The following is a 60948-nucleotide window of genomic DNA, read 5'->3' on the forward strand; positions in this document are numbered from 1 at the left end:
AACAACAACCATTCAAGAAATAGAAAGAATTCTCAGGAACAAAGCCGGTAAATCAAATTTTTTTTATAGTATTTTAGTTTAGTATTACTCTGCAAATTTTTTTTAATTGAATAGTAAAATTAATAAAAGCAATAGAAAATAAGTACTTTTTTTTAATAAATTTTTCTATTTGAGCTTTTGTGCATTGCATTAGAAAATTTTTTAAGGCTTTTTGAAAAGACTTCTGCTGAGTTTGATTGAAAATAGTTTTACATGTTTTAACAAAGTAATAATGTATTGTAAGCAGATATTTCTAGAATAAGTTTTAACTTTTAATATAGTGAATTAATCTCGTGATAGAAACTGTTCAAATGTTAATTAATTTTTTCACATACTTATTGAATAATATATTTGATTATTTTTAATTTATTTAAATACTGAAAGTTTTTTACAAAGTATACTATTTTAAATTGTAATTATAAAAATGTTAGTCATTTAAGTAACAGTTTTTTTTTTGCAGCTTTGAATTCAAGTAAAGAAATTATTATAAAGAAACAGACGAAAAGTTTTACTAAAAAGACTGCAACCTTAGGTTCCTTGAATATATCTGATGGGAATAAACTGAAAGCCGTATATGACTGATAAATATATTAGTGACCTTTAGTTCGACTAAATAAAATCTAATAGTTAAGAACGTGTGTTTCTTATTATTATAAAAATATAGATATTTGAAATTTTAGTTAATGTAAGGGGTGTGCCTAGACTTTTTAAGTGGGAGAGCTCATTTTTACTTTTTTAAATCTGACACCTAAGTACGCATTTAAATACCGGAATAAATGTCTACCATTGGATAAAACGCAGTTTGCTAGTTTTTCATTATTCATAAAAAGATAAGCAGCTACAACATTGTACACTAAATTATAGAAACTTAATTTTTCTCTGTTAAAAAGCTTGTGTATTAACAAATGACCTGTAAACTTAAACCTTGATTACACTCTCACCCAGTATATAGTCAATAACATTTTTAGCCTCTTGACATAAAAATCTAGTTTAGAAAATGTGTGATTGGAGTTTCTAATTAACTGCATTTGTGACCTAAAAATTTCAATGCAACTTTTTGCTTCATCTACGGTTAAATTAAGATTTTCCATTTTTAAGAATCAATCATTTACTGCAATCCAAACATGATAAAAAAAGTAATCGAAAAAAAATTCGTTAGTTTTTAATATTTTTATTAATCTTGATCTCTTAGTACTGTTTAATTAGTTTAATTTCCACTTTAAAGCTCAGAAAGTTTAAAATGTTTGACCTTTGTGATAACTTTAACAAAAAACTAATCAAGTCATTCTACATTACAAAAAGTATACGAACACCTTTACAACAGTTACAAGAATTAGCTACTATAAGACTTATTTGGTGAGCATGACAATCAACAAACCTAGCACAATGATATGTTTCCTGAACTTTTTCCTGTACAGTGTGCACTTTGATTTTTTTCCAGACTTATGCTCCATCATATGTCAAAAAAAAAATTTTTTTACATTATTACCTAAAACTAATTCTAACTAGTTAAGTATACAACCTGAAGTTTTATGGTGAGAAAAAAACCCAAAAGTTTTTCCTAAACTTTATTTATTGCTAAATACCTAACAAAACGACAGTTTGTACACTTTCTAAAAAATCAGTTGAATCATCTGCTATGACAGATACAAATGATATATTTGAAGTTTTCTGTGTAAACTAATTTTTGTAAACATTTAAACAGCTCAATAAGAAATCATATTGTATTGATGTGCATCTTCATTACTCTCTGTTGCATATTTCATCCATAGCAAATCCCAGCTCTAAATAGGATTGACTAATTCATTTGAATCATCATGACCTCTTAATGAAAGCTCTAGACCTGTGGTCTTCAAGCCAATTAAAATATGTGCACACCAAACTGCAAAAATAAAATCGGTGCATCCCAACATCTAATTTTAATGAGCGCCACTAGTGGTCGGAATACGTAAATACTTTTATTAACTTATTCCTGCGCCTAAAAATTGCTAATTTATTAGTTTATTTCTACATGCAAACCTTATATCTACTAAAATGAAATTTATAAGCATTTTTATTAAAAATCCAGTTTCTAAAATACCATTCTAGTAGTTTACCTTATTTCCATTGAGATATTTTATTACTGGTTTTTAATATATATATTTAATAAACTTCCATGTTTCTGACATCGCTACAAAAACCCTTGAATTCTTTTAATTCTATATTAAGTATTAACTACATACTTAAATTCACTCTATGCTTTTTTATTTTGTGATTTTTATCTACATTTAAAAAAGATGTTGAACGAAAAAAAACAAACGGCAAAAAAAAAACAAATTTAAAGCAACTAAGTTTAAAACGATATATATATTGCTGCTCTCCGTACGATATTTCTCGGTCAAAAGATCTGCTTATCTATTGCTGATATTGTTATACTCTGAATATCACACTCTATGAAGTTTGGGGTTTTAAAAGATTGTTTTTCTTTCTCTTAAACAAACTAAAGGCTGAAAGTTAAGCTATTTTAGACATATTCAAAGATAGTGTTTTTGTTTCAAAGATGAGAACAATTTTATCACTATAAATTAATATTTTTAAGTTAATAACTAACTGTAGTAATTTCATTTAGATTTTGTACAGAGTTGTCACTCTTTGAAAGAAAAGATTAATCTAAAATTTATCAAGTAAGCCTAAAAAAAAGATTGTAACTTTTATGTCGGACAAAAATAAAAATGACAATAAATAAAGCTTAAATGTATAAAACATCAATAAAATATACGCAATTTTACCAATTAAAAAAAATATTAATTAAAAAAAAATAGCCAAAGGTTTATAAAAAATATCAAAACTAGTGTAAGTTTTATAAATAAAAATTTAAGCAAACCTGTGTCAGCATGAGTTTTTAAAAAATTTCATAGTTCGCCAGAGTTTTCAATTTTTCGTAAGTAGCTTTAAATTATAATGATCTTAAGAAGTCTGAGTGTGTGAAAATTCTGTTTTTTAAAGCAACTCAATGATAATAAATACTTCAACCTAATGAAATCTGTATAAAAAGAAAATATAAAAAAACCTAGCAATAATTTTTTTTTACTTGTCCCTCGGTTGTTTTTTTTTTTTGATTTTTATTAATTAGTTATTTAACTTTTTGTTTTCCTATTTCTCCTAAACATATTATAATTGTCAGTTTTTATTTTTACTACTACTCATACCCCTAACCCAAACCCTCACTCGGTAACTTTTTTTAAAATTCTTTTTTAGGTTATCCTTACTATTTTGTTTAATTATATTTATATTATATAGTTTTATATTAGCAATTTATATTAGTTTTTTTTTTTAATTTCTTTAATTATATTCACTTTTAACCCTGACCCATACCCTTGGCTGGTAACATTTTTTTTTTTTTGGTTTTTATATTAATTTATCTTTTTTTTCCTGTTTTATAATAATTTTTGTTTTATTTTTTAATACATTCGTGGAAAAATGACCCTTCGTGCAAAAGTGTCTTCATGCAAAAATATCCTTTCGTGCGTTTCACTTCGTGCATATTTAACCACTAGTGCAAAAATGTTATTGTGGATATTTGACCCGTTTCTGATACAGATAGCCTTGGTTAAATGTTACTTTACTTTTTGGCTTTTTCAATAACTTTAAAATGGGTTTTTGCTTTAAAAATAAACTAAAAGATATTCAAATAAAAACTTATAGTTTTACAATTATAGTTTTGGTTGTATAAAACAAGATTCCAACTTAAATTTTTGTGTTTTATTTTAAAAAAGATTTTAGTTAAATTCTTCAGTGGTAATTAGTGAGTTTTAGAAACATCTTAAACTTATAGTATTTTTTTAACTATAGTTATATTTTATGTTGAATGTCAAAAATTCTTTGCTAACACATTGTTGTGCTTGAGAATTAGTTTAAATTTTTGTTTGATAATTTAACTTTACATTTTCATTATTTAAAGAATCTTTCAGAGTAGAAGGCCTGAGATCTTAAAAAATTTTTAATTGCAAATCAAATTTTTTGTGTAATTTTAGTTTCAAGAAACATACTTAAACATTTTTTTGCAATGTCAAAGGTTGTTACTGTACTTTATAATGTTTTTAATTGTCGTTTTAATAATTCAGTTTCACACTTTTATTATTAAATTAATTTTATCATAATACAGGGTTATAATATTTAAAAACTATCTTAATGAAAATAAAAAGTTTTAAAATTTTATGTAAAATACATTTTTAAACTTTTGAAAAATGAAAAATGTACAACAAAAATTAGTAAAAACTAATCACAATTGTTAAAACTCTCGTGTGTAGCAAAAATTTGAATATTTTGATTATTTAACTTTTTATCCACCTCCCTCTAGTTTGAATTTTTAAAATGAAGGTTCAATGAACAAATGACTAAAACTAAAAAACCACTGCTCTTGTATTTAGTTGCCATTTTTTTAAATTAGTTATTTTTTATTTTGATTTTTTTTAGTATTTCTTAATAAAAATTTGTAAGTTATCTTTTTTATTTTACTTTAACTGTTAACCCTAACCCTTACCCTTGTTTGGTAACATATTTTTTCTTGCTTTATGTTTTTTTTTAATTTTTTTTTCTTAATTGTTATTTTAATGGTTTTTTTTTAATATTTTATTAATCTTGTGCAAAAATTATTTTTGGTACAAAAGTGACTCTTGTGCATATTTGACCCGTTCCAGATTAAAACAGCCTTGGTTGTCAGTTTTACTTTACTTTTTGGCTTTTTCAATAACCCAAAATGGATATTTGCTTTGAAGAATGACAAGCCTGTAAACTCAAAAGTGTCCAAATAAAAATCCAGTAAGTTTTTTAATTATAGTTTTAGTTGTATGAAACGAGATTCTATCTTAATTTTTGTTGCTTTATTTTAAAACAGGTTTTAGTTTTCTTCAGTAGGAATTATTAAGTATTAAAAAGCTTTTGAAATTTAAACTTATAATATTGTTCTAACTATAGTTATATTTTATGTGCAATGTCAAAAATTATTTGCTAACACATTGTTGTGCTTTAGAATTAGTTTAAAGTTTTGTTTCATAATTTAACTTTACATTTTCATTATTTAAATAATCTTAAAATTAAATAAGGCCTGGGATCTTAAAAATTTTTTTAATTGCAAATCAAATTTTTTGTGTAATTTTAGTTTCAAGAAACTTACTTAAAAATTTATATGCAATGTCAAAGGTTGTTACTGTATTTTAGAATGTTTTTAGTTGTCGTTTTAATAACTCAGTTTCACACTTTTATTATTAAATTAATTTTATTACAATATCAGGGTTATAATATTTAAAATCTATCTTAATGAAAAAAAAAAGTTTTAAAATTTTTCGTAAAATACATTTTTAAGCTTTTGAACAATAAAAAATGTACTACAAAAATTAGTAAAAACTAATCACAAGTGTTGAAACTCTTGTGTGTAGCAAAAATTTGAATATTTTGATTATTTAACTTTATATCCACCTCCCTCTAGTTTAAATTTTCAAAATGAAGGTTCAATGAACAAATGACTAAAACTAAAAAACGACTGCTCTTGTATTTAGTTGCCATTTTTTAAAATTAGTTATTTTTTATTTTGATTTTTTTTAGTATTTCTTAATAAAAATTTTTAAGTTATCTTTTTTATTTTACTTTAACTGTTAACCCTAACCCTTACCCTTGTTTGGTAACATATTTTTTCTTGCTTTATGTTTTTTTTAATTTTTTTTTTAAATTGTTATTTAAATGGTTTTTTTGGCTTTTTCAATAACCAAAAATGGATATATGCTTTGAAGAATGACAAGCCTGTAAACTTTAAAGTATTCAAATAAATATCAAGTAAGTTTTTTAATTATAGTTTTAGTTGTATGGAACGAAATTCTATCTTAATTTTTGTTGCTTTATTTTAAAACAGATTTTAGTTTTCTTCAGTTGGAATTATTAAGTATTAAAAAGATTTTAAAATTTAAACTTATAATATTGTTCTAACTATAGTTATATTTTATGTGCAATGTCAAAAATTCTTTGCTAACACACTGTTGTGCTTTAGAATTAGTTTAAACTTTTGTTTGATAATTTAATTTTACATTTTAATTATTTAAAGAATCTTTCAGAGTAGAAGGTTGAGATTTTTAAGATTTTTTTAAGTACAAAACAAGTTTTTCGTGTAATTTTTATTTCAAAAAACTATCTTAATGATTGTTTCGAAATTTAGAGATGTATAATATTTAAAAACTATCTTAAAAAAATAAAAGTTTCAAAATTTTCTGTATAATGCAATTAAAAAACGTCATTAAAATATTTCTACAGTATAGTGTTGATAACCATACAAAAATATCTAAAACTATTAAATCAGTTTAAGTGAACATAGAGGTAAATATTTGCATTTAAAAAAGTAACATAATTGAAGTGAATAATAGATAACTGTGCGGGAATCTGTTTGCTAACTTTTTGTTTATTGTTATGGAATTTTTTGTAGTTTATTTAAATGTTGAAACACTAAAACTTTGATCAAATTTTGCTTTTAATTAGTATACATACACTATTAAATTGGTCTCATTAATAATAAAAATATCAGTTATAGGTTTTACAATTACTTCTACATATATCTTTAAAATATTTAAAAAGTATTAAACTAATATAACTGATTGAGCATAGTAAAGATTAAAATTACAGCTTTATAGATTATCAGAATAAATTAGAGAAAAATGTACTATGGTTACAAGAAAAATTGGCTGGAGTGTGTAAATAATGAAGTTATTAGATGGTTTATAGTTAGTAGAAACAATGCAAGAAATTTTTATTAAATCTGTTTAATGTTTTAACAGGGTTGCCAAAAAAGCCTGAAAACATGAAATAACCTGGAATTGAACATTTTAGATTAAAAAACCTAAAAAAAAACCTTAAATTTTTAATAGTTTTCACATGTTAGATGGTAAAATTTAAATTTTACACAAAAAATCTGTTCTATAGATATTTTATTTTTGTCATCATTATTTTTTTTACACATTTAGAATAGCTTTAAAGTATATTTTCATAATTTTGACAGTTTCTTACCTTAAAATTAACTTAAACTAAAGATAGACCAAAATGGGTACTTTTAAAAATATACAGAAAATTTTGAAAACTTGCCAAAAACATTTGGCAACTCTGGTTAGAAGATATGTCCCTAATAAGTTTTAATTTGTTCTATAGCATAAAAAACGTATAGAACAAGACAATATTATAAAAAATGTATAGCTGTAAAATACATTCTATTTTAGTCTAACAGCGTATTTAAAAAAATTAAACAAAACAGGTTGATAGTTTTTTAGCATAAAAAAAATGGAAAAATTCAGAAATATTAGATAATTTAAATAAATGATAACTAAATGAAGGTAATACATTTTTTTTAAAAATTGATTTTTGTACAAGCTAAGAACACACAGTGGGCTTGAAAGTGGACATTGACAAAATAATTGATTTGAAAATTAAACAAAGTTATTTGTTAATTGTTTAGACCTTTTTGAAAAATTGGGTTTGGTTCTTTTCTGCTTTAAGTATACTAAAAGTTATGTAAGCTTAAATTTATCAAGTTTTTGCAGCTAAGGGTATAGTAATAAATTGAAAATTCTTAAATTAATTTCAAATTAAGGCGCACAGAAACTGCTAAAAAATACCTTTTAAAATTTTATACAAATATTATTTAAGATTTCTGATTTTCTTTTGTTTCGTCTTAATTAAAATAAAAGTTAAGTTCTAAAAAAATTTCAAACGACAATTGTTTTTTTATTTCATTTAAAAAAAACTGATATTCTTTCGAAAATTTTATTGCCCTAAGTACACCATATAGTGTATTACATAAGGTATTTTTAAAAGAGAATGTCTCAATTGCCTAGTGCTGTAACATTTTCTTCTTTTTATTTATTTTTTACCAACTGTTACAAGGATTCTATAAGCAAATTCACATTTTTTTATAGGTTTATACAAGCAATTTTTAATGCCTATTTGCTTTCAATTTTAACAATTTAACAAAAACAAAGTTTTTTTTTTGGTTTTTGAATAACTTATTGTGTTTTCAAATACAAATTAAACTAAGTTCAAAAGAAAACAAAAACAAGTTTGTTCAAATAATTCTTACACGTATTTTTTGTAACTCCTCTGTAAGCAAGTTTTGACTAAAATTATGAAGAAATAATGATTTAGAGTAGTTTTTCAACTTTACGTGGCGAAAAATGGTTTGATTTCAACTTACATAGCTTCTTAAATAATTAAAGCAAAAAATCCAAAATAATCTTAAAACAACTAAATTAAGTTCTACTTAGTTATGTTTAACTTTATCTTTTCAGCAAAATTATTTGATTATAGTCAATTAACGCTTGAACCCCGTTTTCAGCCCACTGTGGAATAAAAGCTTTTAAGTTTAAAAAAGTTTCTAACAATATCTAAAGTTTTGTAATCATTTTAGTTAATGTTTTTAAAATTAATTTAAACTTTACTGTATCTTCCTTCAAACTTTTTTAAACATTTTATAATCTTTTTTTTTTTAAATAATCTTTTACTATAACTGTTACTCCTAACCCCTTAATTTTAGTCGTTTGTTTATTTTTTCTGGTGTATTTATTTATATGAACAGTTATATATACATAAAACTATTTAAAAACCTTTCAAGTGGGCTCTGTAGAAAGTGATTCAGTTTAAATAATCATATTATTTTCTATATATTTATATATATTTTTTTAATATAAAAAGACAACTAATTTTCGTACCGTTTACTCAGTTTCAATGTTTAGCACACATCTTCAGAACGAAATAAAGTATGTACATAGCAAAATTTTTAAAGAATCACACAAAAAAAACATTATGACGTTTTAAAAAAAATTGAATAACTTTAGTTAGCTTATCTTAAAAAGAACCTAAGTATAAGTCAACTTATTTTTTTGCTTTGTTTGTTCTTGTTTAATATTTTATTTTAGAGTTATTTTGTTGTTGTTAATTTATGGTTTTTGTTCTTTTAAAATACATGTTTTGATTATGGAGTTTGCTGCCTTTCTTTTCTTTTATTTAATGATAAATCTTTTTTAATTTTTTCGATTTCGTACTTTTCTAAGCAACATAAATGGCATGTTTTGTTTTTTTTCGGTTTTGTTTTAGTTCTTCAAAGTATTTCCCGTTTTGAATTTAAGTCTTTGTTTGCCTCTTTTAAGAACAAGCAAAATAAATACAATTTTTTCAACATATATACGTTTGCGATTTAGTTTTGAAGATATTTTCTTCTATTTTAAAAGTCAAAAACTAAAATTGCAAAACAATTGAGGTTTAAAAATATTTTTAATAACTTCAGATATTTTGATACAATAAAATACTTTGTTGTAAAGCAATTAAAAAAGTGTATATGTAATAGAAGATTGAGTAGAAAAAAAATAAAGTTACGAAAAACGCTTATACCTATTTAAAAGGACAATTTTGTTTCCCTAGCAAATGTCCTTCAATAAATAATTTTAGTTTCTTACTTTAATATTTAAAATCAAAGTTTTTTATAGGAGAGAATTTGTTATTAAAATCAAAACTTTGTTAATAAAAATATTAATGATTTTTTTTCAGTCAAAAGTTTTGAAAAAAAAAAAACAAAAAATATTTAATCTTATGTTACACTACTCTAATTACACTCTTGTAAAAAATTCTCTTCGTTCCAAATTTTACAAATGTAAAGTTTTATTAAAAAAATGTTTATATATATATATATATATATTTGGGAACGGGTCTAAATTGCACGAAGACAAAATAGCACGAGGGGACTAGATTGCACAAGCCAGATTTGAACGAGGGCACAAAATTGCACGAAGACGATTTTTCACGAGTTTAAACAAATAAAGAAAAAAAATATATATATAAAATTAAAAAGAGCTACCGACCGAGGGTAAGGGTTAGGGTTAACAGTGATAAAAAAGAAAAATAAAAGAAATAAAAAAACTTATAAAAAAATAATAACTACCGACCTAGGGCAAGGGTTACGGTAACAGTGATAGTAAAAAAATAACCCGTGTAGAAATGTCTCCATGAAAAATTGTCTGCTCGTGCAAAAGTGACCATTTGTGCAAAACTATCTTCGTGCAATTTTGTCCTATCGTGCAATTTTGTACGCTCGTGCAAATTAGACAGTTACCCATATATTTACCTTAACCCTTACCCTGCTCGGTTTAACTATTCTTTTTTTTAAATTTTTTTTATCTCTCATTTTTTAAATATTACTGTTACTTCTATCCTTTACCCTTGGTCGGTAATACTTTGTTAATTTTTAATTTTATTATTATTATTTTTTTTAGCTTTTCTTTAACTCTCGTGCAAAAGTGTCTTCGTGAAAAAATGTCTTTGTGCATAGTTGTCTTTTCGTGCATATTTAACCTTTCTTGCAAAAGTCTCTTCGTGCATATTAAATCAGTTCTCTGAAAGTAGTGTTTTATCGGATTCCTACATTAGGAACCAGATTGAACCAGATAGTTCACACTTTACAGGATATTTAGTGCAATTTTAATAAAATTAACTTATATTTATTTTTAATTTTAATATATAAAAAAGATTCTAAATTTTAAATCTTCTGAATCTGCACAAAAGTTAAACTTTTTGATATCCATTAAATCCATTAAACGTAACATTGTGCAAATTTTACTTATATTTAACTTAGCTTTAATTAAGTCATTTAAGAGTTAAAATTATTAACTTGTTATGTTTTTTTTATTATAAGAAAGTTATAACATTCAGAAATTTTGAAAATGTATTCAACTACTTTTGTTTCTGTTTTTCTAAGTTATACACAACTTTTTGAGACTTTATTGCCTATCTAAAAATAAGTTAAACTATTATTTTAAAGCTCAGAATAGTTTAGGTGTGGAAACGTTGAATTTCATATTATAAAAAATAAGAATCTTTTTTTACGTCCGATTAAGAAACGAAAATAATATTTTTTATTGTAATAACAAAACAAAAAAACAAAAATGTTATCCTCCCGTTGGTTTTTTTCATTTTCGCCAAAAAGAAAAAGTATTTTTTAAACATTGAAAAGTAATTTGTTCAATTATTATTAGTTTTCAGCAGCTAGAAATAATCTTAATGTTATAATAATGGATGTAAGAATTTACAAAAAGATTCGTCAAAGTGTAAACAAGTTAAATACACTAAATGAAAATATGGGCAAACATTGTTTTCTAAGCTTATGCAATGAAAAAAGTGGAAGAAAGCTGGATGAAAAACATTTGCAAGCCTTGAACGCATTTTCTAAGCAAGGTAAAAATAGTTTTCTATATTTATTTTAAATATTTCTATTTTTGTATCGAAACTTGTCTCATTAAAGCTTAAAAAATATTCAAAACAAAAACTTCAGTCTCTAAAAAGTTAATAGTATTATATGTATGAAAAATGTTTTAGCTTTAACCGTAAAGTGTCTTTTAAATCTTAATTATCACTTAATCATAGCATTTAAATTTAGTTTAGTTAAGCTCTACTAGAAAAAGAAAAACATATTCAAAATTTTTTTACCCATCTGTCTTTTTTAATTTCATAGAAAATTAAAGCTATTTTACAACAAAAGTTTATTTAAACTTTTTACAGGTAATGTGATAAAAGACAACGAGGTTATATCGGTTCTGAAGTTAAACAAAATCTTTCTGAGCAGTAATCTAGAAAGTAAGTTGAAAGATTATATTGAAGAGAAATTAAGCATTTGTAATGTGCTTACTTTTTATCAATTAGTTAACACTTTTAAAATTCTAAGTGTTTCTAAAACAACATTTAACTACATAGAACGTTGTTTCACAATGCTTGCAGAATCGCTCAATTTTTTAGAACTGAATATTGATTCGGTAAAAAAAGTTCTAGCAAGCTCTCACTTGAGAATTACCTCTGAAACTGAAGTATTTCATGCAGCAGACGCATGGACAAACTACAAAGTTGGAGAACGCAGCATGTTTGCAAAAAACCTTCTGTTGAAAGTCCGCCTTTCATTGATTCCAAATAACGCATTACATTATCATTTGAAAAACTCTTTGTCATTTTGTAAAAACGACGAGTGTGTAGCGATTATTAATCAATGTTTACAAAGCAACAATAAAACAGTTCAAAACAAACCTGGAGTTAAGTGTACGAAAAGGTTTTGTAACCAAAACAAATACAAAGTACTTTTATGTGGAGGTTGGGATTTCGCAGCACAAAAAATTCAAAGCAAGGTGAATCAAATCGATGCAAGCAACTTTGAGAGTGTCAAAGCCCTAACACCGATGAACCGAAGGTTTGCATATTTCAAAGGAGTTTGCTTGAAAGGCGAAGTTTATATTTATGGCGGGGAAACGGGAGAAGGTTATCCGGACCAAAGGTTCAAAGCACTATTTGAAAAATATTCGCCGGTCACTAACAGCTGGAGCAAAGTAGCTGACGCGTACGACAATCGACAAGACTATTGCATTTGCGCCATGGCGAACAAAATATTTGTCGTCGGGGGTAGTTATAATGTTAACAATCATTATATTGAAACAAACTCCTGCGTAGTGTTCGACGTAGCTGTTAAAAAATGGGTTGAAATAGCCGGAATGAACCAGGCAAGAAAGAATGCGGCATGCGTGGTGTTTGAGGAAAAAGTTGTAGTTTCAGGTGGAAACTTTTGGACTGAGAATATAGAAGAAGATAATCAATTAAACACTGTTGAGTCATACGACTACGTTGCTGATACGTGGTCGTCAATGCCGAATATGTACGGACGTATAAGAGATCACAGTCTAGTTGTTGCTAAAAACAAGTTATTTGTGATTGGAAGAAAAAAGTTCGAAGTTTATGACAATAACTCCAAGTGCTTTATAAAGTTAAAACTACCGAAAAAAGTGTTAAAAAGATTTCATGAAGCCGTTTCATTCGGTGACAAAGTTTATATTTTTAACAATCATGATAACTTTATAAGTTGTTATGATGTTAATAAAAATGTGTGGTCAAAAATATCATGCCAACTTACGGATCAACGCTTTCATTACGGTTGTTTTTTGCTACCTTCGTATTAACATACTATACAAGTAAAAAATAAAATATATAAACCGTTTATACATAGTGAAAAAAAAAATTTGTTTGAGAGTTTTTAGATTCAGAATAAATACATATAAAAATACGTTTCATCTTTCAAATGAAAGTAGTCGTTGTGTTCATTTTTTTTTTAGGTTTATTTTAGCTTTGTTGAGCTTTGTTAATGCACTTCTTGTAACTCAATTTTATTATAAAAATATAACTAAATAAAGTTCATTTTTCTTAAATTTATTTTAGTACTTTCGTAGTAAGGCTCATCAGAAACTGTATCTTACTAAGTTAGAATGAATATAAATTTAAATAAAATCATACTGTAGTTTGAAGTTTTAAAATATAAAATGACGTCATAATCGAATATTAAAATTAACTAAATTCTTATGCTGTATAAATTTAGTATACTAGAAAAACTCCTTAGATTGGAAACAATCTAAAATAAGCCAGCGATAAAAATTAAGATAAAAATTACACTTTAAAATAAAATTCAACAAGAAACTAATTACTTTAAAATAACTTAATAAAACGATTTAAAAAGTCTAGTTTGGTATACGAACCTTTTCCGCTTACTTAAACTGGGTCTTAACGATTGAATACATAAGGCTTCCAGAATATGCAGAACCCTTTGTTATACAAAATATGTTAATTAATTTGATGTTAAGTTTTTCTTCTAGTTCTTCTTCAATAACCTTTTTCTTGAATAAGCAATGTTTAATATCATGTGGTTTATTAGATACTTCTCATTACTTACATTCCTTTATTGATCAATTGTATCTTTCACTTTTTACTCATATCTTTTAGTACAAATTTTGGAAGTATACTTGTTTCTATTTTTACTGCCTAGTAGAAAATAAGGATGTATTATTTTTAGTCTCCTCGTTAGAAAATATGTAAATATAAAATTACTTAAACCAGTTGTTTATTATTTAAGTTAATAAAATTGTAATCAATACTGTTCACTTTTGTTTTTTGAAAGATTTTCATCAGTTTTGACTAGATCTTTTGTCAATGAGTTTTTAGTCATTTTTATAAATTCTAATGTTAGATATTTAGCATAATAATTTATTTACAAATTACATCTTAAAAGTTACTTAACCTAATTAAATGTATAAAATTAATATTAAGTAGTCATTTCAAGATTTTTAATTTGTAAAAAGCACGCAGTCAAATAAGTAATAAAATTAATTTTTAACGTTTATGTCTTAATTTGTAAAAATTTAGAAAAATATAATCTAAAAAAAAACGAATCTAAGAGAAAAAATTCAAACAGACAAATAGCTTTTCAAAATGTAATTAACAATTTAGTTTAGAACATACTAAAATAACTTATATGTATCTTACTCAGTAACTATAACAAATTATAAAGTTTTGTAATATTTTTGTTTGTCTTAACTAAAAAGTATTGATTAAACTGCTGTTATGTTAAGACTTGATATTTTATTATAATTTATAAACATCAGACATTATTTTATTTGATTTATTTTATTTTCCAAAATTCTTTTTGAAAATTATGCAATTTTAATTAAACCAGACAAATTTTAATTTCTAATATTAGTTAATCGCATATTATAACTATATAATATTGTACTTTATTATAAGTTTGTTAATTAACTTATCAAACTTGTTGTAACTAATCTAAATTGCTAAGGGTAATTATGTGGGGATAGATATGGGTAGATAAATACTTCTAATATACTTAAAAATAAATAAAAGTTTATTTACAAATATAAAATAATCACACGACACACTAACTAAAACTACAATTGAACACAAGTAACAAGAAGTATCTTAAACTAAAGAAAACGAAGCATTTCAAACTAAAATTTTAACATTTTATATTACAACATTTCAAGCTTCACCAAACACCGACCGATGTTGCAAGTAATTGCAAGTAAAAATCCGTTTTATAAGAACTGAAACAAATGTAACTCCTTTAAGTAAAGAATATCGTTTATTGTTTTAAGAAAATGTTTTGAGAGTTATATAAATTGTTTTGGAAAACCTTGTTTTGAGAATAATGAAAACTGCTTCTATTGTTCCGATAAATTCCATATTTATTCACGAGCTTTAAAATATTATAATTAAATGTTAACTCCATTAAATTGTTGATGTTCTTAGTTTTTGTTTGAATTCAGGTTCATGTAAAACATGAGTTAGTAACAATGTTGTGACGTTATAGTGACGTCAACATGTGTTCAAACAAGGATAGACGTATGTTGACATAAAATGACGTCAGAATTAGTACAAACACGGGGGGAAGTTCTTTTTATGGGTAGTATTTAGATGTTGCTAAAATTAAGTAAAAATAAGATACTGTCTACTTTTATATCAAACAATTGGTTTAAGTGTATTCAAGTTTTTTTTTCTTTTTTAAATATTACATAAAAAAACTATCCATAATCTTTAAATAAGTCTAGCCACTACTTCTGTTAGTTTACAAAATACAATTTAAATAAATGTAAAAATAAATCAAACTATTGGTTTATGTGTATTCAAGTTTTTTTTAATTTGTTTGTTTATAAATTTAAAACTACAAAAACTATCCATTATATTTATATAAGGCCTAAACAGTATTTTATTTTTACTTAATTGCAGCATTATCTAAATACTATTCATAATTTAAATGAAATCATAAAAAATTATGGGCATAACTGATTGAAGCAATTCTACACATAAAAGAGTGCCCATAAAATAGTACACATAAGACCAAACCACTACTTCTATAAGTTTACTAAATGTTAATTACATATATACAACTATAAATCAAACAATTGGTTAATGTGTGTTCAATTTTAATTTTTTATTTTGTTTATAAAATCTTAAATAAAAAAAATTCAAAATATTTATAATATGCTAAGCCATTACTTCTGTTAATATAAAAAATATAAATTACATAAACATAATTTTAAATCAAAGAATTGGTTTAACTGCATTCAAGATTTTTTTTTAAATCTTAAATGAAAAAAATATCCATAATCTTCTAATAAGTCTAGCATATACTTCTGTTACTTTACAAAATATAATTAAAATACATGTACAAATAAATCAAACTGTTGGTTTATGTGTTTTCAAGTTATTTTTTATTTTTTGTTTATAAATTTGAAACTACAAAAACTATCCATAATATCTATATAAGGCCTGGACAGTATTTTATTTTTCATTTAATTGCAGCAACTTAATTGCAGCAACATGTAAATACTACACATAATTTTAATGACATCACATCAAATTATGGGCAGAATTGATTGCAGCAATTCTACACATAAAATAGTGCCCGTAAATACTACCCATAAAAAGTCCTACCGAACACGGGTAGTCGTTATGGTGGCGTAACATGACGTCAATATAGACGCAACCATAGATAGACGTTATGTTGTCATAACATGATGTCGACATGGGTACAAACACGGATAAACGTTATGGTGACGTAACATGACGTCAACATGGGTACAAACATAGATACACGTTATGGTGACGTAAAATGACGACACCATGGGTACAAAAATAGGTATACGTTATCGTGACGTAACATGACGACAACATGGGTACAAACATAGGTATACGTTATGGTGACGTAACATGACGACAACATGGGTACAAACATATATATACGTTATGGTGACGTAACATGACGACAACATGAATAATGACAATGCAAAATTCCTTGCACTGTCATTGTTTTAGAGAGTATTAGGACTTTAGAGCTAGATACGGTTGAATGCACGAGCCAGACAACAGACGACCATATTTGTACAATGACGAAATGTTTCAAACTAAAAACTGATGCAATAAAACATCAAGATATGAAAATAGTATATGATTAAAGAGAAACTTATGGACTGACTTAACTTAGGATTAATTAAAAAAAACTGTAGCTGCTGCCTTGAAGGCTTTAATTTCAATACTTTGCATCATAGAATGTTTGTCGTCCCTACCTAAACAGGTTAAAAAACATTGAAAAGAGTAGTATATCTTCTAAGTTTTTTTTAGTTGATTAAGCTATGATTAAGTGTAAAATTGAAATCTATTGAGATAACTTTTTGAAAAAAAAAACAGAGTTAGATTTAAAAATTGAATAAACAGTTTTATTTAAAAATCTCTGCGTCTAAGTTTGATTTATATTTACCAAAAATGTCAATTACTTCTTGCGAGCCCACTGTGCAGTAGTTCTTATTTGATAATATTTTAACCACAGATTTGTTCATTGTTTATTTATCTTTTTAGTTAATAAACTTCACAGCTTTTGTAAAAATTAAGTAGTTTTACTTAATAGCGTTTTTGGAAATATTTATTTATTTTAAAATAATCTGTGAAAATTTTTTTTGGTAAATCGGACTTTTTACTTCAAAATACTAAAAACTGTGTTTTTGGTACGTAAAAGTTATCAAGAAATAATGATTTTATAATGTTTAACATTTACACTTTTTTGTTTTTTATTCGAATTTCTATATTTTGATTAACCAAGGTGTTCAAGTACATTACTTTTTTTGAATGTTGTACTTTTATTTATAAGATTGACTGATATTAAGGTTAAGATTTTTATTTTAGTCTGTAGAACTTAGCAAAATTTATAAGTAGAGCATTTTCCCAGTAAATGATTTATCATCTATTTGGTAATAGATTAGATTAACAGTTACAGATTAGAAACCTATACAAATACTTTAATTAAATGGATAAATTTATTTTTTTACTGTTCTGTTAACCTTACAGTTAAAAGTATTTATAAGTACTATCCAAATAGTTAAGAAATAATAAGTTTATAAAGTAAATCAAAATAATGAAATCTAACTTTTTAGTGACCATACAGTAATAAAAATGGTTAAAAAAAGGTTTAGAAGAAAGTTTAGAGTTTTAATTAACAACAAGTTATCTGATAAGTAGTAAGTACATACTAGTAGTAATATAACAATTTATTTTTATACATGCAGCTGGTAGTTATGTTTTTTTTATATTTAAAATTCAGTTTTAGAGAAATTGTTCTTTAGTCTAGAATTTTTCTTAACTAAAATTACCTAAAAGCTAAATATAGTAAAAAGACATCTCAACTTAATATTAAATTTTGTAAAACTATTTTCTGTGATTACTTCAGATCTATATCACATTAAGGTTACTTAGCATAACTCAGGATATTTGGAAACTTTTGAAAAAAAAGTTGAGTAATTTTCTCCATATCAGCCTTTTATATTTTTATATTTTAATCCTTAGTTTTGCTTACAATTGTGTTTAGTTAAGTTAATTTTTTACTTTCATTATAATTTAAAGTAGTTTAAAATTTATTAACTTATTTTGTTTTACTTTCTCCTCTTTTCAGGCTGACTAAGGTTATTTTTTGTCACTTTTGGTCAGGAAGTATTTTTGTCTCTAAAAGTGTAAGTCTTGTTGCTTGCAAATATGTTATATTTTTAGTCTATGTTTTGAATTAGACTTATGTTAGACATAATACATCCAAAATCCTTCAATATATTTATTTTGAAATAATATAAAACCTATATTTTTTTGTTTTAATATAAAATCTAAATTAAAGGTATAAAAACTACATAAAATTTGGAAACTAGAATGACGAAAAGATTTTAAAAGTTAACAAAAATAATTAAAAAACATAACTTCACATAAATTTGAAATAAAAATTGTAGACATACAAAATTAATAATTTGTAAGAAAACAGTCGGTTTTAATAAAAAAAAAATTAAGTACTAAACTATTATACTTAACTTATACTTAAACTATTGTTTGCATATGTATTATTTTTATTTTTTGTCATTTTTGCATTTTAATTGGTGAAATTAATGTTTTTTAACTTACGAGTCTCATATATAGCTTAAGTATATAAGTATTAAACAAAATTTCAAAAGATTTTAAATGAATAAAACTTAAGTATAACCTACACAATTTCTAACATTCACTGTACCCTAGTGGCCTAGTAAATGTATTTTTTGCAAACTTTAATTTTCAATTTTTTATAATTTAAAATAGAATAACAGTGACCTTAAATCTACCATTTTACTTAAAAAATAAATAAATGTTATTTATTAATTTTTTAGTTAATGTAGGATTACTATTGTTTATTTTTAAATAGCATAAATTTCTTAATGAGAAAAGTTTATATTTAACTTTTTCATAGCTTAAAAAAAGTTTAATTTTAAGACTCAAAAAACGTCACAGAAGTAAATAATTAAATTGTTTAAAAAATTTATACTAAAATCACAAAATACGAAAACATGTATTGTATCAAACTAAACTTTTTAGCTTTAATTCTATTTTTTAAATAATTTAGCAGTGTAAATATTAAAAAATTGCAATTATATTGATAATGTAGTTTCAATAAATTATTTTAACAGTATACCTACTGATAATTATAGCCATATAGATTGAGTATAGTTAAAGTTAATGAAAGTCTGGAATATTAATTTAAGTTTAAAATATTGCTGACAACTATTTTATTTGTATTTTGATCTTTTTTTTTGACAACCATTAAGTAAACTAAATGTTTCAACAGAGTTCAATATCTAAACATTTATAAGTTAATAAAAAAATTAAAAAACAATTTCAAGTGCTAAATACTTACCAAAACATCTTTCAAGAGGCTTAAAGAAAAGAACTTAATTAATAAAAAACATTAAAAATATTAACAGTTTTAAATATTTTCAAATTATAATTATATGCACAATCAGGTTTATTAGATAGATGTTTTGCGATAGCAGATATTTTTTATTCATTTACTAATATTTTAGGTTCATTTTCTTGATTACTCATTTTACAAAATTTTCCAATACTTTTTATTATATGTTTTTTTACTCTTTTACTAGACAGCTTTGAAGTCAGTTGATAGAAATATCTTCATAGAAAACGTTAAACTGGTAAACTACCATACTTTTTATATATTCTGATATCGGATCTTTGCCCAAAGATTCAACTAATGTTTAAGATATGAATGGACTGTCGGTTTTGTTGAGTGATAAGACTTACTTATTAATCGGTTGATATTTTTCTCCATAATTCTTAAGTTCTCAAAATTGAAATTCATAAAATTCATAAGTTTATTTTGACATATGGTATTGTTAAAATAACGGAACATTTTCCGGTCCTGCTGGCAATACTTTGTTTAAACCTTTAGTGTGCAAATTAATGTTTTTATATACTTGATCTAGTTTACTAGTTACAAATACTTTATACATATTTTTAATATCACATTGTTAGTTACCATATGTTGAATAGATAACTTTACAGAATGAAACTTAAGAACTATTTGTATTCTGCTTCGTTAAATTTTTAGATAATGATAATGAAAAACAGTTTTTTACACAATTTTAAACTTATCAAAATTTAAAGAAAAAAATTAGTAAATCATTGCGACCCTTAACTATCACTTTAAGTTTCACATTACACCATAAACAAAAGTACAATAGTTCCGCAATAACCAAGTATAATGAAAATAACTTGGTGCCGTATTAAATTGAGATATAGTACCAAAATAGTAAAGGCCAAAAAAAGAATATAAATTACAATTCTAATAATAAGTTCTAAAGTTCTATTTAAAATCACACTTTTAAATTTACATAAAAGAAACATATATTAACCTAAGCAACTGTTTAAGACATAAAACGAACTACAAATGCAAAATATGTCTCTTTTATACTTTAAAAGACTATTTTTTTTTTTTTGTACAGGAGAATTACAAGATTGTTGCCGGTCTTTGGAAGCAATTAATTACGCTTTTGCTCGTACAAACTACCATCTTCAGAATATAATCTTTCAGAATAAACATATAATAACAGTGCAGCAATATATTTCCTTGCAAAGCTGGCTAGATGTGGATATTTTGTCTTTTCAGGTTTCACCAGTTTAAGAATGTATCCTTTTCAGTTCGTGCATTTTCTGTAGAAAAAAAAAACCTTTTATTTTTGCTTCAACTTCTTTGTAATAGAATCTTGTTGCTCGTCCTCCTATGAAGCTTCGTTTGATTTTATTTTGAACATAGAATAGTAAGTTGAAAACTTTTTCGATTATAATTTACACAGGGTTGTAGTTTTGGGTTTTCTGGTGGCAATATAAGAGAATCACCACTTTGATCACCATCGAAACAGATATGTTTTTTAACATTTAATTTTAGCTACTTTTTAACATTATTTTTGAGGTGATAAGGGAAAGCGGAAAGTCGATATCGTGGATCAACAACTGTTAAGACAGTAATTTGTTGTCAGTTAGGTTTGAATTATTGTTATCAGTATAGAACCTTATTTCGCAAGCCTCTCCAAAATGTATGGCTAAAGTTTTACAAACATTTGTTGCTTCTTCTGAATTTTCTTAAAACTTAACAAAATCCGTCAGTGATCTTGCATGCGGGGTCACATGAGAGCCATTTATTAATATACTACACTTTTCGTTATAAAAAAACTTCGGGCAAAAGAACAATGTGATTAACCAGTTGCCATTCTTCAGCTGTAATAAGCGAATTAAAGTCGTTTTTATAGTTAGCCACATAGTACCGGACACTTGATATTAACTTTTTCAGTCTCCCCTATAAGATATGTTGAGTTTGACCTTATATCTAAATCTTGAACAAGAAGCAAAATCTATCAAGATTTTTTAGCAATTCGCTAGCTTAAAAAATGGCTGAATGAGCAAATTAATTTTCGTACCTTTCGAACAGAAATTTTATACGATCTTAAACAAAAACAATAAACCCTTGCAAAAGTGTTTTCGTGCAAATGTTTCCTTTTGTGCATACTTGACTCCTACCCTTGAAAACTACACCTCCTTACTAAAAACTACATAAACTTATCCGAAAATATATGTATCAAAATATACAAGATAACCTTTATAAACATGGTTTACAAAAAAAATCATGGTTAGTCCTGAGCTATGTAGATAATATGTCACTAAACTGAGATGACCTAGGGAAAACCTTTTCAAAATGAATAGAACAAATTACCTACAAGTACATTTATTTATTTAAAGTAAAAAAATAAAAAAAACTTCATCAAAAAATAGTCAAAGACCAAAAAAAGACTTAAATTTTTTATCTAGTTGAAAATAATACAACAAATCTTCATTGATTAGTCTTTGTGGGTCTTCGATAAAAAAAACATCGTGTAACTGAAAGTAAAAATATATAACGTTTATTTTTACTTGTTTAATAATTCTTTACGCTTAAAATAAGCATTTTAAACTGTTAGGAATTCCAACTAAAGTGTTATAACTAGTGATGTACCAGATCCACAATTTCGGGTCCGGCTGGACCCGGATCCGGTTTTTTTTTTGAAATTAGAATCCGGCCGGAACGGGATCCGGACTTTTTTTTCAAATTAGAGTCCGGCCGGAACCTTTTCTGTTTTAAAGTTTTCTGTTTGGAATTAACAAATTTTTTATCAACGTTTAGAATGTCAGTTATTGAACTATTTCTATATGTTAAGAAAGTAGTTGTTTCAAATTGTTTAACTAATTTTCTGAAACATGAAAATTTTCTACAAAATAGTTAATTTTTATAAGTTTTCGTAGTAATACTAAAAAATACAAAAAAATTAAGTTCAATTTTATTATTTTGCCAACTAAAGTACTACTCTTCAAAAATAACTTTTGGTTTAATTCAGGACTAGTGCTAATTAAAGAGCTTAAAACAAACTGTTATACTTTCAAACAAAAAATAAAACTTGTGAAAAAAAATTTGGAAATTTTTACTTCTCTTTTTAAATTACGTAGATTTCTCTTTTTATGACGTACCAACCTAAAACCAACAAATTAAAAGTCACGTACAAACAGACGCTTATAAGTATGAAGTTTGTATCTGATCTTTACGCGTAACAGTACAGTCATATATCTTAATAAATAGTTGATACATTAATGCCCTCTTACGCCGTATTATTTTTAATTGTCAAGTTTAAGGTACATTACATTATCAAGTGATATTTGAAAATAGTCTTTATATAAAAAGTTACTTTCATGAAAAATATTTCTAACAGTATTATTAAAAAATGGTTATTAAGCAAGAAAGTGTTTTAAAATTATCTTACATATGCAAAGTATAATAATACTTACTAATAATTTAAAATAAAATTACTTGTATGCTTAAAACTAACTGATTAGTAGGTCGTCTTAACTTGCATCTAAGTTTTTTGTTTTTTATTTTAATAGCTTATTAGTTACAGTTGTTGGCTGTATTTGTTCTTCAAACTTTTTTTAGTTTAGTAACCAACTAGTATCAACAAGTAGTAAACAACAATCAGAAGAAAAATGTAAAATACAAAAAATGTTTTTGACTTTATTAGGACAATAGTTGAACACAATAATAAATAAATTTTTTTCGTCGCTGTTTTATTAATTGCATTTGAAAAACTTAAGAAAATTTTTAAGATATATAATTTTAACTTTCACTTTAGTCTACAATGCTTTAGTTTGATTTATTGTTTCATATATTAGATGGATAATTTGTATAAACAATAAAATTTTTATAAAAGCTCTGTAATTTAAATTTACGATTTGATGTATAAAATTATCTTGATCATAATATAATACTATTGAAAAAAGAAATTAGGTAAATTATAGTGTCAGTAGTTGTAAAAAAAAAAAAATTACATAGTGTATCAGTTTTATATTTTATAATATTTGTAGTTGAAAGACCAACTTTTTATTGATCTGTTGTATGGTTTTGATAATAAAGTAAAATAAAGATATAACTTTTTTCTTAAATTAAAAAGTAAAATGTTTCAAACCTTCAATGTTTTAAACTTTTTTGATTTGATTTTAGAATTACATTAAGAATTCTAATTGGTTATATTAACTTACTGTTATACTGTTTAAAATTTGTTGAAAATTTTTATAACTCTTACGTTAAGTATTTTTAGCTATTTAACACTTTCTGTTTTTAAATAGTTTTTATTATATTGTTAGTTTTCAAATAACTACCAGAAACTATTAAACATAAAAGTTTACAATTTACTTTATATACGCAATGAACTAACATCAACTTTTACAATTCTAAAAATAAAAAAATATAAAACATAAATTGGTCTTTTTAGATAAAACCTCTTAAAAATGCTTTGTTTTTAACTAATTTTACTAGGATATTTCTACAAAATATTTGCACCATTTTACAGAATGCTTAATAATTTTATATAAATATCTAAAGTCATTAATGTATGTCCTTTAGTTTTCAATTCATTATGAGTTATTACTATTATTACTTATCGGCCCTTGAAAAGTATTAAGGTTAAAATTATTTCGGTATTCAGATGTGATAATAAACTAAATTTGTAACATTAACTAAGACATAACTTTGTTTAATACGTTTTTTAATTGTTTTTACTTATAAAATAACTACTATAAATTTTCAATTAATGAATGCATCATAAATGAAAAAATATAACTTTAAATTTTTAATTAGTTTAGTAATTAAAGAAGTTTTCAATACAAGTACATTTCGATGAAGATAAAAAATTCAAAAAGTTTAAATGTGATACTTGTTAGAAAAACTTGGAATATAATTTACAAAAGAGTTCATACAGGAATAAATCATTCAAATGTGAAGACTGTGATAAAGGTTTCAAACAGAAAGGTGATTTGACAAGACACATGTTGGTACATAGTGGTAAAAAATATTTTCAATGTTATGTTTTTCATTAAAGTTTTGGTCTGAAGAATGAATTAAAATGCCATTTAGGAAATCACATTAAAGAAAAAGTGTTCAAGTGTTATTTATGAGACAACATTTTTGCTCTAAAACACAATGTAAAGCCACATATGTTAATTCATAATGTTATAAAATATTCTCAATAATAAGTTTTTTTGAACAATATCAAATAAAGTTATGTTGTCAAAGTTAACATGCGCATACTTATTATTAATTATTTTTTGCTTATTGTTTTTAATTTTTGTTATTTTTAAAGATAAAAAAAATATATAGTAAATCTTATTACGTTGAAAATAATTAATTGTAATAGCTAAACATAATTATATGAACGTAAAAACTTATGATAATTTACAAATTTATAGAAAATTTAAATTTTAAGCTTGTTAAAGTCTTTATACTGAAATAACTTGTATAAAGTTGATAATATAGTTAGTACAAATGATGAAACAACTGTTTTTAGTTTTTTTATTTAAATTTTACTGTTGAATATTACATAAATATACTTTAATGCTACAAAATAAAAGGTTTTAATAAATAAGGTCTTAGTGTTGAATTGAAAAAAGTTACACATTTATTTTGAATTATATTTTTAAAAATAACTTTTTTAACTTTTATTATTCCTAACCTAATGATTCGGTAAAAATTTATATAAAACTGATTAACAATTTGCATTTCTAACGCACATTAAAGAAACATCCACAAAAAATTAAAAATAGTAAAGATGAAAGAAATATTTTACAAATAAATTAAACATAAGAAACTAAAAACATTTGTTAAACTCAAATTTAACTAAACCTAAGTGTATCTCCTGTTTTTATTTTTTGCTGTGTAGTTAAATGTTACTTATACTTCATTTGTTTAAATAATTTCTAAATTTTAATTATGCAGAAAAAACAACACTTAATTTCATTAGATCACTTATATTTGCAAGTTTTATAACTATAAATTTCTTTCATCACACCCAAACATAAATTCATGTTTTAGTTAAATATTAAAAAAGTTGTGTTCTCTCAGTCGTCTGCGTGGCGCAATGGATAGCGCGCTGGACTTCTAATCCAGAGGTTCCGGGTTCGAGTCCCGGCGCAGATGCTTTTTTGATGTTTATGTAATAATTTTTATGAAGTTTATTTGATTAATTTTTATGGAAATATAGTTTCCATAGTATTGAGGTTTTTAGTACATACTTTTGAATATTATTTTTTTTAAGGTTAGTGATGTAAAGAAAAAACTCTTGACGTTTCATATTAAGCTTTTTTGCATAACAAATTTTCTTATTACTAAAAATTGTACCACAAGTGAAAATATTAAAATCAAAACTATAAAAATAAATATTAAAAGTTTATAATTACTATAAAAAGTTATTTTAAAATTAGATTTCAAATATAGTCAAATTACCAAACTAAACTATCTATTAGTCTGACAAAGTTCTGCGAAATAAAAATATTTATATTCCGTCGCTAAATTTAGTTTAAAAAAAAAAATCTAAAATTATTATAAAAAAGATAAAACAATTAATTTTAGAACAATAAAAACGTTATGAGCTTGAAGTAAATCTTTATGTTGAATCGGCTAAAAATATATCAAAGTTTAAATTTTTTTAATATAGAGATTAGGTCATTTAAAAATGCACGTTCTTGGTTTAAATTTTCAAAAAGTATAAAAAACTCGTTTTGTTTTAAATTAACTTATGAATGGGTTCAGGATTAACTAAGTTTGAAAAATTAAACTTCCTAAAGATTTTGTAAAGATTTTTTTTCTTTGAAATTTTTAAAGAGTTTTAAATATATGGCTATAATATTTTTTAAGCATAAACGTTTTAGAAAATGTTATGTTTTTTTTTAAATACTTTAATTATTTGTAAAAAATAATAATAATTTTTAATCAATCTTTATAATTATTGTTGACTTTAAAGATTTTTTCGAAATCAAGCATTACTTGCGTGAAACATTAAATGCACTAAAATTCCTTTGTGTGGTACTTTATCCATGTAAAAAAAATTTAGTCACAAGTTCAAAGGTCGCAATCTTTTAATCCAATATTTATAGTATTTTTGTTAAAAAATCCAAATTAATCTCTATGATTTTATTTTAAAAAAAGTTGAATATTTGCACAAACCGTTTCTTTAACTATTACCTTTTATAAATGCAGAGTAAAGCTAAAAATCACTTTTTAGTTGAAAAACCACTTTTTACATATTTAACTAGAACAATATTTTTCAGTACTTTTAGTGACTTATTTTAAAAATAAAACGAAAAAGTTCCTAGTCTGAACTACTTCAATAATTTGAATTTTAAATAAGTTTTAAGAAATTTACTTCTTATAAGTATAAACAAATTTGAACTAGATACACTGATCACTTAAATTTAAGAATACTTCTACAAACACAGGGGTCGGCAGGCAGTTGGTGGTCGCGGGCCAAATTTCAAGTTTCCAAAGTCTTCGCGGGCCGCAGTTTTAGTTTTAGTGACATTTGAATAATCTTATGGTTTTAGTTTTAGTCACACTAGAGAAAAGTTTTACTTTTATTCACCTTATTATTTAAAATGACTTTTAGCTATACATAGAATGCCTATTCAAATTAATATTTATTAGATTACGATTTACATTGACTAATATACTTTAATAAATATGTACTGTTATTGTTAATAAAATATGTACTTTCATGAGCATTTAATAAGTTAAACTTAATACTTTTTTAATTTTACTTCAACCTAACTATCTATAAAAACCTTACTTGAAAGACAATTTTTGGGTTACTTTTATAAATTTGTTATATCATCAACACTTTTTCATATTTCTAAGAATATTTACTTCGAAAAAAGTTTTTGCGAGCTAAATAATTTACACTTATTAAGAAATTTAGTAATTAGTAAACATAATAAAATTAATACCTGTTTGTATTTAAGAAAGCTAAAAAAAATGATTTAACATAATTAATTCTCAAATACTTTAATAAAGTATTTTATTAGTAATTAGACTTTTACATGGTTGCCACTAAAAAGCAAAATGTCTGATATGTATCAAACCAGCTTAAATTTATTAAAATTTTAAAAAGCTAATAAATAGTTGTTAATCAAGCTTAAATACCTAGTTAAAATATCATCATTATCAAAAAGTACACAAAGTGTAAGAAAACAAGAAAATAAATGCAATTAGATAACTACACAACAGTCATAAAAACTATTCTGAGAATTGGAAGATTTCTTTAAAGTGTTTGAAATAAAAGCTTCACACACACCTGAGTTTTCAAGCTTTTAAAATAGCCTGTTTGTGTAGCAATCCAGTTAATATAAAGTTCACTACATAAAGAAATAAAAATGTTATTTACAGTAAACAAAATACATGCCAAAAAATATAAAACAGCTGTAATGGAAAATTGAGTTTCTTAAACAAGTTTAACAAAAGTATAAAATTTTATTGAGTCATTAGCGAAGTAGAAATTTATTTTTAATTAACCATGATAGCAATTCTTTATTTGCAATAAGAATATTGCATTTCAAAATATTAATTGTAAAATATAAGACGAGCTACAAGAATAAAAAAAGCGTTAGTTAGAAGTTATTGCGAGAAACAATAAAAAAAGATCACGAAAGTCATTTCTGACAAAGCACATTATTATCTTCAGTAACTACAGAACAATCAGAAAAAATTGTTAAGGCAAGTAATAAAGTAGCAAAATTTGTTACCTAAAATGATTTATCGTTTATAATTGAAAACTTTTATAAAGAATTTATGTTGGCGGTAATGAAAAACTTTTCTTTATACCTTTAATGACAACATAAAGTCGTGTTTAGGAAATGCTTTAAGGTTATAAAGTCGCATAAATCAAATTAGGACTTTAATCAAACTGTTAACATGAGAGCACTGATAAAAAAACTATTGCTCATCTGAGAATTTTTATTAGAGATGTTTTTACTAACTTTGACATTTTAGTATAATTAAATAAGCAAAAAAGCCAGCCTGAGTCAACAAAAACATTCCTGGTATTTTTGTATACAAAAAGCAATTCTAGCCAAAAACTTAAAAAATGGCTTAGTTGGCCTGAGATTTGAAGTCTTCAAATAGTGATAGTCTGAGTGTGTGGCAATGTTTAGTTGTTTATTTGCTTGAATTTGAACTATTTTGATTAACAATGTACAAAAATTATAAATTTACCATCCCTATATCTAGTTTATATTAAATAGGTAGCTCGAAAAAAATAGCAATTGTGTGTATTGATATGCAAGGCATAAAAATTAACTTAGCTTGAAAAAAACAATGTTTGAAAAATGGAATGTATACCTAACAAAAACTATATTAACTTATGTCATATATATTGTTTTAACTGTGTCTGTACAAATTTAGATATGACATGTATAAATAACAATGTTAGAAAAGTATGCATAAACTAAACTTAAACTAACTAAAGTATTAAATAAAAAATGGTTTAAAATATGAGCATTTTTTTAAGTTAGTGTGCATAGAAAACTTATAAAAAATTAAAATGTGTCAAAACAAAAATCAAATGAACCTTATTTCTTATTACTATGTTATTTTAAGTGTATTCACACTAAAATATAACATTTACAAATAAAAAAATTATAAAAGAAACTGAGGTATAAAAATATTGAAAAAAATATCTAAGCTATAAAGAAATGACACTTTAGTTAATTACTGTGCATTACTTTTGTGCAAAATGGAAAATATTTGCATTTAGTTTATTTAATAAATAAGTATTATATAACTAACTTATTGAATCCAAACACTCTTGACAATCTTTTTTTCAGATAATTACTTACTGTTTTAAAAAAGAAGTAATTATGAAACTGAGAAACATATCCTGTTAGAACGCTAATCTGACTTTTTCACATTATTAAACTAAAGCAGTAAATACTTGAAATTATTTTAAAATGTTATCGAGAGACTTAAAATCAAACTAATCAAATTAAGTCGAATTACCGAAAAAATTTTAACTAGAAATATAATTTTGCTCAGCGGGCCACATTTACATGCTCGCGGGCCACAAAATTTTCTTTCGCGGGCCGCATTACATTCAGAAAAATAACATGCTCGCGGGCCGCAGATTTACCCTTCGCGGGCCGCAATTGGCCCGCGGGCCGCAGTTTGCCGACCCCTGTACAAACACAAACAAAAGTTAGTTAGTTAAACTTAAGTGTTTCAGTTTAAGTTAGTCAAAGTTTTTCAACTTTAAATCCAAAATAACTACTTTGTTTGACAAAGTTTTTGAGGTAATGATAAACATATTTCATATAAAACTTCCATTAATAATTAGTTTGTTTATTTAAAAAAAGTAAATTAAAATAAATCGTAGATAGTTATGGTTAACACTATTCGTTTTAAGTGTGATGAGTTATATATAATAAGTTACCAAAAACCATTAATTAGAAAAAATATTTGAAAATTAAGGTATTAGAGTTATATATAAGTTGTAGAGTAGTATAGATAAAAAATTCAAAAATATTTTACCTTAGCACTTATATTGACTTTGGGAATAAGAGTTTTATAGAAATTACTTAATACAATTAACATTAGAATTTTATATAACATCTTAAATAACTTATATTTTACGGAATTTTGTAATTTGAATATGATTAACATATGGATTTTATGTAATAAATTTTTTTTTACTGAAAATTTCATAATATAATTAACATTATTATTGTAAAATAGTTACCACTAACCTTCATGCTTAGTTGGTACTTATAATTTATATTATTATTAATGTTGTTATTATTATTATTAAATTTGTGAACTCAACCTCCAAATAAATTTTAATATTAAACGTTGTTTAAAATTTTTAATTATTATCGTCTACACACCGCCTACTCATATTTTTCTTAACCATATTAGAAATATAGCTGTTTTTATTACTTTACCTTATCAATTATGTTTTAATTTTATATGCATAAAGTAACCATAAAAAATAAGTCAATTTTTGTTTTTGTTTTATTAACATCTCAAATTCACGTATATGCGAAACAGAAAACTAATCCTAAAACAATGAAAAAGAAACAAATAAAAACCTTGAATAATAAACACAACTTTTTTTATACAAAAGAAAAACAACTAAAGTATATAAAAAAATTTCATTCCTGAAAATTTACAACGAACTAATTTTTCCCATGAACATATTTTGATCTTTGTACAAAATCATGAACACAAACGGATGATCAACAATGAAATCAGTTGGTTCCGAATCGCAATACGCAATCTCGTCTACTTCAGTTGCTGCAGCAGCTTCAGTTCCTTCTTCACTTGTTTCAATGAAAGCTTTGTGAACTACATTAGACACACAAAGTCCACTTGATTGCATGGACATTGCGCTAAAATTTGCATCTTCATTATCAAAAGCGTCTTTTATTCCTAACGAACGTAGTGTTTCGTTCAAGTTTGCTTCATACTCAATTTTGAACTTTGGCAATTGCAAAAATATATCTTCTCCTATGAAGTTTTTACCTTGTTCGAGGTCTCCAATAGTTTTGACGTCTAGTTTTTTGATTACATTTTTCAATCCAAATCTTTTATCTGGTAAAATTATCAGCATACTGAAATCTGGTTGCTTGTAAGGAATTTTTAAACACTTGAACCCTTTTTCTTCAACAGAAAGATACGAATAATAACCTTCGTCTTTCATCATCTTAACGGTAGATGTTTTCTTTTCTGTACAATGAAATGGAGCATCACTGGTGTTACATGGATCGAACTTATTAAACCAATCACCTTTGAAGTAGATACAACTAACTAGAACACATGCAGTATTTGGGTCCATGTCATTAAATAAATCTGTTATTTTTCCATTAGTACAATTTGCTACCCACTCATTTATAAACGTTTTCGATCTTTCTCCATTGTTTATGTAGTCCAAAGGCTGCATTTGGCATTTAAAAGCTGAGTCATCTTACTTTTGAACTTTGCTACCATCTGAAACCTTTTTGATGGAAATACAGAATTAGCAAGCTTGACTTCTAAACCTTCGGAGCTTAAATTGAGAAGATCATGTAGCGCTTTAAGCTGTCCAAGAAGTTGTTCATCTTTAACAAGTCCTAGTGCCTCTTCAAGCTGCTGCTTTGTTTTCCCATTAGAACCAAGTAGTAGCATTGAAAGAGCAAGCGAAATGCTCAGTGGTGAAAAGAATATGTTCTTATCCTCATCTGTGCTTACAGAAAGCTTTTGAATGAGATTGGCGTTAAACGTGTTGAAATTCATACTGGATTTAAAAAATACCAACCCTGTTTTATACAATTTTATATTTGTAATATCATTTACTTATGTATGTTTATTATTCTGATTTTATCTTACCAATCAAATCATATGTTTACTGAATTAAAGAAATAGTTTATTATGGCCTACTCTGAACTGTAGTAACTAAATGATTTAAGTTATTCTGCACGTTACATAACAATTTAAATTAACCGACTCAACTATTGTAAAAGTATTTAAGGTTTACATCTCAATAAAAAAAAAGAGAAAATTAATTGAAACAGTACCTGTGGGTTTTCTTAGTAAGATTAATAATAAAAAGAATAACAATATAAGAGAAAGTTTTTTTATAGTATATATCCATGTTTTAGTATTTTCAAAACTTCTTTTATCCTTTTATTAAAAAGTATTTCTAAATTCAAAAAACTAAAATAGTTCTGTGGGTTTAATCAGTAAGAATAAAGTTCTAAAAAAAAAATTGTAGAAGTATCTAGTTCATAATAACTCATAATTGTTAGAATTTGTACTTTCAAAATTTAAGTTTTCAATACTTATACAGCAGTGCATCCTTTAAAAAATGATTCATTTTGTATAAGCCCTGCTTTATGTTTACTGCTTAAATGTTTTTGTAAGAAGCATGTCAATATTTTTTAAGGTTGTTTAGCAAGGTTTATGGTATATTAATTAAGTTGACTTTAACTTACATAAATTGCTAAGAGCACAAACAAATTACTTTATTATGAATGTACTACATTCTACAATCTTTAAATAAGTGATTTACAATGATAAATTCAATTTATTATATGCTCTACTATGACTTTTTCGACACTTTTAGCGCCAATGATCTACATTTTTTCGTTCAGAGGTAGATATTAAAGCAATATAATTAAGTTAGAAAATAACTGATATAGTATTATTTAATATTTTCATGCAATTTTTAACATCAAGTATGGTTTCAGACTAAGTTCTTGACAAATGTTTTTTTTTTGTAGATCTACATAAGGGGTCAGCAGCTTTTTATATACCAAATTTTTTCTCTTGGCCTACAGTTATTAGTTGTAGTAATCATCAAAAAAAAATACCATTTTTATCAAAAATTATGTAAACAGTCAATAAAAAAGATCTAGTAATTGCAAATTGTGTTTTTTACTTATCTATTTTTTGTTGTTAATTTTTTGGTTTAATAAAACACAAAACCTTACTAGCTTTATATATATCATTTAAGCAATGTAAAACAAAATAAGTTGTATTAGTTTATGTTATGATGTTTAAAACCAGCGTATTTTAACTGTGTTATAATTAAGTGAGACCCACCAATGTTTTAACTAGAATGATAGTTTTTTTCCTAAATATATTTGGTTAAAGGAAATTATTTAGCTTGTCGTAAGCTTTTCTTTTTTATGGTCGTTGAGTTCTTTACTTATTTAATTTTAACAAGTTATAGCAAAAGCAATAACGAGTATTAACATTTTGAGTGTTATAATTAATTCCAAAAATATACCATGTAAATTGTGCAAATGTTTTGTACAAATTTTTAACGATTTTGACTAAAACTTGACAACTAGAAGAATTAGTGACCTAACATGAAATTTTAAGGAGTTGTTTAGATTATTTAAAATATATTACTATTAATTTAGGGATGGATGGATAAGAGATTAGACCCATGACAGTAACTAGGAGAAAGGGATTATTTTGAGGCATGAAAGCTACAATCAAGATCGCACAATTGCGCGCGAATCGCAGCTTTTTACTTTCTCTACGAAGCAAAACCGAAAAGTAACGGAGCTTTCTGAGGCTTGAATTTAGTTTAACTAGGGAAACAGGATCAAACTAAAGGGCGCTAAGCGCGTTTAAGTGCGAATTTAAGTAAAAATTAGAATAATCTAAGCTCGCTTACATCATAATTAACATAAAGTAAAACTATACATTAATATTAGACAATATCACGCCTTATGATGTATTACAAAAATAAAAACAGTATACTGATTTTTTTTGCTTACGTAAAACAGGTTCCTTGATAAAATAAAAACAGCTACTAGTTTAATCAAATTTAAAACATTACTAAAAGTTATAATAATTTTAAACATTTTTAAATATAAATTATGGCTTCTGACCAACACAAAAAAATCAATATACATGAACAACTATTTATTTTTCAAAGCTGGAGTAACTTTTGACTCATTATAACCCATAGTTATGTTGACCATATTGGTCCGAAGGGGAACTCTTTGGTTATTCCGTTTTGTTTGGAATAAAATAAATAGTTAAAACTAAACTTACCGCTAGAAGTTGCCAGTTTCAAAAGTATTTTACAATATTGTTAAAAATGTTTGTATTATGTTTATTTATATTAAACAATGTATCAGTAATGTATCAGTATCTAAATGACCTCCTTCAAAGTACATTGGTAAAAAGACTTTTAAAGTCAGACGACGCAATAAACGTATTATTATACCTCTTACTTTGTCAACGAACGTAAAGCAGTCTATTAAACAATCCGCTTAAAAGTATTTCAACACTTGTCCTAAACTCAAGCTTAAAACCTTTGCAAGTTTATGCTGCGCTGAGTTTACTATACACTAAATGGACCTCAAAGGATTGTTATTCTTTAATACAAACGTAGGGTAACTGAAATATACTTAGTTTTATTGAGTTTGTCTGCCTTATCTATTTATTCTATAACTACTTGTCAGTAATTTAATAATAACTAATTGTTTATATTTCATTTATATTTAGCTGTTCCCTAGCAATACCTTCTTAATAGAGTTAGTGGAAAGTTTTATATAATAACAGAAAACTAAAAAAAACTACGAAAATCATTCCTAATTAGCGAAAAATATCCATGACAATCAGCTTTTGCAGAGTTTTTTTACTTTTATAATTTGGTTAACACTCGATTATTTTGTTTATTTGTTAATCTTCCTAAACGATCTTTAGGTTTTCAATATTAGATTTATCATAATTATAGTTATTATCATTTTAAGTTTTTTGTATGCAAAATTTATAATGTATACGGTTTGTTAAAGTTATGAGTAATGATTTTTGAGTGTCAATATTTCGGGCTTACGTTTATTATTAATTTAAAACAAGGTTTGATTTAATAAATAAGAATTAACCGTTATTTGATAGTTATATAAAAAAGGGTCATATTAAATTCACAAATAAGTAAATTGATATAATAGTTTGTGTGATAAATTAGACAACTAGATGTACACATTTTTGCTTTCGTAATAAGAACTAAATGCAAATACACTTTACGTTTGAATTTATATTATAAACGTTCAAAAATGTAAGATCTGTTATAAATGACATTTTACAATTTTAGGACTTAAGACATAAGCTTTTTTTTACTTTGCACGGATCTTCTGCCATTAATATAACTTATGATAATGAAAAACGATAAATTGTATAAGTATTTTTAATATTTTATAAAAATTAATTTGGTATTATTAGAAAATTTTAAATCATTTTATAATCAATTGTTTTTACTAACTGATCAAACCACATCAATCTCAGTCATTAAAATTTTTTAAAACTACAAACCTAAACTAACAAAACAAATATTAAAAAAAAAATACTTATTTTAACTTATTATTTTCTGGTTGGTCACAGAATATTTAAAATTATTTCTATTTCAATTTTTACTTTAATTTAATTATTACACTAAAAATAGTACTTTAAAGATATTTTATTATTATATTAGAAGAAATCATTTTACTTTTTTAATTATAAAAATACAAATACAAAACACTGACTGACACTTAACTATTGGGTTTTTTTTATGTCTCATTGAGAATTAATTTTAAAAGGGTATCTTGTAGTTTTCCGATTATCTTAAACCAAAGAGCGTAAAATTGAGAGTGTTGAAATGTTTTAATTTCTTAAACAAAGACGAAGATTGTACAAAAACTACTGCATGTAAAACTTTTCATTTATGATGAAGTATTTATGATGATTAGTATAATTTATGATGAAGCCAGTTTTAAAACTATTTTGAAATCATTCGGTTTATTTTAGGTTGACTTATATTAAACAATGTATAAGTATCTAAATGACCTCCTTCGAAGTACATTAGTAAAAAGACTTTTAAAGTTAGACGACGCTAAAAAACGTATTATTGTAATTTTAATTTTGTCAACGAACGTAAATGAATCTTTTTAAGAATACGTTTAAAAGTATTTAAACACTTGTTTGGGACTCAAGTTAAAAACTTTGCCTTTTGTGCTGCGCTGAGTTTACTATAGATAAAATGGATCTCAAAGGAGTGTTATTCTTATGAATTCTAATTAACTGTTATTCGCTAATTACAGTAACCTCTCGCATCTTTACGCACTCTCGTTAAGTTACGCATTTTAGAATTCTTAAAAATTTGAATGACAATGAATTTTTTTTTTAATGCACAAATTAGATTTATTGTAGAATTTTAATTAAAAGTATGTTGTTAAATACTAACTCACCTCTCTATATCTTTATACTTTTTAAACTTATATTCCTTGACTAATAAATAAACATTTAGTTATACCTCAGTATGTCAGAAATTTCGTTAGCATTGGGAGATTAATTGAAAATTCTGATAGAAATATGACTGTGTTAAATAATGAAAGTATAATGAAATAATGAGAGTTTGTAACACAAATAAATAACACAACACTCTTGCCCTATATATGAATAAACATCTAAGAAATAAATTTAATGAAACTTCCTAGCAAAAAGTCGCAGTGATACTTAATAAATATAAAGCTCACACTTATAACAAATCTCAATCGTTATTTTAGTAAACATATCACTAATTTTCATTTGATGTTTTTTTCTAGTTTAAGTTCTTCTTCTGTAACACTTGCTTTGCACAGCAATTTGCTAAGTGGAATAGAACATAAATGTTAAGTATCAAAAAAGTCACATATAAGTAAAGAAAAAATAAAATCTACTTATTATTAAAATTAGTTAAATTTTTATACAAGTATTATTATTTTATATAAAATCAAATCCTTTTTTTTATATGTATAGTTTTATCTTTTGTTTACATATTTATGAATTACGTAAACAAATTATTAAAAGTGGTAAAATCCCTAGTATGCTTTTAACTAGAAGCAATATCAAAAAACAGCCATTATAGTAAGTATATTTGGTACCTTTCGTATCTTTACGATATCTCGTATCTTTACGCACTTTTTCTGTTGACACAATGTGCGTAAATAAGCGAGAGGTTACTGTATGTATAAACAGTCATTAAATTTATAAATTCATAAAATAAATTAATATAATAGTTTGTAAGATAAACTAGACAACTAGATATATACAATTTTACTTTCGTAACAATTATTTAATTTCATAAATATACATTACGTTTAAAAAAAATAAAACATTTGATATACATGTTAAAAAATGTTTTAAAATAATTGTTAATTTTTAAACAGCTGTTATTAATGACATTTTATTAATTTTAGGACTTAAGAAAGATTTAATTTGTTTTTAGTTTGCATAGATCTTCTGTCTCTAAAATAACAATATAACTGATGATTATTAAAAATATCTTAATTCTTATAGAATTTTAAGTGTTTTATAAAAATTTAGTTAGTATTGATAAATACATTTTAAATCGTTGTTTTATCAATTCTTTCTACTGACTATTCGAATTTTATCAATCCAAATCATCAAATTCTTTAAAAATTACAAACCCTTAACTAATCAAAACCACAAATCTTAAACAATTGTTTGTTCTAAATATATTTTTTATGGTTTATCATTGTATATTTAATAGTATTTCTATTTAAATTTATACTTTAAGCTAATTTTTACACTGAAAATTATTTTATATATTCAATTATAAACAAAGGAATAATTTTACTTTTTTAATTATAAAAATATAAATACAAAATACTGACTGACAATTAATTATAGAGTTTTATTTAATGCTTTCAAAAAAAATTAAATAAAGTATCTTACAGTTGTCTGCATATTTAAAAATAGAGTCATTAAGTTAAGAGAGTAAAAGTGTTTTAATTTATTAAAAACGAAAGTAAAAAAAAATAACAGCATGTAAAAAGCTTTTAAGGTTTTATTTTAAATAAAATTTGTTTAATTTATTAAATTAGAAAGTTTTGTTAACAATGGTTGAAATTTAAGACATGGTGTTCGGCCTGTTAAAGTCTACTAAACTATCTGCATGGATTCTTAAACATCGTTTTCTTCATCAGTTAATGTCTTATACTTTTTAATTTTTTGTGCAGAGTTAGGATTTGCTTTCGTTACATTTCTTCGTTTTGTAGTTCTTGCTAGAAAATATTATTATGTTTATTAAGCATATAAGATAAATTCTACTTAGCACTATACTGAACTACATGACCTTTAAATTAATCTTTGTCATTTTGCAGTTAATGGTCTTGATGTTTAGTTTAAAAATAAAATATAAAAATTTATTTAGTATAAATCTAAATTTATCACATGAAATATAAAATTTAAAACTGATACAAACCTGCTTTTTGCTGGTTTGAGTTGCTTTTTAGTTGAGTTGTATCACTAACTTTAGTATATTTATTGTAATGTTCTGTAAAAGTTTGTTTGTTTTCTAAACTTGTCACTAAATCAGTTTTAGTATTATTGTTTATTTTGGATTGACATGAGTTAGCAGCTCTATTTTTATATTTTTTATTTAGTTGAGAATAATACAAAAAATCTTCATTGATTAGTCTTTTTGGGTCTTCGATAAAGAAAACATCGTGCAACTGAAAGAAAAATTTTAAGAAATTTATTTTTATTATTTAGTTATTCTAAACTGTTAAAACTATACATTTTCAAGTTTTTTAAAATGCTTACTAAAGAGTTTATAACATAACAATAAAAGATAATAAATAACGGCTTAAATATTTATTATAATATGTTATGGTTTGTTATTAAAAATGTTTAATAAATTCAAACTAACTGTTTGATGAATAAGTTCTATCACTTTAGCTTCGATATTTGCTTCGCTAGCAAGGTGGTTCTGTTTTGTTTTTATTAAATATTTATACAAACATGTTTGTATAAATGGATAGTAAACATGTTTAAGATGCTAAGTTTACTTAAATCAAAGTAAATTAAAAATCATAATTTTTTCATTATCTATTAATAAACAGCTTAAAGTTATATAAATAAAACTTATTATCCAAAGTTTTGAAACTAGTGATGTGTTGTAACTCTATAATATACAAAATAAATTATTTTTAAAGATTACTAATTTGTCACAAACATTTGGTTGGCAATGCAGAGTGTTGGCTTCTTCAGAGTTTTGATTTTCTGGCAAGTTGTTGGAAGACATCTTTAAACTTAAGTTAGTCGTGTAGTTCTACAGTACTAAGCTTTAAGATAAAATTAGTAAATTAAAATATGTTATTTCAGTTAATAGTCTTTAAGGCTTTTCCATTTAAACAGATTAAACAGATTAAATGAAAATTTTACAACAAACAATAAAAATAAAACTTACCCAATAACTTAGAACCTAATATTTAGTTAATTTACGATAATATGTTTTTTAGCTTGGTAAGATCATAAGTTCTTAATTTAATAATATTAAGAAACTAACTTATAGTTTTAATATAAGCAACTTAAAACTATTACTTTAACTTTACTAAATTATAATGTTTTTAAGTTGTTAATGAACTGAGATTAAATACTAATTTAAGTATTTTTTACTAACTTGACATTTAGATAACTTTTACTTAAGCTCCTTAACAACTTTCATAAAGTTTAACAGGCAGCTTTTTTAGAAAAATAAATAAATATTTTAATTTAAATCAGCTGGATTTTTCTAGAAGTTTAAAAGAATATTTTTTTAAATGTCAAAGTTAGTTTAGATATGTCATAATAAAAAAAAAAAAATTACACTAAACTACATTAATAATTGTTCATTTAATACTTGTTATAATTTCAAATTAATTATTCGTATCAAAAGAAAACAATCAAACTTATACATGTCTAAAAACGTGCAAAAACTTCGTGCAAAAAAACGTGCAAAATATTTTTAAGTCTTATTCCTGAGATAGGACTAATATAAAAATTATTCAAAATGCAGGTGACAACTACATACTAGGGTATTTTGTTTATGTATTTAACCTGTGAATTTTGCTTGTTTTAATGATGTCTAAATGTGATTTAGTTCACAACTAAAAGGTTAATAAATATGACCTAAAGTTTTTAATATTTAATCACTAAAGTTGCTTATGTTTTATTTTTAATAAATATGTTATATAAACAACATTTTATTAGTGTATAAGAGAAATAATTTTGTTTGATGTTTAATATATTAAAACAGGGTCAGAGTGAAGTTTTCACAAATACACTTTATTAAACTATACAATTAAAAACTGTTTAAAAAACACTTTACTTTTTTATGTTCTAGTGAATAATTAATTCAAAAGAAAATTAGTTACTCGAGAAGCTCAAAAAAAAAATCAAAACTTAAATAAACCATTTGTTTAGCATATTTAGTGGTTGAAAAAAAAAAAAAAATTAAATGATATTCATAACAATTAAGGAAAATTAACCTAACAGAATATTTGTACATTTGGATAAAAATTGAGAAGTAATCACAAATTATTAATAAAAATGATTTAGTTAATAATTAAAAAAGAATATGCACCTCAATTATAATTTACTGTTTTAAGGTATTGCCAAAAATACACATTTTTTAAAATTACAAAAAAAATTATGATTATCTGCCTCTTATGATAAGCTTTGATAGAAAAAATTAAAACTTACCTAACAAGTTGTATTTAAGCTAAATTCATTTACAATTTGCAATATGGTACGTTTCTGCAAATCTACAGAACCGTAAACATTTGTGCAAAAAAATTCACTTATGTTTCGATTATTTATTTCAGCTATTAAGACCTTGTTTCTTTAGCTTTCAGTATTTGTTTACACTTAGTTTTGCACTCCTGAGAAATAATTTTTACATTAACTATACTCTCTAGCATATTTAGTGTCGTAAATATTGAACAAATTGAATAAATCTAAATTGTATACAAATTGCATATTGTAGCTTACTGCTATCTTATAGCAAACTATTGTAAAATTATCAATTTAAAAACTGTAGATTTGGTTTAAATGATGTGAGAGAATAAAAATAGTTAGTGTGAGAGAGGATCTTGTACTATTAAAATGTTTGAGGTGAGTCAAAAAGAACTTAACTTTTTTTTTTGTGTCACAAAAGAGCAAATACAGATAGAAGATATATAACAAGATGAATATTTAAGTTGATGTACCTCAAAGTAAATTAAAATGAAGAATTAACTTTTGTTTTAAATCAAATTGATTTACTGAGTTGAATGTTCTAAGATTAAATCCCTGTAGTTGACAAATATACAAAATGAACAACTTTTGAAACAGTGATGACAATATCAATTCCTAAAGTTTTATCAAGAAGATTAGAATCTATTAAATCAGAAAAATAACACAATAAGACATAAAGCTTGCAATAAGAAGAAAAATTGAAAAAAGCAATAATGTATAAAAATGTTCATGAATAATATAAACAAATTATAGTATTTTTTTTTAATATTTTAGAACTTTATTTTTTAATTAAAACCTGTTTTAATGATTTTATAAATGCTTAGGTTAGTTAAGGTTTTTATTTTTTCGAGATTAATATAAACAAATTATAGTTTTTAATTGTATTTTAGAACTTTATTTTTAAACTAAAACTTGTTTTAAAGATTTGAAAATGTTGAGATAGGTCATTTAGTGGCACATCAAATTTTTAGAAAAGATTTATATAAAAGTTGTTCTGAGGTGCATTTAGGTGAGTTTTTTAGTAATATTTCTGAAATTTATTCTTCAATTAATATCAATAAACTAAAGCTGAAATAAAAATACTTTTACCAAAGGGATAGCTTTGTTAAAAACCATTAAAAAAGTATTTAAATAAATTATAAAATATATCAGTTTAATTCTTTAATCAATATTTGATAAGTAGTTTTAAAATAAGTTTAATATTATTGTTTTTATCTAAGATTAAAAAGAGTAAGTTAATACTATTAATTTTAATAAGTTTATAGTTGTATTATTAATTCTTAACAAGTTTAAAAAAAATATACATACTTTAAGTTTTTAAATCTTTATGCTGCAAAAGCTAAAACTAATATTTACAAAGTACTCTTTATTTCTTTATAAATTATTGTTGAAAATAATAAAATAATTGTACCTCTGAATTTTATCTAATGTTGTGAACTTTTTTATTTTATATTTCTTTTGTATTTTATTAAACTCCTAAATTTATTAACTTTATCTAGTAAAAGCAACAATTTTTGCAAATGTTTTCTGAATTGGAGAAACTGTTTTCAAAGTTATATACTTTAGGCCTATCAGTAATACTTTTAAAATTAAATTTTTAATTAATATTTTTATTTAAATGAAAGGTTTTATAGGTTCATAAAAAATGCAACACTTAAAGAATTATAGAGGGTCAAGAGCATTAAAATATGCCTTGTGTTCAGTTATTCATTATACTTCAACATTGAATTTATTTTTAATTTTTAACGTAACTTCACACTTTCATATAAAATTAAAGGTAGTTAAAACTACTTAATTCCCACTATGACGTTATCACACGTTGTTCTAGATTTTTTTTGCAGATTCGTATCTTTTTTGAGCTAGCTACGTCCCTGTTTTAGAAAAAACTAAAGTTTTAATTTTATTAAAGGCTCGTTCTAGTCTACTAAGAAATATTGACACAGTAAAATACTTTACAAACAGTTCAGATATATTTTTGAATCAACCGTATAGTTTTCTTTCTATTAGCCATTTAAAGAAAATCGATAGACACCTTTTTCTTGTTAGTTTGTTTACAACTTAAAAAAAAATTTTTTACAATAAATTAGTAAACTATTTTCAAGTTTTGTACAATTTGAACTGTAGAGTATTTTCCCAAATTAAGTTCTTAATGCCATAAAATAGATTGATTTAGAACTTTCACATAACTTTTAGGCAATTAAAAATAAAACTTATTCTTTTCGAAAAACAGAACTTTTGTATAGCACAAAAATATTATATTTCCCAAAGATGTTTTATATTAAAGCGTCGATGGATTTATTAAACTGAAACTGTTTGAATTCAAGTTAAAATAGTGTAATTATTTCAATAGAGATATTAATAATTAAATGGTTAAAATATATAAAAATATAGTTGAAATTTTAATGTTTATACAATATTAAACATACATATTTAAAAAAGTACAAAAAAAACAACTAAGTGACAAATGCAAGAAGAAATAAATACACTGTAGTATTTCAAAGCTACAAAACAAATAATTTTTTTTAAACAATTTTACCAATTTAAAAAGCATACTTAGATATATGTACAAATTTTAATGTTGATAATGATACATTTTTCGGTTTTTTAAGTTGCAAAAAAAATTAAACTTTAACGACTAACTTTTGATTATTAAAAAGCAAATTAAAACTTTTTCTATAATGTTACCGAAAGAAGTTAATAAAAATACTTGCTCAAAAAAGTTTAAAAACTAAACACCAGACAATTTTTTGTGTTATTTTAAGTTCTTATTATACAGGTAAAGCCTAAATTTATGTAAGACGTAGTAATATTAAGCAGTTGATACTTAATTTTTTTTTGCTAGTTTTAAATGATAATAAAATTTTACCATTGTTGTTTTTAAGTAAAAATGTGTTTGAGTCATTTATAAACTACAATATTGTTGTATTAATACAAGTAAGTTTAAAAATTTAACCTAATTATAGTTAAGATAATTTGTAATTGACAATCTTAAAACTACTAGTATAATTTTATTATTATACAAAAGTTTTTAAAAAGTTGTACATACTAATTGTTCACAATATGTATAAACAAGATATGTAAACAATTCAGAATAAATGTTAACCTCTAGACATGTATCAACAGTACTTTTATTTAAAATGGTGTCATATTTTAAATTTCTGTTTTTTTACTAAAACGATTTGGACTATAGAACTACTACACTTATAAGTCAAAATTTTACTATAAGTAAAACAACTATAAACATAACTAAAAAATAACTAAATAGCATTAAGTATTAGAATATCAGTTAACTCTAGTTTATAGAACTATCTATTAGAAAGTTTAGAATTTTTTTTCAGCTAGATAAAAAGATTACCTCTATTGAAAAAATGTTTAAGTAAAATTTAAATAGTTTTTATTTTAATTATTATCTTACATTTTATTTTTTATAAGGTTTTATTCTTTAAAGTCTCTTAAAAATTAGAAATAACGAAAAATAAACTCCTAAAATCAATTGAGAAGTACTTTTTTAATTTATTTAAATTGTTAATATAAGTTTATTTTATTAGTAATTTTATTTTTAAAGTCTGGATTCAAAGTTTAAAATTATTTAAAAAGTCAAATATTATATAAACAAACGTTCACTACCGTACAACTAAACTTTGCAAACTATTTAAAACTTACACTGCAGCAAATAAATATAGATTTCAAAGGCGTTTCTAAGATAAAATAAAGTAATAAAATTATTGCATAACGCATCCAGTAATCAGTCAATTGTGCGACAACAAAACCTTCGCAAAAATATTCAATAAACCAACGCACTGTAAATTATAAAGTGACGTAACAAACTAGTTAGACCGACTTTTGTAATTTGTGCGTGTATATAATCAAACCAGTTCACAATATTTTTATCCATCATCCGGTTCATTATCTGTTGTTTTTACAACCCAAATTGGGTTTTAAACTTTTAATACTTCTTAAAAATTTAACTTAAACAATTTCAAAAGTAGCTAGTGATTATTAGATGCTTTGAAAGTTAATTAATTACAATATTTATAAACAAGATATGTAAATATATCAGAATTAATGTTTATCTCTAGACATGTATAAACAGTACTTTTATTTTATATGGAGTCATATTTTAAATTTCTAGTTTCGTACTAAAACGGTTTAAGCTTTAAAACTACTACACTTATATGTCAAAATCTTATTTCATGTGAAACCATTATAAACATAACTAAAAACTAACTACATCAAGTATGAGAATATCAGTTAATTTTAGTTTATAGAACGATCTGTTAGAAAGTTTAGAATTTTTTTTATTGCTAGATAAAAAGATCACTTCTATTGAAAATATATTTAGTAAAATTTAAACAATTTTGATTTTAATTATTATTTTACATTTTATTTTATTATGAGTTTTATTCTTTAAAGTCTCTTAAAATTTACAATAAACGTAAATTAAACTCCTAAATTTTATTTTTTTAAGAAATACTTTTTTAATATATTTATTTAATTAAAATAAGTTTATTTTGTTAGTAATTAAAGTCTGAATTCAAAGTTTAAAGTAAATAAAAAAGTCAAATATTGAATTTTAACAAAATTATACACGTTCATTACTGTACAACTAAACTTTTCAAACTATTTTGAACTTACACTGCAGCAATCTAAAATAGCTTTCAACAAGCGTTTCTAAGAAAAGTAATAAAATTATTGCATAACCCTTCCAGTAATCAGTCAACAACATTATGCGACAACAAAACCCTCGCAAAAATATTCGATAAACCATCGCACTGTAAATTATAAAGTGACGTAACAAACTAGTTAGACCGACTTTTGTAATTTGTGCGTGTATATAATCAAACCAGTTCACAATATTTTTATCCATCATCCGGTTCATTATCTGTTGTTTTTACAACCCAAATTGGGTTTTAAACTTTTAATACTTCTTAAAATTTAACTTAAACAATTTCAAAAGTAGCTAGTGATTATTACATGCTTTGAAAGTTAAGTTTTAAATAAATTTATAATAATAAAAACAATAATTAAATGCTGCATTATATTTGACTAAAACAGTATTTATTTTAAAGTCTACTTCTACATATTTTTTGTTTATATTTTCGAGAGTGTTTTTCAAAAGATTAATAAAAAGTTATTAACAGGTTTAAAATCTAAAAAAAAAATAGTTAAAAGCATTTTAAAACTCATTACAAAAATAAACTTGCTACCGGGACTTAATTTATTGCCATGCATCCATTGATAAAAATACAGTAAAAAAAATATATATATTTATATATATAAACTTTCTAACTGAGAGTCTTTTCTACAATGTTTATAATTTATTTCGACTTCAAATGTTTGTATTATTATATATTTTTTGTTGATTTACTATATTTTCACTTATAATATTTATATAAATATATATTAAAAAATTACTACTTAGCTAAATATATATTTTAAAAAAATTGCAAAGGTCTGTTTAATTAAAACACCTGGCTTTTGTTTTTCAGACACACATGATCTTATTTATAATAAAATGCAAATGTAATCAAATAAATTTAGAATATTACATTTTGTCTTATAACTACAAACATATTGTCTCTGAAAATCTTTAAAATACTGCTGAATTGATAAAAAATGATACAAAATTACTCCCTGGGAATCGTAGTTTTATGTTGGATGAAATTTATACTCTGTTATTCTACAGTGCGAGAATAATATTCCTTTAATCTATCTTTTGTACTACTCCATAATTTTCTCTTAAACAATTAAATAAACTAAAATTATTAAACTGCACTGTTTAAAGTTGTGAATAAAATAACTATTATTGTTCTTTTTGAAAATTAGTCTTAAAACAAATGAGAATATTTAATAATTAAACCGCTTTTAACTAATGGTCTTTACATTTTAGAACATTATTTAGATTACAGTTAAAAAAAAGTAAATAAGAACTTTTAATAATTACTTTAAACTTCTAAGTAAAAAAATGTGTTGCTACAACTTACTTAAAAAACGGTAGCATTTGAATAGAGAAAATTTAGACAACAAACAAAACAAGACAAAAAAAAATAATTACTTGTAATACCTATTAATATACTAATTTCTAAAATTAATAGCATACTTTAATGGCAATTACTGTCTTAGTGACGCCGTGCAAAAATGACCCTTCATACAAAAGTGACCCTTCATGCAAAAAGAGCCTTCGTGCATTTCTGACAGCTGATCCCAAAAAAAATCACACTAAAGTTAATATCATCGAAAAACGTTTCTTCTTCAAACGTTTGTTCATTGTTCTAGCCATAAAATTCAAAACTACTTTTTAAGAGCTTAATAACTTTGTGATAGTTAACTAATTCAAGTTTAGTTAAATTTAAACTAGTACCAATACTTATAAAATCTGATTATAGAACAAATTTTTTAAAAAGTTTTAATATCTTAGTTACAAACTCTTCTACATGCTATTAAGATTTACGTTTTTCATTACTTACTTGATAAGTGTATATTAAGAAATGAAGAGTAATAGTTTTGTTTATTAATAAAATTTCATAAAATCTAAATAACTTTATTATTTTTAGTAAATTTAATTTCGTTATCTGTTTTTATACATTAAAATGAATTTCTTCTGTAGTTGATGAAACCATAACTCGATATAACAGTATAAACTCATAAAAGCAATAATCAATCTTCTGAAAACAAAATAATTACAACTAAAAACATATTTATTCAAAATAAAAAGTTTCTTTAATAGACAGAATCAAACCTTTAAGCATAAATTTGTTTTAAAAGTATTGGTAAGGTTTATTTTTAAGCATGTTGATAAAAGCCACTAAGAAATATTAATATATATATAAACACCGATGATTCAACAAAGTATGTTTTTAAAAACATACACTTTTTGACCAGAAACTACTTCTCTTCATTATTTAAACTAATTATTCCTGTTTTTACTTCTTTATAGTTGTTCCCTAGCAATTCAACATAAATTAAACCAGTTAAAGGAGTTGTATAATAAAGATACACAAAAACGTTAAAAAAGCAACGATATAATTACAGAACTAAATCTAAACTAATAAGGGTTTTTAGAGTTTTTGTACACTTATAAATTGCTAAACATACGATTTAATTTATGTTAAATAATTTAACTTCATCTAAAAATGTGTATTCTTTTCAATTGATCTTTATGTTTCAAACTTAAGATTGATCATATTTATTATTAGTGTTTTTTTTTGTTATAAAAAATTTTGTCAGTGTCTATTTTGAAGAATCCTTAGCTTAGAAAATTTACTTTTCCGTCGCAAAATTATTTATGTAATATATAAATAATTTTTAAGAAGACATTTTAGTACTAACATTTTACATACTTTTTCATTTCCTACTTATTCTTTTAATTAAAAAATAAGTATTATTTAAAATGTAACTATTCTACTTATTTCCTAGCACTAGTAATAGTGTAAAGAAGATGGTTGTTTTATTCTTATACTGAACAAAGGTTTCAAAATTTTTAATATTTTTAAAATTGTTATTAGTATTTTCTTAATTTTATAAATAATAACGAGTATGACATGATTTAAAGTTAAACTAAATAGTATAAAGTCATATTCAATTTTTTTTAGAGACTAAATTCAAATGTTAATATAAATTCTAAAATCGATATACTAAATAAACAAAAAATATACACATACACTACCGTACAATTAAACTTTGCAATCTTTTTTAAACCTAAACTTTAGAAAATTAAAAGAGCATTGAACATGCGTCTATAAGATCAAATATAGTAACTAAATTATTGTAAAACCCATCAATAATCAGCCAACTAAAAAATGTGACAACATAACTTTGAAGCAAAAGTATTCAATTAACCATCGCAGTGTAAACTTTAAAGTGACTTCAAAAACTAGTTAGACAGGCTTTTGTAATTTGTACATGTATATAATCAAACCAGTTCACATTATCTTTATCCATCATTGAGTTCATAGTCTGTTATTTTCAACCCAAAACGGGTTTAGAACTTTATTGTTACTTATTAAATCTTAACTTCAACAGTTATTAGTCTCTAGCAAGTTATTAGTACAATGCTTTAAAAATTATTATTAAAAGTAATTATTTAAGAAAAGCAATTATTAAAAGCTGCGTTATAAATGACTTAACCAGTATTTTTTTATTAGAGTCTTCTTTTATATTATATAATTTCCTTGAAATTTTCGAGAATTTTTTTCAAAAAACTAATAAAAAAATCAGCAACAGATTTGAAACCTATATATTTAATAATTAAAAGCATTTTAAAACTCATTACAAACATCAAAAGGCTAATAACAAATTTTTTTACGAATAACTAAAATCTTTACTAAGCAAAAATTTTCTGAAATTAAAAATATATTTAAAAATTTTTTTTAAAACGAATTATAAAACAGTTTAAAATAGTTTATTTAACGAATCACACTCTGAATTCTATTAAAAATGCTCTTAAGCAAAAATATTTTTTTAATGTGTCAAAAATAAACATTAGTTTATCTAATAAATATAAATGAAGGACAAATAAGGATTATTACTAATAATATTACTGTAATATTGTGAAAATTATCGACCAGAACATGATTTCAAAAGTAGATATATACTTTTTTCGGTGATATTTGTTAGTCAGGGCAATAACTAGTAAACGGGCGATTTTAAAACATTACAATATTCATTTTTTTTTAATAAGACAATAAATTTTAAGAGTAATTTTATAACTTATTATCAAATAGTAAAATACAAACGTGTAAAATCCTTTAATTATTCTTTAGTAAATTTTATAAATTTGCATTGCACTCAACTCAAAATTTTAAACATACGTTTAATTTCATTAAAGGTTTGTTCTAGTCAACTAAACGAAGTTGACACAGTTGAATACCTTACAAACATTTTAGATACACTTAAAGTGGGTCGTATAGCTTTCTTTATTTTAGCCGTTCAAGAAAAATCGTGTATTCACATTATTGGTTAGTTTGTTAATATTGAAACAAATCTTTAAGATTTTTTTGTACAAGAAACTTGTAAGCTATGTTAAAGTTTTGTGCATTTTGAAATATGAAGAATTTTTAAATTTAAGTGGTCAATGCCATAAAACAGATTGATTTAGAACTTTTATATAGTTTATAGGTAAATAAAAGTGAAGCTTATTACTTTCGACTAAAAAATTTTTGTAAAATTCGTTCAAATGGATTATAAAATATATTATAGCTTTATTATTATTAATTTTAACATTTTACAACAGTAAAAATTATGTAATTAAGTTAAAATAACTAAATTTTTTACATAAGAAACAGAAAAAAATATTTAAATTAAAAAAACGATGAAATCAATATTGCAATTTTTTAGTAGAAAGTGACTGAAAAGTATTGCCAATTTTCGATTTTAAATATTAAATTATTTTGTAAAACAGTAGTTAGTTTAAATACTAAAAAGTATAAACAATAACTAACTTATGTATTTTATTATGTTAAAGCAGCCACCTATCAAAATAAATTCAAGTAATAAAAGTTGATTTTTGTTTATTATGTTACTATACTAGATGTAGTGAAATATTATCTATAGGCTTTTTAATAGATTGAATAAAATCAAAGTTGCAAAGTTTGAGCTATTTTTGTAATGCTATAAAACTGTACATGTTTTAACAGTTCATAACTCGGTTTTATTAATCAACAGTTGCTTTTACCTAAAAAGAACAACTGTTTTAACTAAATTTCAAATGTTAACAAAAATTTAACGGTAGAAATATGAAGAGAAAAGATAATTCATACATCTGTTTTTTACGATAAATTTCGCCTTATTTAAAAAAATTAAATTATTAGTAGCCTTCATGCCCGTAGCTTGATACGTTCCTGCAAATATTCTATAACGTATACTTTTGTGCGATAAAACCAGGCCTTTGTTTCAATTCTTTAGCTTAAAAAGGCCATGCTTTCTTAGGTTTTAGTATTTATTTTTTCGTAGTTTTGCAATTCTGAGAATAGTTTTGAAATATATGTACTCTTCAGCATTTTAGTGTCGTAAACATTGAACGAATTAAATACTTCTAAATTGCATACAGTTAGCTCATATAGGTTTTATCAAAAAGCTATGCATTGCAGTAATATGTGTCGTTTTTTCTTCAAAAATCGAAATCATACAATTTTATGATAAAAAGATTTGCATAACTTGATGATATTTCTATTGACTGTCTTAAATGTTTGACAAATTTCCGCACTAACACCGAATTATTGATCCTCAGCCAATTGAGTTTACAGTTGATCATCCTTTTGTTTTCATGATATTGTACAAGTAACTTTATCCATAAAGAAATTAGTTACTTCCGTGTAAATTTCATGTGTTTTTTATTCCATATGCGTTGCTTGTTATACTTTTTTTATTTTTCAATTGTGCTGAATGTTATGTATTAATACTTTTAATCATTGACTAGTTTGATTTCGTCTCTGTTTTTTTTTAAATATTTAATTGTATTTAATAAGTTAACAAAATATACACAACTATTGAATTCTTGTGTAAAAACTTATAATAATAACAATTTATTAAATTATATTTTTGAAAATTTAATAAAGTATAAATGTTCGTGCAGTTTATTTGTTTAAGTTTTATAATGGTATTAGTATTAGTTTAATGTGGTACTCTGGCAATGCGAATGTCTGGTAATTATTTATTTATATTAAATTGTTAAACCGTTGAAGCTAGTTACCTTGTTTACGTAATCTAAACTGCTGTCAAGTACTAGATGTATTAAATATTAATATAAGTTATAGTTAATAACAGAAATAATAGTCTGTTTAAAAAGGCAACATTTTTCTGTAACAAATATTTCATAAAAAAGTAAACTAAAGCAGTAATTAGTAAAAACTGATAAATATTTGACCTTAAAATTTTAATTAAAGTTTGTATACAATCAAACGAAAAATAAAAATTTATTAAACATAAAAGGCTTTTTGATAATGTTGTATAAGAGCGAAGCATATGAGAAATGTTAGCATACGTTTATTAAAAGTAAACATGATAATTCATAAGGAAACGTTAAATCATCTTTAATAAAAAATAATTCATAATCTTCGTGTTTTTAACACTGCAGTTTTTACACTTAAATCTTTAAATAATGGATTAAAAAAATTTTTCATAATCGTTCCTTGATAGCAAAGTTATCCTTAAGAGAGCGATATTGCGATACATTGGAATTAAGTATTGAGTTACTGTAACATAAAAGGTAACTTTAGTATAAATAAAAAGTTTGTTTTACGTCTATAATAAGAACATTTATATTTACTTAATATTAAAGTCTACACTGAACTTATTTTCCAGTAATTTACAGGTTTTACTGAGACCGATGACTCAAAAGATACGTTATTTATACTTTAAAACTCTCAAAACATTTGAAAATCAGTGAGCACAGAATTATTCTTAACTATTACTGCTAACAGTTATTAAAAGTTAAATACCATTGTTCTAGTTATTATTTAACATGCGGTTTCTTTGTAAAAAAATATAAAAAATTTAAATGAGTTGCTTTTAAAGACAAACTTTTAAAACAATTATTTTGTCTGACTTAAGTAAGTTCAATAATTGCAAAAACTTTAGGGATATTTTTACGTAAAAACACTTATGCATGGCATCAGTTTAGCACTAATTAAAATAATATGTATATATTTGTATACTAAGTTATTGACTATTATAGTTACCACTAACCCTCATTCTTAGTTAGTACTTTAATTATAATTAATATTATTATAAATGTTGTTATTATTATTATTGTTATTAAATTTGTGAACTTTGTGAACTCCAAATGAATTTTAATTTCACACGTTGTTTAGAATTTCTAAATCACTATTTAATCATTATTGTCTACACACCGCATACTAATTTACTTTTCTTAAACTTTTTTAGAAATATAGCTGTTTTTACTACTTTACCTTATCAATTATGTTTTAATATTATATGCATAAAGTTACCATAAAAAAAAAGTCGATTTTTTTTTTGTTCTATTAGCATCTCAAATTCACGTATATGCGAAAAAAAATTAACTCTAAAAGAAGTAAAAGAAACAAACAAAAACCTTGAATAACAAACACAACTTTTTAATACAAAAAAGAAAAACAACTAAAGTATATAAAAAATCCACTCCTGAAAATTTACAACGAACTAAATTTTCCAATGAAAATATTTTGATCTTTGTACAAAATCATAAACACAAACGGATGATCAACAATGAAATCAATTGGTTCGGAACCGAAACAGTCAATCACTTCAAATCCAGTTGCTGCAGCAGCTTCAGTTCCTTCCTCACTTGTTTCAACGAATGCTTTGTGAACTACTTTAGACACACAAAGTCCACTTGATAGCATGGACATTGCGCTAAAATCTGCATTTTCTTCATCAAAAGCGTCTTTTATTCCTAACGAACGTAGAGTTTCGTTCAAGTTTGCTTCATACTCAATTTTGAACTTTGGCAATTCAAAAAGATATCTTTATTTATGAAATTTTTACCTTGTTCGAGATCTTCAATAGTATTGACGTCTAGGTTTTTTATTACGTTTTTCAATCCGAATCTTTTATCAGGTAAAATTATCAGCATACTGAAATCTGGTTGCTCGTAAAGAATTTTCACACATTTGAACCCTTTTTCTCTAACAGAAAGATACGAATAGTTATCTTCGTGTTTCATCATTTTAACAGTAGAAGTTTTCTGTTTTGTATAATGGAATGGAGCATCAATGGTGTACCGTGGATCAAACTTATTAAACCAATCACCTTTGAAGTAGATACAACTAACTAGAACACATGCATTGTCTGGGTCCGTGTCACTAAATAACTCTTTTATTTTTCCATTAGTACAACCTCCTACCCACTCATTCATAACCATATTTGATCTGTCTGCAGTGTTTAGGCAGTCTAAAGACTGCACTCTGCATTTAAAAGCTGATTCATTGTCATTTTTGAACTTTTCAACCCTCTGAAACCTTTTTGATGGAAACACAGAACTAGCAAGCTGGACTTGTAAACCTTCAGAGCTTGAATTGAGAACATCATTTAGCGTTTTAAGCTGACCTAGTGCCTCTTCAAGCTGCTGCTTTGTTTTCCCATTAGAACCAAGTAGTAGCATTGAAAGAGCAAGCGAAATGCTCAGTGGTGAAAAGAATATGTTCTTATCTTCATCCGTGCTTTCACAAAGCTTTTGAATGAGATTGACATTAAACGAGTTGAAATTCATACTGGATTTAAACACTACTAACCCTGTTTTAAACACTTTTATATTCGTAATATCATTGATTTATGTATATTAATTGTTCTGTTTTTATCTAATCAATTAATCGATAAGTTTGATGAATAAATTACTAGTTTCTTATAACTACTATTAAAGGTTTACATCTCAAATAAAAAAAAGGGAAAAATAACTGAAACATTATCTGTTGGTTTTCTTAGTAAGATTAATAATAAAGAAAATAACAATATAAGAGAAAGTGTTTTATAGTGTATATCCATGTTTCAGTAATTTCAATACTTCTTTTATCATTTTTTTTAAAAATATTTCTAAATTCAAAAAACTAAAATAGTTCTGTGGATTTTATCAGTAAGAATAAAGTTCTAAAAAAAATATTGTAGAAGTATCTAGTTCATAATAACTCATAATTGTTAAAATTTGTACTTGAAAAATTTAAGTTTTCAGTATCTATACAGCAGTGCATCCTTCAAAAATATGATTCATTTTGTATAAGCCCTGCTTTATGTTTATTGCTTAAATGTTTTTGTAAGTAGCATGTCAATATTTTTTAAAGTTGTTTAGCAAGGTTTATGGTATATTAATTAAGTTGAATTTAACTTACATAAATTGCTAAGAGCACAAACAAATTACTTTATTATGAATGTACTACATTCTACAATCTTTAAATAAGTGATTTACAATGATAAATTTAATTTATTATATGCTCTAATATGACTTTTTCGACACTTTTAGCGCCAATGAGCTACATTTTTTCGTTCAGAGGTAGATATTAAAGCAATATAATTAAGTTAGAAAGTAACTGATATAGTATTATTTAATATTTTCATGCAATTTTTAGCATCAAGTATGTTTTCAGACTAAGTTCTTGATAAATGTTTTTTTTTTGTAGATCTACATAAGGGGTCAGCAGCTTTTTATATACCAAATTTTTTCTCTTGGCCTACAGTTATTAGTTGTAGTAATCATCAAAAAAAAAAATACCATTTTTATCAAAAATTATGTAAACAGTCAATAAAAAAGATCTAGTAATTGCAAATTGTGTTTTTTACTTATCTATTTTTTGTTGTTAATTTTTTGGTTTAATAAAACACAAAACCTTACTAGCTTTATATATAACATTTAAGCAATGTAAAACAAAATAAGTTGTATTAGTTTATGTTATGATGTTTAAAACCAGCGTATTTTAACTGTGTTATAATTAAAGAAAGACCCACCAATGTTTTGCTAGAATGATAGTTTTTTTCCTAAATATATTTGGTTAAAGGAAATTATTTAGCTTGTCGTAAGCTTTTCTTTTTTATGGTCGTTGAGTTCTTTACTTATTTAACTTTAACAAGTTATAGCAAAAGCAATAACGAGCATTAACATTTTGAGTGTTATAATTAATTCCAAAAATATACCATGTAAATTGTGCAAATGTTTTGTACAAATTTTTAACGATTTTGACTAAAACTTGACAACTAGAAGAATTAGTGACCTAACATGAAATTTTAAGGAGTTGTTTAGATTATTTAAAATATATTACTATTAATTAAGGGATGGATGGATAAGAGATAAGACCCATGACAGTAACTAGGAGAAAGGGATTATTTTGAGGCATGAAAGCTACAATCAAGATCGCACAATTACGCGCGAATCGCAGCTTTTTACTTTCTCTACGAAGCAAAACCGAAAAATAACGAAGCTTTCTGAGGCTTGAATTTAGTTTAACTAGGGAAACAGGATCAAACTAAAGGGCGCTAAGCGCGTTTAAGTGCGAATTTAAGTAAAAATTAGAATAATCTAAGCTCGCTTACATCATAATTAACATAAAGTAAAACTATAAATTATATTAGACAATATCACGCCTTATGATGTATTACAAAAATAAAAACAGTATACTGATTTTTTTGCTTACGTAAACAGGTTCCTTGATAAAATAAAAAAAGCTACTAGTTTAATCAAATTTAAAACATTACTAAAAGTTATAATAATTTTAAACATTTTTAAATATAACTTATGGCTTCTGACCAAAACAAATGCTGTACCAATATACATGAACAACTATTTATTTTTCAAAGCTGGAGTAACTTTTGACTCATTATAACCCATAGTTATGTTGACCATATTGGTCTGAAGGGGAACTCTTTGGTTATTCCGTTTTGTTTGGAACAAAATAAAGAGTTAAAACTAAACTTACCGCTAAAAGTTGCCAGTTTCAAAAGTATTTTACAATATTGTTAAAAATGTTTGTTTTATGTTTATTTATATTAAACAATGTATCAGTAATGTATCAGTATCTAAATGACCTCCTCCAGAATTACATTAGTAAAAAGACTTTTAATGTCAAACGACGCAATAAACGTATTATTATACCTCTTACTTTGTCAACGAACGTGAAGTAGTCTATTAAAAAATCCGCTTAAAAGTTTTTCAACACTTGTCCTAAACTCAAGCTTAAAACCTTTGCAAGTTTATGCTGCGCTGAGTTTACTATACACTAAATGGACCTCAAAGGATTGTTATTCTTTAAGACAAACGTAGGGTAACTGAAATATACTTAGTTTTATTGAGTTTGTCTGCCTTATCTATTTATTCTATAACTACTTGTCAGTAATGTAATAATAACTAATTGTTTATATTTCACTTATATTTAGTTGTTCCCTAGCAATATCTTCTTAACAGAGTCAGTGGAAAGTTTTATATAATAACAGACAACTACAAAAACTACGAAAATCATTCTTAATTAGAAAACAAAGTTCATGACAATCAGCTTTTGCAGAGTTTTTGTACTTTTATAATTTGGTTAACACTCGATTATTTTGTTAATTTGTTAATCTTCCTAAACGATCTTTAGGTTTTCAATATTAGATTTATCATAATTATAGTTATTATCATTTTAAGTTTTTTGTATGCAAAATTTATAATGTATACGGTTTGTTAAAGTTATGAGTAATGATTTTTGAGTGTCAATATTTCGGGTTTACGTTTATTATTAATTTAAAACAAGGTTTGATTTAATAAATAAGACTTAACCGTTATTTGATACTTATATATAAAAAAGTCATATTAAATTCACAAATAAGTAAATTGATATAATAGTTTGTGTGATAAATTAGACAACTAGATGTATACATTTTGCTTTCGTAATAAGAACTAAATGCAAATACACTTTACGTTTAAATTTATATTATAAACGTTCAAAAATGTAACAGCTGTTATAAATGACATTTTACAATTTTAGGACTTAAGACATAAGCTTTTTTTTACTTTGCACGGATCCTCTGCCAATAATAATATAACTTATGATAATGAAAAACGATAAATTGTTTAAGTGTTTTTAGTTTTTTATAAAAATTAATTTGGTATTATTAGAAAATTTTAAATCTTTTTATAATCAATTGTTTTTACTAACTGATCAAACCACATCAATCTCAGTCATTAAAATTTTTTAAAATTACAAACCTAAACTAACAAAACAAATATAAAAAAAAATACTTATTTTAACTTATTATTTTCTGGTTGGTCACATAATATTTAAAACTAGTTCTATTTCAATTTTTACTTTAATTTAATTATTACACTAAAAATAGTACTTTATAGATATTTTATTATTATATTAAAAGTAATCATTTTTTTTTAATTATAAAAATACAAATACAAAACACTGACTGACAATAAACTATTGGGTTTTATTTAATGCTCTCATTGAGAATTAATTTTAAAAGGGTATCTTGTAGTTGTTTGTTTATTTTAAACCGAAGAGCGTAGAATTGAGAGTGTTGAAATGTTTTAATTTCTTAAACAAAGACGAAGATTTTACAAAAATTACTGCATGTAAAACTTTTCATTTATGATGAACTTTGTTTAATATTTAACATTTTGAAGTTTTATTAACACATATTGAATTCTAAACCTTAATGTTCGGCTTGTTATAATCTATTTATTTTTCTGCATGGCTTCTTTGAGTCTTTATTACTTTTTGATGCAGTTTTATTTTAAAAAAATAAATTAACTGGTTTTAATGCATAAAACTAACTATAAGATAGATAATAATTTTTACTCTTATTGTTAAAAACTATATTTTCCCTTTGATTGAAATTTACGAAACTTGTTTATACTTTTAAAATTTTGTAAAAAAAATATTTTTTTTACAATTATTATAATTGTTTTAAAATCAAACTTACAAGTGAAAATTAGATGTATACTAAAATCCTTTGTATACTTAAATTAACAATAAGTTGCTAAGTGCTAGGTCAATATAATATTTTCTTCTATATTGACTAAAATCTAAGACTATTTTTGAAATTTACTGGTTTTAAACCTATATTAATTATAAAATAAAAAAGTTCAGAACTTTTCCCCAACTGAAACCTAGTTATCAATAGAACAGCTCTTTACCTTTTAATTAAAAATTTTTCAACGTCACAAAAAATAATTTTTAGCATTAAATTTAATTGACACTATACCAACATAAACAAAAAACTGCAGTATTTTCAGTGTTCAATATTTAATATTTTCATAATAAACTTATGCAATAAATTATACGCAAAGGTTATTACAATAAACTAAAATTATAAATCAAAACATACTTAACATTATCGAGGCTACGACGTTCGATGTAAAGCAAAATATTATTAATATTTGAAATGAAGCTTTCACGGTAAAATCACTGTAATGTATTCAGGAGAGCCAATCGGAATAAGGTCGCGGCTAGTAAAACCTTCACTCATTATCAAATGCATAGTATAAAGGTTTTGAATTCTGCAAGACGCTAAACTCCTTTCATCATTCAACGTATTTCCTTCATACATCAATGTTTGCATATGCACCGGAAGACCTTGAATAATAATATGAATGCTTTTTACGATTTATTAAGATGCTCGAAAATTAAAAATTTATTTGGAGATAGAGTAAAAACTAATGCTTAATTTACTATATCAAATTATTTTTATTGAAAAATAAAATTAACAACTAAGTTTAAATAAAAACAAAAGTAAAAGTGGTTTATACATAAATGAAGAGTACATTAAAAACTATTACAGAAACTTTATTATTATTTATTTAATTTGATACTGAAAATGTTTTTATATGTAGGCAAAAAAAAAAATTTAACCTGATATGTAATGAAATAACTAATATTGATATTACTGTTTATGTTACCAATTTTTTTACCTTCCAGCCTTTCAACTTTTCTCTTAATTTCTGCAATTTCTTATAAAGGATCAACATCTAATGTGATAGTTAGATTTGGTGGTATACCTTTACCATGAACAATAACAAATATTTTTATTTTTTCATCGAAACTGGTACATAAAAAAATCATATAAAATCAAAAACCGTGTTAATAATAAACAAGTAAAACAAACTGTTTATCAAGAAAGTAACACTTAAAATAAAAATATTATTTGTTTTAACTTTTATTCTTGACTGTTTTTTGTTTAAGGTTTATGCATTTGTTCTTTTCAGCTTAAAAACTTACTAGTTAGTTAAGTTTTAGTTCGTTGTAAATATTTTAAAACATCATCAGATATAATTATTTTTTACTTTTAATAAAGTACTAAAAACCAAAAATTTAGAAAATTTAATGCATGTTTAAAGAAATATTTTTAGTTTTGCCTTACTTTATCAGTTATACTTTATATAAGTTCAGTTATTAGAACTAACTTGCTTGGTTCAAACTTATACTTGTGATAACCTAAAGTACAACTGTTGTCCATTTTTAATATTTGATCGAAGTACACACATTGCTCATCTATGGAAGGCACTAAAGAATGTCATTAACAATTATTTGTATTTATTAGTTTCTATCATACAACTTATTGTTTAAAATTCATTTTCTTAACTAAATATATGCAGTTTATTAAACGAAGTTTTACAGATAAAAGATGAAATTTAATTATTTAACTTTTATCAAGTTATTGTGTTTTAGTACTTTTCTTGAGAAACCTTATGATGTTTGTCTTGTTTAGAACGTTTATTCTTAAATATTTTTGCTTTCAAATATTTCAATCAAAAAAATCTGGAGTAGCAAGAAAACATATATTATTAAACATTTTTATTTGTAAATCAATTCAAAATAGTAAACATACATAAAAATAGTTTCTTTTTCTTCTTATTTATAATCGTATTAAGCATTTCCTAAATAAGATTATTAAAAATGTATATATTAGCATTAGCATAGTAAAAATAAAATCCTAAAAAACATGTAATAATTTTTTTAAACTCTGTCACTTTATTTACCTAAAAAAAAACGCTGCTTTTATCATTATATAGTTTTTTGATAACTTACTTTTCTTTCTGTTAGAACTTTTGAATCTTATAAAGCCCATAGCTTGCGCAACTGATACAAACTTAACCGCTTCATATTTCAAGATAAATCTTTCACCTTTATTTGATTTTACAACATAATACATTTTTAACTAGTATAGCTGCTTGTAAAAGTGTGTTATTATTCAGAAAACATACAGTAAACTTAACATTTAATCAAAAACAAGTAATTTATTCGACAAAAAAGTAGTTGATCTTCAAAAAGTTAATTAAGCAAATTCTAACACATACTTTTAATGGATAACTATAAGTTGTAAATTTTTATTACTTTTTAAAAAAATATAAATTTTAAGTTATTCAATTTGAAGTCTATTATAATTTTTGAACTAATTATTGTTAATTTCAAATAGTTTTAGGTTATTATTAAATACTATAAAGCAAAAATTTTTTAAATTACTTAAAATAATATAGTTTTTTTGTCTATTTATAAAGGTAAACATAGTATCATCAGATTTAACTTTATAGTAAAGATATCTGAAAACACATAATGGTCGATAAAATAACTGAGATATAAGTTTTTTTAATCATAATTGACTTGTAACAATTCAGTTAACTTAGCTTTAATTCTATTATGTCTCTTTTAGCAAACATCCAATTTACATAATTAGTTTGAGGAGCTATTGTATAACATTGGTTTTGGTTTTATATTAATCATTTCAACATTTATAACTTATTTCTTATTTATAAAAGTTAGTAAGTTTTAACTTCTCACAAAATGTTTACAGTTTGTTAAACTTTAAAGTAACCTAATAATAAAATTATAATATGTCTAATAATA

At 24.2% G+C, this 60948-nt stretch overlaps 2 protein-coding genes and 1 non-coding gene across 3 annotated transcripts; 1 reads left to right on the forward strand and 2 right to left on the reverse strand.

Annotated features, from left to right (window-relative positions):
• The first annotated feature begins 25689 nt into the window (after nt 1-25689).
• On the forward strand, nt 25690-25762 carry Trnar-ucu (transfer RNA arginine (anticodon UCU)). Its single transcript has one exon. It is a non-coding gene; the product is annotated as a tRNA-Arg (tRNA).
• Nucleotides 25763-30773: 5011 nt separating this feature from the next.
• Nucleotides 30774-31879, reverse strand: LOC145839266 (leukocyte elastase inhibitor A-like). The gene is made up of 2 exons (XM_082946862.1): nt 31619-31879; nt 30774-31541 (listed from the first exon to the last, which is right to left on the reverse strand). The coding sequence occupies exons 1-2, from the start codon at nt 31877-31879 to the stop codon at nt 30774-30776; spliced, it is 1029 nt and encodes a 342-aa protein (XP_082802988.1).
• A 20891-nt stretch (nt 31880-52770) lies between these two features.
• Nucleotides 52771-53849, reverse strand: LOC145839267 (serpin B9-like). The gene is made up of 2 exons (XM_082946864.1): nt 53257-53849; nt 52771-53104 (listed from the first exon to the last, which is right to left on the reverse strand). The coding sequence occupies exons 1-2, from the start codon at nt 53847-53849 to the stop codon at nt 52771-52773; spliced, it is 927 nt and encodes a 308-aa protein (XP_082802990.1).
• Between the last annotated feature and the right edge of the window lie 7099 nt (nt 53850-60948).

This window comes from Thalia democratica, chromosome 6 (assembly GCF_965202585.1).
Source record: "Thalia democratica chromosome 6, ktThaDemo2.hap1.1, whole genome shotgun sequence".
Classification (NCBI taxonomy): domain Eukaryota; kingdom Metazoa; phylum Chordata; class Thaliacea; order Salpida; family Salpidae; genus Thalia; species Thalia democratica.

Bases quoted from the DNA above. Each gene is read 5' to 3' on its own strand.
- LOC145839266 (XM_082946862.1), bottom strand. From the start codon at position 31,879: ATGAATTTCAACACGTTTAACGCCAATCTCATTCAAAAGCTTTCTGTA. The intron at 31,542-31,618 runs GTATTTCCATCA...TGCCAAATGCAG, and splicing joins AAGTCAAGCTTGCTAATTCT to CCTTTGGACTACATAAACAA.
- LOC145839267 (XM_082946864.1), bottom strand. From the start codon at position 53,849: ATGAATTTCAACTCGTTTAATGTCAATCTCATTCAAAAGCTTTGTGAA. The intron at 53,105-53,256 runs GTTCAAATGTGT...TCATAAATAAAG, and splicing joins CTTTCTGTTAGAGAAAAAGG to ATATCTTTTTGAATTGCCAA.